The sequence below is a fragment of the Mytilus edulis genome, chromosome 5, assembly GCF_963676685.1.
Source record: "Mytilus edulis chromosome 5, xbMytEdul2.2, whole genome shotgun sequence".
NCBI classification, from domain to species: domain Eukaryota; kingdom Metazoa; phylum Mollusca; class Bivalvia; order Mytilida; family Mytilidae; genus Mytilus; species Mytilus edulis.
In genome coordinates, this window is record NC_092348.1 from 2875363 (window position 1) to 2946966 (window position 71604).

Sequence of the window (71604 nt, forward strand, 5' to 3'; positions counted from 1 at the left end):
ATTTAAGTTTCATCGGTCTTTTCACATGGAATTGTATGAAAATAAACATAAAGATCTCTTTGATTAAGAACGAACCTTTCAATCAAGTTTTGATAATTGATTTGTTAAAAATTGTCCTGGGACCAAGGGTAGCGTTGTTAAAATGTGCAGAAAATCTTTTATGTGTCCCAGAGACATGTGTACAAAGATAATGTATCCCAGAGACATGTGTACAAAGATATTAATGCCATTTGATATAGAGAAAATCTTAATTATTGCTTGTATAAATCGCAGAATAAAAAGAGCCATGTTGAGCTTCATACTTAAAATAAAAAGAGGTGCTAACATATATCTTAAAGTATTTCTGTATTTCCATTATTATTTATATATGAGATATGAATACTGCAAATAATATAATTATAAAGATGTACATTTATGATATCAAATATTAAATGTAGTGTAAAATGAAAATGTATTCAATGGTATAATTTATAGAAGGAACAGATTTAATTTTATTTTGCAACAAAATAAATTGCAAAATGTGGTTTTATAAATTCGATGTAGAACGTTTCCATTATAGGTAAAAGTATTTATTTATGTGTGTATTTAATTTTGAAACAAAGCAACTGATTTCCTTTCCCTCTAGAAACGATATTCTAATCTATATGACTCTTGTTCTGCTTCTATCTAAAAGTATCAATATCTTTTCAGCTTATTATAAATTATAATTATGTACATCAGTGCCCGGACACTAGACGTCTTGAACTCTATTTTAATCTTCAATCCGTACCAAACGTGCCAAGAATATAGACAGAAACAACTGCGATGTTTCTATAAATTGAATGGCAATAAATAAATAAAAACAAAATAAATCTTTCGAAAATATACATTTTGGTTATTTTATTGGATGTGTCTTAAGACAAAGACAAATAATCGATTTAAGGACTAATCCAGATTGTTGTATGGTTTCCATCAAGATAGATTGTTTTTCTTCACACATATGAAACCTATTGGCAATTTGCAGCCAACTGGAAATACTAATATTATATTGGCTTGGCTCGACAATCTTGATCATCTGGAACCTTTAACCGTGTACTACATGTATAATTTGATTGAAAGCTATCATGCATCTATTGCTATATATCTATTTAGAAAATATATACATGCAGTTCTAAAAAATATATGTATGAAATTTATAACCCCGTGAAATAGAATATCTAATCATTGTTGAAAAAAAATAAAACAAAGATTGTATAAAGTTTTATTGGAGATATGTAACAATTTTTCTTATAATATATAAAAAAAAAAAAATAAGATGATTGCAAATGAGACAACTCTCCACAAAAGTTATCTTACTATGGAATATCACCAATTCTCTTAGAAATAATCAAAGAGCTTTCAACTAAATTATAGAACAAGGCTTACCATTGCAAAGTATCAAATAATGAATTTTCAACCCTTTTTAAACATTTTTACTTTTAAAAAAAATACAGTGAATGTTTTAATGCTGAACAATTGTTGCATCCCTGTACCGAAACGAGAGCAGTGTGATGAAGTTCATTTTTTTTTCAGACATATAAACCTACCTATTTAGATAGCCCTGTTCCCTCCTTAAATATTAAATCCAATTTGATAAATCCTAATGTTAATTAATAATCCAAAAAACGACATAAAATAAAACCACTTTCATTCAATAAAGACTTAACCAGAAATTGCAACAACTGACGGTCATTGGGACTTTATACCCCTTTCTTTAATTAATTACCATCTTTATAAATATTGACTCAAGTTTGAATTTGTTGTTCATAAATAGTCAGTATATTTGTGTTCTATTTTAGGTTTGTTTATTTTATTACAAAATAAGTATTTGTTTGTATGTTTCCCGCGCTATATAGAGTTCCGTTGATGACAAACTCGTCCCTTTTCAGCATACTCTTGCGTAATACTCTAACACCACATATTGTTTTAGTTGTTCAGCGAAAACAACAAGGATTCATGAAATATACAAGTATTGTTTATTGAAACATCAATCCGAATACTTCCGATCATTATAAAAACATTATGTCTGTCTTCGACAGGTTTCAGATGTGGCAGAAATGATATACCAAGAAAAACAATTTGGTCCGTTTGTTGACAAAACACATTCGGAATGTCTCTATTAACTATTCTAGACTGTTAAATTTACCAAACTATATTTTTCTTTCTACATCATTAAGAAAAAGATCTTATATTAATCTTAAACAACGCTATAGAATAGCAAAATAATGATTAATAAGGAACATAATACAACAGAAAAATATCACATTTCAAAACGATAAAAATTCTCTCAAAATTGCAAATGCACATATGCATTCGCAACAAAGTATTCTATAAAGAAAGTTTTGCTTTATTTCAATCAATATTTCATTTTTTTCAAAATAGAACAAATAACAATAAAAAAACGAGGTTTTTGGAAATAACTCCGTCTCTAAAATAGATATAAAAAGACGTTGTATGAGTGCCATTGAGGCAACTCTCCATGCATGCATCCAAATCATAATTTGTAAAAGTAAACCATTGTAATAGTTTTTGCCTATTTGGTTGCACATGTTTTTATAAATCCACAGATAAAGCGGCCCATACATGAATATACAAAGTCTATATTCAAAACAACGTTCAAACATGTGATTGCGTTGGATAAAAATCGCAATTTTTATATGTGTGCAAGTAACAAATTTCGTTGAAGAGGGGTCCAAGTACAGCACAAACAACATTTTCAATAAGACCAAAAGAGTGAATTGAGTCTTAATCGTTATGGAGCCAGTCGTTGTAATTATATTATATTCTAATACGGAAGCAGCATATAAATAACAGACTAATAGTTTTTTATGTCTTAATCTTGTGTTAAACTAATATTTACTTTTACACCGAAACATCAAATGTAAAACATCAAATTGCGCGCTTTTTCAGACCACCAAACAACTATTCAGGTGTATTTCGTCTTTTCACGTTTGAAGTGGGTAAATTGACAGAGTTTATATACATTTCCCGTCCTCTTTAAGGAGAACGTGAGACAGCTGTGGAATTTATAAAACTAGCAATCAGCGACCACTAATCTGTACTGAATCATTGAGTGTTATGGGTATATATTGCATTGAAACCCAGAGTAAATATTATTGTACTAGTCCCACCCCTTTCCGGATTTTACAATATGGCATATATTGTTGTGGTCATCGTTAATAAATATCTTATGTAATGTCTATAGTGCGCAAATATTTTTGCTTCGTTGAAAATCAATCGTACAAATTCCAATGTTAATGATTGAATACCAAAAGTAAATTGTTCCCTCCAACCGTACAACGTTCTATCATTCCATTCACAAATATTCTTTTCTATTGTAACGCAGCAATATATTTCAAATGGAACTTAACTAAAAATTAACGCGCAATACTTAAAATAAATCATATTGCACAAGTGCAAATACAGTTTCAAATTGGTGAAGTCATCAGTGACAAAATATGTTTTATACAGAATTTCTAAGGTTTGCTATTGCATAAAAGGGTAATGCATTATGTCATGAATGTTGGTGAATACTATTCATCGCAGAAAATGTTAAGTACATACACTCGCACGTTCATGCAATATAAAAAAAATCTACTCTGGACAATATTCTGATCCTGGTTTCTTGGGTATGCTTCACAGCACATTTCATTCATCTTCTTCGCAGGCCGCATCTATAAGCAATTTCGATTTCGTTTCAAAATTAGAGATAATTTTCAAGTTCTATCAAAAATGCATGCCACAAAACTTTTCGAGATACATGTATAGTACCAAACAGTTTTATACCAGTAAACTAAATTAGTCTTTTAGTAGGTTTTTGTTGTGTTATACATGCATACTACGGAGTCAAGTCATTTCAAAATGATTTTTTACACTTTAATCTTTTATATTGTGCTGTTTCATCACTGCCTCATTTGTTATCAAACTTGTAATCTTCAAGTTCTTATATCATATTAACTGTACATTATATACATTAACATGTTAAATCAATATATATAAAAGTAAGGAGATATTGTATGATTGTTTATGGGACAACTATCCACCAGATTTCAACATATACTAGTATAAGTCACTGTGCGGTCTTCAACAATGAGCGAAAAACAAAAATGAAAATAACTAAAACGAAATTCAATAAAGATTGATGTAGTGGGGTTAAACATGTTTGTCATTGATTGATTGGTGTTAAACGCGACTTTCAGCACTATTGATATTTCGTGGCGCTCAGTTTTTAATTGCGGGAAAAGCTGGAATGCCCGGAGAGATCGACCGACTTTCGACAGGAAAACTGACGTCAAATAAGATTGGAGTCTATCGCAACTGTCATGTGCAGGATTCGAACTCACAACTATGTGATAGACTGTCTAATAAATGAATATGAATGAGCAAAAAACAATACGAAAAAATATTGTATGCGATTTGTATACATGTATATTCTTTAAGTAATGCAAAAAGTTTAAAAGCAGAATGAAAACGGGTGACATTAAAATCGAATATGCCATGCATGTATATCTGTTCAAAATGAACGTGGAAGTATCTTTATACATCCCGGTTTAAAAAAAAAGAGATTTAGTTGTTTTAATTTGCAGATGACAAAATCGATTTTTTACCAAAGTAAACTATATTCAAAAATATAATTAAAACATTGGTAAGATAACTAATTATATTTCATTTATATGTTTTGGAGATTAGTATGACGTCCATTTTCACTGAACTAGTACACATTTTTATTTAGGGGCCAGCTGAGGTCCACCTCTGGGTGCGGGATTTTCTCGCAGCGTTGAAGACCCATTGGTGGCCTTCGGCTGTTATCTTCTCTTTGGTTGGTTTGTTGTCTCTTTGACATATTCACAATTTCCATTCTCAGTTTTATATATTATCGTTTGCAATAGTGTATGATGTCTTTCGGGTATATTATCTCAAGCATATTATACATTCATCATTTTCTATTATTTGTAATATCATCTTAATTTCTATGGTTATCTACGATAAAAGCGCATCTCTTTACTGGGTTTGTTTCTAGGTTATATGACTGACAGGTACAGCTGATACTTTACATTATATCCTTAAAAAAGAAGAAATGAGAATATCTTGTTTGGCCTTATTTATTTGAACGATCAACTCAGAAAGCCATCTCGTCCTGTAAATCAGTATGACTGAAAATGAGTAGCGAATTCATAAATAAAGAGTTTTTATATCTAAAGTATAAGTAAACTATCATGCATGTATTCAGAACACAATATTTAAGAATGTTGTTTTGAAGTTAAAAATGATCTCATATATAGAATAGATCATTCATACTTTTTCTCAAAATATGAAATTTTAAACTGACCACATTAACAATAATAAACCGGACAAAACAAAATATGACAAAATATGTGATTTATATTTCAAGATTGAATATCTGATTAACCGAGCAGGTATTATGTATCCATCATCTGTTAATGATCTAAACTGACCACGTCAAGATATGTAAATCAACATCCTTGTTACCTTCCTAAACACTTCCGATTGTGTGGGGTCTATCATATTGTTAATCTAACCATAAGTTCTTGAGAATGGCAAGAGAAAATGGACACGACTTTCATTAAAATGTGTCTGCCCACGTTGTGTATTATCAGTTTTTTTGACAGAAGATGATTTTACTGGACTGTGTCCACCTTGAGTGACACTGACAATCTAATATGGCCTTAGCCACGATCAGTAATAACTTCTTTTTGTTTCCAAAGAATGACCATGCCAAAATCACATTGTCCGTGTAATGTCCACTGACGGTTACAGATCCCAGTACAATGGGAACTATTTTTCCGCGGGGAATGACATAGTGTTTACTCCGCCTTGAGACTCGAGGGTGATCAAGGGTTTTGTTCATCCGTGAACATCTCGATTACACCATGATAAAATTTCTAAAGGTGTTTGATGAAGAATCTTAAATTCTAATTACCTGTAATGGATCAGATCATCGAGATATTTCATCTATTGTCCAATTAATACATAACAAATTACTACGTAAACGTGGCTGAGAGTAATGTTGACAAATTATTTCATAAGAGATAACTGCTTCCGGGTACAGAAATTGACACTATAAAAGGTCTTCGAAAGAGCAATTGGGTACTAGTATAATATTTACATCGTATAGCGGTGTGCAAGTTTGTCACACCCGTGAAATTTCGACAAATGTCAAAGAGGTGTTGGCTTCTGAGTGGTTAATTTAGTCTAGTTATTGGTATCAAATAGAGACCACATATAACACTACGATTGTATGTAGATCTTAGTTATAAGTCCTCAATGCAACAGCAACTTGACATAAAAAAATCATGATAGACAAATAGTGGTTAACATATATAAGGCCCTGAAATAGAAAGGTAACATGTTATATCATTTGTCTAAGATCTAATAACTGATATTTACCGTTTCTCTAATCAGCAGCCCAATGGTTGACTAGGTGTGGAAATGGGGTTGAATCTTTGCTTAACTGAAACGGCAATTTGACTGTAAGGTATGTATAGATATGCAGACACTACTACTCCGAATGGTGACCATAGCCTAGAGTCTCGCTTTTTTTTTTTTTAGAGTTAAAGAACAATTTCAGCAATTCTCTGAGGTATACGTCGGTTGTCTGTTGAAAGGCAGAATTTCTATCAAACATACCCATATATTTGTTATTTCTATATCGAATGTCCTTCATACGGTCAAACCTATCCTTCAGAAAATACTTGTTTTGACAATCGTTATTTGTTCTCGTCTTGCTCGTGTAAAAAAAAATGGCTATGGAGGCAGGCAACTATTAATTACGGTTATCCTGCTAAATACATATGTAGCATTTATAATAAAACAAAAGACGATCAATTTAATATCCGGATAGGTTGCAAATCTCACTACTGTACCGGGCGTAGAGTGTCATTAACAATCAAGATTTTGCATCTTATCTTTATTATAACCAACAATCGGAATTTACCATAATATTGAGGGTAAAAAGCGTTCTGTGTTCTATGTACAGTTAAAGGATAAACCGCGTTCTGTATTTTACTTGTACGGAAGCCGATAAGGGCCATTCAAAAAAAAAATTTATGTCGTAATTACGACATAGCATGTCGTAATTTCGACATAACATGTCGTTATTACGACATCGCTATGTCGTAATTTCGACATAACATGTCGTTATAACGACATCGCTATGTCGTAATTTTGACATAACATGTCGTTATAACGACATCGCTATGTCGTAATTTCGACATATCATGTCGTAATAACGACATCACTATGTCGTTAAAACGACATAGCTATGTCGTAATAACGACATCGCTATATATAAAAGAATATGTATTATGCTTGCCAAGAGACTAAATGACAAAGAAATTAACAACTATGGGTCATCATCATGCCCCCAATAATGAGAAAAGCCCCCGATTAGTCAGCTATAAAAGAGGGAGGAAAGATACCAAAAGGGAGAGTCCCCGAAATGCTGTGTGGCAGACAGTGTTATTAATTAATTATTAGCTCCCTTGGTAAAAATCCAAATTTCATATTTAATGTATTTCATTGTTAAATAATTTACATGAAGCTTAATAAGTATATATTTGTTAATTGCATAGGTTTTGCTATTTGAATTCATTGGTTGAAGATTTTTTTATTTACATTGTAAAGTTTAATATTTGCATCGTTGCAAAATCTTTGGTTACCTTCTTTGGATACCTTCAGTGAGAAACTTATATATTTTTAAAATCCCGTCGAAGTTTTAAAAGTTACCTGCCATGGAAGGGCTGTACAGCCAGACAAGTTTGAAATAAACAAATAAGACGTGGAAATATATGAGGACTGGCATTGCATGGCAAGCATTCCATCTCCCTTTATATAAGCGCAAACTACATGGCTTCTTGTAATAAGGGCGAATTGAAGTATTGATAGCTCTATTTCTACTTTCAAACGTTGGGCACGACATTCCTACAACACGATGTTTCACTTTAACATGCGGCGTCGAAGAGGGTTTTTGACTTCGTTAAATTTTTGCAAGTTTTATTCGGTTTTTCATATTGTTGGTTGATTCTGGTTCTGTTCGTTTTGTGATGTCAAAAATTACCTCGAGTTGTGGAAATCGATTTAATAATGTTTACTCTTTAAGTTATTTCAACTAAAAATGCAGTACTGTCGCAAGTAATGTAGGAAGGAAAGATGGGACGGAAGTACATGCACACGGTTTTCCATATTTTTGTTTTATCATAGGATGTTTAACTTTCAAGGTGCATATCATCTGTCATTGTAAAATTTCTATATCTTAATTCAACCAATACAAATATATCTGACACTCTGCAAGTAAATCGAACATTTTTACCCTTGGTAAAATTTGAATAGAATTGTATTTTCCCTGGCACATAAGTTGTCGAAATACACCCCTTCAATTACTTGAACCTTGGCTTGAAAATTATTTCCCAAGTCATCTATAGCGTTTAACTTCTGATATATATTCTAAAGTATAGTAATCTACTCCTGGATCGTCCGCGAAAACGGCAAATATAATCCAGGGTTTTTATTAATTCGATGAAACGGTTTTCGTTGCTGTTTGGGATTCGTCTTTCAATTACCTCCATTTCATGCACAAGTTTATATTGACGAAAAGTTCCGGCTTCGCTAGTACAGGAATTATTTTCATCACGACCGTTATAAGTTAACATGAATAGCAGGACAAATCGCGAAGTAAAACATTCGGTGAACTGGTATTAAGTCTTTAAATATTGGTGATTGCACCTTACTGAAGTGACGACTTTAAATGATCTATTTCGGAGTACTTCCGTAACATAACTTTCAATTCGCATTTTACATTTAGAGGACTGTCTTGGTGTCTTTGCAAAAGTTGGACGAAGTTCATGTAATGGGATGTTTTCCCCATTTCCCAATTCTTTTAAATAAATCGTTAAAAGCTATAAACGATTAATAAAAATTGCAAAATTTAACCTGTGTCGAACCTATGTCCTCGGGCGGAGTCTATAGCAACATGCACTATTCTTTTTTTTTCGGCAGCAATCATCAACCTCTTTTTCCAAATTTTATAACACGATTTGTTTTAATTATCATGAACATTTAATTGAAACTTTACCACATGTAACGTCGGAAATTAGCGTCTTTAGGATTTTAGACGTTTTCAGACGTTTGGACAAATTGGCTACCGTTTTGTAATGTGTGGAAGCATTTTATTCCTTTAAGACCCAAATATGTAGGTAATAAGAAAAGAATATTGGCATTTTTTACTCTTCGTGTATCTAACTTTTGTTTTTATTAATTATAAAAAATACGCGTTAACTGCTTTGAAAAATGAAATATCAACTTGGACAAAATGGCTACCGTTTGAAAAACGACTGTGTAGAGAAGATTTTTATTGAATCAGCAATATTTGAACTCACATGAGGCAAATATTTGTACTTTTGTTAGATATTATTATTGTCTTACTCTTTTTATTCATTTTCTGCTGTATCTACTTATAACATTCACTTTCAGTCGTTGAGTTAATGAAAAACGTCGTTGGACATTTTTCTTATTCCAGCTTAATATGCAGTCACCGAGTCAAATGAAATTTGGCAAAATAACGGCTTTAACGGCACAGAGAACCAACACATGTCGTTGTTCCTGCCAAGAATCAAGAAGATCAGAGAATAAGAAATAGGATCACTATACATAAGGGTTAAAACAGTTTTTCATAAATGTAACGTTGGACATCCGTTTTTTTCACAAAGCTTTCTTATCTTAATCCTCAAATAAACTAGATATTACTTAGTATATGATCAAGAGCTGTAAAAACATAATTTAAAACATATACTGAATTTGTTACAATATTGTTTCGTGTTTTCTAACATTTTTATTTTTATTTTGTTTTGCGGATGAAATTTCGAAGATTCTGTTTTAAATCCTAGGCGTTGTAGGAACATCGTGCCCAACGTTTGAAAGTAGAAAATAAAGGCAACAGTAGTATACCGCTGTTCAAAACTCATAAATCCATGGACAAAAAACAAAATCGGGATAACAAACTAAAACCGAGGGAAACGCATTAAATATAAGAGGAGAACAACGACATAACACTAAAATGTAACACACATAGACAAAATCCCACGAGAATAACAAATATAACATAACATCAAAACCAAATACATGAATTTGGGATAGACAAGTACCGTGACACGTCTTATCGCAATGTGAATTTACACTCAAAAATAAGAGAAAACAAACGACAAAACGTTATAATGTAATACACACAGAAATGAACTATAATATAACAATGACCATATTCCTGACTTGGTACAGGGCATTTTTAAAGGAAAAAATGGTGGGTTGAACCTGGTTTTGTGGCATGCCAAACCTCGCACTTTTATGGCCATGTGAAATATAACATCAAAATGACAACACAGGACTACAATATAAATAAATTGGAGAACACAATTGACAAAGAATCACACGAACAACAGCCAATAAAAGGCAACAAGTTCAAAATTTTAATACGCCAGAAGTGTATTTTGTCCACACAAGATCTATGTGTGACGCACAGATGCAAAAGTCCGAAAGCCGAAACGAGCACAAAGTTGAACAGCATCGAGGACCAAAAGATCAAAAAGGTTGTGCCAAAAACGGCAAGGGTTTTCTGTTAAGTTACCAGAAAATCCCTATAATTTAGAGTAATTTATACTTTAGCAAACAGTAAATTTAATAAAATGAATATTCAAGAATATATGAAAGTAGAAAAAGAGCAATCAATACTTCAATACAATATTATTACAAAAAGCCTTGAAGTTTGCATTTATTTGTAGGGAGATGGATAGCTTGCCTTGCTAGGAATGAATGTTAGACTTATCATACAAGGTCGGTGTAATTACATGGGATCTATAAAATATATAAATTTCTCACTGAATCTATTCAAAGAAGGTAACCAAAGATTTTGCGACGATACAAATATTAAACTTTACAATATAAATAAATATCTTTAACCAATGAATTCAAATAGCAAAGTCTATGCAATTAACAAATATGTACTTATTAAGCTTCATGCAAATTATTTAACAATGAAATACATTAAATATGAAATTTGGAGTTTTACCAAGGGAGCTAATAATTAATTAATAACACTGTCTGCCACACAGCATTTCGGGGGCTCTCCCTCTGGTATCTTTCCTCCCTCTTTTATAGCTGACTATGTGGGGCTTTTCTAATTATTGGGGGCATTATGATGACCTATAGTTGTTAATTTCTGTGTCATTTAGTCTATTGGCAATCATAATACATATTCTTTTATATAAGATAAGATAAGATAAGAATTTTATTAATCTAATCAAGAACCCATAAAGGGCATCATTTTACAACACAATATGATTGGAAAAAGCAAAACAGAAAACTATACCATACTATAACATTATGGACAGGATCAGAGCCTAACACAACATGTGTTTTATATAACTATTATATTAGGTCTTATAACAATAAGATATTATATTATTTCATATATTTTGTTTACATCTAGATCTTATTTCTAAACCTTTAATAATGTAATTTCCTAGGCACATGAGAGTTGGTATATATAAAGCGATGTCGTTATTACGACATAGTGATGCCGTTATTACGACATAGCGATGTCGTAATAACGACATGTTATGTCGAAATTACGACATAGCGATGTCGTTATAACGACATGTTATGTCGAAATTACGACATATCTATGTCGTAATAACGACATGTTATGTCGAAATTACGACATGCTATGTCGTAATTACGACATAATATTTTTTTTTTGAATGGCCCTTATCGGCTTCCGTATACTTGCAATGACAGGATAACAACGTTCTGTATTATAATTACAATAACAGGAAAAACAACGTTCTGTATTCGTTGAACACTTGCATAATAAACCGCGATCTGTATTCGTCGTGCAATTACAGGATAAACAACGTTCTGTATTTTATGTACAATAACAGGATAAACAACGTACTGTATTCTGTGTGCAATTTCAGGATAAACCACGTTCTGTATTCCACATGCAATTACAGGATAAACCGCGTTCTGTATTCTTCCTTCAATTACAGAATAAACAACGTCCTGTATTATATGTACAATTACAGATTAAACATGGTACTGTATTATATGTACAATTACAGATTAAACATGGTACTGTATTCTACGTACAATTACAGGATAAACCACGTTCTGTATTCTACATTCAATTACAGGACAAACCGCGTTGTACATTCTATGTACAATTACAGGATAAATAACGTACTGTATTTTACGTAAATTAAAGGATAAACCGCGTTCTGTATTCTACTTACAATTACAGGATACACAACGTTTCAAGTCCAGGGTAAACAGCGTTCTGTATTCTACGTAAATTAAAGGATGAACCGCGTTCTGTATTATACTTACAATTACAGAATAAACAACGTTCTGTATTCTACTAACAATTACAGGATAGACAACGTTCTGTATTCTATGTACAACTTCAGGATAAACAACATATATACTGCATTCTACGTACAATTACAGGACTAACCACGTTCTGTACAATTACAGGATAAACCGCGTTCTGTATTCTACTTACACTTACAGCATAAACAACTTTCTGTATTCTATGTACAATTACAAGGTAAACAACGTTCTGTATTCTATGTACAATTACAGGGTAAACAACGTTCTGTATTCTATGTACAATTACAGGGTAAACAACGTTCTGTATTCTATGTACAATTACAGGGTAAAAGCGTACTGTATTCTACGTACAATTACAGGACAAACCGCGTTGTGCATTCTATGTACAATTACAGGATGAACAACGTACTGTATTCTACGTAAATTAAAGGATAAACCGCGTTCTGTTGTCTACTTACAATTACAGGATACATGTACAATGTTCTGTATTCTAATTACAATTCCAGGGTAAACAACGTTCTGTTTTCTACGTAAATTAAAGGATGAACCGCGTTCTGTATTCTACTTACAATTATAAGATAAACAACGTTCTGTATTCTACTAACAATTACAGGATAATCAACTTTCTGTATTCTAATTGCAATTACAGGTTAAACAACGTTCTGTACTCTATGTACAACTTCAGGGTAAACAGCATATATACTGCATTTTACGTACAATTACAGGATAAAACACGTTCTGTATTATATTTACAATTACAGGATAAACACCGTTCTGTATTAGATGTACAATAACAGGATAAACAACGTTCTGTATTCTTTGTACAATTAAAGGGTAAACAACGTTCTGTATTCTACATGCAATTACACGACAAACCGCGTTGTGCATTTTATGTACAATTACAGGATAAACAACGTACTGTATTCTACGTAAATTAAAGGATAAACCGCGTTCTGTAATCTACTTTCAATTACAGGATGAAAAACGTTCTGTATTCTACGTAAATATAAGGATGAACCGCGTTCTGTATTCTACTTGCAATTAAAAGATAAACAACGTTCTGTATTCTACGTAAATATAAGGATGAGCCGCGTTCTGTATTCTACTTACAATTAAAAGATAAACAACGTTCTGTATTTTACTAACAATTACAAGATAAACAACGTTCTGTATTCTAATTGCAATTACAGGTTAAACAACGTTCTGTATTCTATGTACAACTAGGATAAACTATATATATACTGCATTCTATGTTCAATTGCAGGATGAACCACGTTCTGTACAATTACAGGATAAACCGCGTTGTGTATTCTACTTACACTTACAGCATAAACAACTTTCTGTATTCTATGTACAATTACAGGGTAAACAACGTTCTGTATTCTATGTACAATTACAGGGTAAAAAAACATACTGTATGCTATGTACAATTACAGGATAAACAACGTCCTGTATTCCATGTATAATTACAGGGTGAACAACGTTTAGTATTCTATGTACAATTACAGGGTAAACAACGTTCTGTATTCTACGTAAATTAAAGAATGAACCGCGTTCTGTATTCTACTTACAATTATAAGATAAACAACGTTCTGTATTCTACTAACAATTACAGGATAATCAACGTTCTGTATTTTAATTGTAATTACAGGTTAAACAACGTTCTGTATTCTATGTTCAACTTCAGGATAAACAGCATATATACTGCATTTTACGTACAATTACAGGATAAACCACGTTCTGTATTATATTTACAATTACAGGATAAACCGCGTTCTGTATTCTACTTACATTTACAGGATAAACAACGTTAGATGTATTCTATGTACAATTACAGGGTAATTAACGTTCTGTATTCTATGAACAATTGCAGTGTAAACAACGTACTGTATTCTATGTACAATTACAGGGTAAACAACGTACTGTATTCTATATACAATTACCTGGTAAACCGCGTTCTGTATTCTACGTATAATTATCGGGTAAACCACGTACTGTATTTTACTTACAATTACAGGATAAACAACGTTCTGTATTCTAATTAAAATTACAGGGTAAACAACGTACTGTATTCTACGAACAATTACAGGATAAACCAAGTTCTGTATTCTACATGCAATTACAGGACAAACCGCTTTGTGCATTCTATGTATAATTACAGGATAAACAACGTACTGTATTCTATGTACAATTACAGGATAAACAACGTTCTGTATTCTACGAACAATTAAAAGATAAACAACGTTCTGTATTCTACTTACAATTACAGGATAAACACCGTTCTGTATTCTAATTGCAATTACAGGTTAAACAACGTTCTGTATTCTATGTACAACTAGGATAAGCTATATATATACTGCATTCTACGTACAATTACAGGATGAACCACGTTCTGTACAATTACAGGATAAACCGCGTTGTGTATTCTTCTTACACTTACAGCATAAACAACATTTTGTATTGTATGTACAATTACAGGGTATACAACGTTCTGTGTTCTATATACAATTACAGGGTAAAAAAAAAACATACTGTATGCTATGTACAATTACAGGAAAAACAACGTACTGTATTCTACGAACGATTACAGGATAAAGCACGTTCTGTATTCTAATTACATTTCCAGGGTAAACAACGTTCTGTTTTCTACGTAAATTAAAGAATGAACCGCGTTCTGTAGTCTACTTACAATTACAGGATACATGTACAATGTTCTGTATTCTAATTACAATTCCAGGGTAAACAACGTTCTGTTTTCTACGTAAATTAAAGGATGAACCGCGTTCTGTATTCACTTACAATTATAAGATAAACAACGTTCTGTATTCTACTAACAATTACAGGATAATCAACGTTCTGTATTCTAATTGCAATTACAGGTTAAACAACGTTCTGTATTCTATGTACAACTTCAGGGTAAACAGCATATATACTGCATTTTACGTACAATTACAGGATAAACCACGTTCTGTATTATATTTACAATTACAGGATAAACCGCGTTCTGTATTCTACTTACATTTACAGGATAAACAACGTTCTGTATTATATGTATAATTACAGGGTTAACAACGTCTGTATTCTATGTACAATTACAGGGTAAACAACGTACTGTATTCTATATACAATTACCTGGTAAACCGCGTTCTGTATTCTACTAACAATTATCGGGTAAACCACGTTCTGTATTCTACTTACAATTACAGGATAAACAACGTTCTGTATTCTAATTACAATTACAGGGTAAACAACGTTTTGTGTCTATGTACAATTACACGATAAACAACGTACTGTAATCTACGTACAATTATAGGAGAAACTGCGTTCTGTGTTAAATGTACAATTACAGGATAAACCGTGTCTGTATTTTATGTACAATTACAGAATAAAACGCGTTCGGTATTCTATGTACACTGACAGGATCAACCGTTATCTGTATTCTATACGTGCAATTATAGATAAACTGCGTTGTGTATTATATGTTCAATTACAGGATAAACAACGTTCTGTATTCCTCTTGTACACAAGTATGTTTCTGAGGTTATGAATAAAATCTTGAAAAATCTAAAATGTATGCACAGTTACAGGATAAAGCGCGATCTGTATTCTACGTGCAATTACAGGATAAACCGCTATCTGTATTCTACGTATAATTACAAGATAAACAGCGTTCTGTATTCGTTGTACAATTACAGAATAATCCACGTTCTGTTTCACAGCTTCGAGTACAGGATAAACTGCGTTATGTATTCTATGTTAAATTACAGGAGAAACAACGCTCTATATTCTACTTACACTTACAGGATAAACCGCGATCTGTATTCTATGTACAATTACATGATAAACCGCGTTCTGTATTCTACTTACAATTACAGGACAAACAACGTTCTGTATTCTATGTACAATTACAGGGTTACTCGTGTTCTGTATTCTAATTACAATTACAGGATAAACAACGTTCTGTATTCTAACTACAATTAACAGACAAACCACGTTCTGTATTAGTTGAACACTTACATGATAAACCGCTATCTGTATTCTTCGTGCAATTACAGGATAAACCGCAGTGTGTATCAATTGTACAATTACAGGATAAATTACGTTTTATATAAGGATAAAGCTCACTATGTATTCTACATATAAAAAAGAAGATGTGATATGATTGCCAATGAGACAACTGTCCACAAAAGACCAAAATGACACAGACATTAACAACTATAGGTAACCGTACGGCCTTCAACAATGAGCAAAGCCCATACCGCATAGTCAGCTATAAAAGGCCCGATAAGACAATGTAAAACAATTCAAACGAGAAAACTAACGGCCTTATTTATGTAAAAAAAAAATGAACGAAAAACAAATATGTAACACATAAGCAAACGACAACCACTGAATTACAGGCTCCTGACTTGGGACAGGCACATACTTAGATAATGTGGCGGGGGTAAACATGTTAGCGGGATCACAACCCTCACCCTAACCTGGGACAGTGGTATAACAGTACAACATAAGAACGACCTATAAAAATCAGTTGAAAAAGGCTTAACTCATCAGATGGACAAAAATACAAGTGGATGTGGCCCGGTACATACACTATGATAACGCCATGATCATCCGCGTTGAGTATTCTAGGCTTAATTACAATATAAACTGCGTTCTGTATTGCAGGAATAGGGTATATTATGTGTTGTCAAGTTATTTCCCATTGCAATAGAATTACATATTATCATAAATTGAGGCTTAAACTTTTAGGACAGGAAACGAATTTCATCATACAGCACAATGAATCAGCTTTTATTTTAGTCATAAGCTTGTATTTCGTTTTTATCAAGTCGGAAGATAAGTATGGCCGTACGGTGGTGGTTCTTTTATCATTTTGACAGTACCTGACTCAGCAGTTTATAAATACACGAAAAAAAAATTCTCACACAACCGATATGTGATGACGGCAAACAAACTTCTTGCTCTACTGGTATTTTCATGATGTGTTGTGTCACAAGATTAAGAATCGCATTGTCATGTTGGAAACACATTTACAAAATCTAAAACAAGTACTAGTTATTGGCCGAAAGATTAATGTATTTTAGTCAATTATTTTTCCACGTTTGCATGTAAACTTAAACGTCAATGAACTTTGCTCTCCGAAAACTTTCAAACTTTTACAAGAAACCAGACATAAATTTAGTTTGATGAAATCAACCCCAATTATTTTTTTGCATTAAAACCTGAAACATTAAACGAATGTTAATTAAATGATCTAAGGACTTAATGCTATTTCTAGAAGAGAAACCCTGTCGACTTTCTTTCCGCACTTTGATTAAACTGCGTTGTGATTAATTACGATTGTATAACGGTTTTCATCTAAAAGTCGCGTATCTCTCGTCAGTTGCATTAGACTATAGTGTTAGTTTGTTTTTCAAGTAAACAAAATAGGTGTAAGAAAACATATGTTTTGTCATCTATCCTAAATTACCCAGTTCAACGAATTTTTAAGATGAAGAAAAAACAAATCTGCGACATACATCTGTTTTATTCCATTCGGAAGCTGTGACTAGATGTAAGGTTTGTTTTCAATCCATTCGGAAGCTGCGACGAGCTGTAAAGAGGTTTGTTTTGATTGGTGGATAGCAGGCGTTCACTTGATTGTGAAGACTGACGATAAAAGGTACAACAAATGTAAACTAAAAACGTTTATTCAGAAAACAATTTCTTTAAATTGATGCTATAAAATATACCAGCTCATGGTTAACGTATGTTGACAGAATTATATACCCATTAACGAGAGAACAGGCTATAAAAGCCTTCATAAAATTCATAAAACCTTCAGATACGCGTGTTCTCAACATAAAACCTGTTTAAATAATTTGATTTAAGAGAATAGTTTTATAGTTTTTAAAGAGTATTGAATACGATATCCTATGAAAGGGTTATACACATAATATAAAGTGTTCCCTTATTTCAGATTCCTCACTTACGTTTTAGTGTTTAAAATGTAGTTTTAAAAATTGGCGGATTTTTTTTTTTCTGTATATATTTATATATTTTTTAGGACAAACTGACTGTATGCATGTGCTGCAGGGTAAAAAGAAAATGATCTATAGCCTTTTTCCAAGATTGCCGTTCTCGGTAGGGTTCGTATATTTGTATGTATATATATATATATATATCAGTCTAAAGATTTGCACAACGGTACTGATATAAGATGTTATAATACGAAAATGTTGTTATTAAATCGTGTTGACAAATATTTCGGCTCAACAAATGACCTTCTTCAAGTGTCACAAGTTTTTTGCTTTACATAAGTTTTTTGCTTTACATATAGTTTTGCTTTACATAAGTGATGCATGGTGCAAGTTGGTTTCCTACTTATATTGTCTTTATTCACGGCGTTTACAGGTATAGGCTTAAACAGTTATTGGCGAATCTAATTTAACAACGGCAAATAAAAAAAAAATTTATCACCTCTCAGTCTCTTCAGTATTGTGCATTCGTTATGGGGATGATTAATTCAGTTTTTATTTTTAATCCGAAGCCTTTGCTCAAATCATAGGCAAGTTTATGCTGTTGTGTGTTTTCAGTTTGATATCTGCTTTTTTTACCTTAACCAAACCATTTTCTTACAAGAAAAACTCCCAACCCTTTAAACAGGTTCTTTTATCTCACTGCTTGCTATTTTACCCAAACTATTTAAACTAGAGACAAGAACGAATGTGTCCTCGGACTTCAAATATTTGGTAACTTTGCTGACTATACCAATATTTTAAGTATACTAAATCATTGGCTATATAATAGTCTTCCATTTATTTATATACATACAACACTTCAAGAGATTACAACACATTTTTCAATTTAATTTCAAAATATTGTCGGTTTAAGCTGTTCTCTTTGGGTAAAAAATGAAACCGGATCCGACCGGACAGATGCATGAAGTATTGTACCAAGTGTTAAAGAGAACAAATCTGCTAATTTCAAAAGATTTTTTTCTGTAGTTCTGTTCTCTCTCCATCAAATACTAACATAATTAGCTCAAATTTTAGATATATATTGGACATTTCCTCAAGTTTGTAAAATGTTTATCTACGGGGGTCTGAAGAATAAATACTATCAAATATCTCAGAAATTATTAAAATCTGGTTTTGCTGCTTAGAAATTTCTTCTATAGGAACTTGAATAAATATGAACACGTGCACGCAATGAAGGTTCATGTCAAGTAGAGAGGGTCATTCCCATGAGGGGTGACTGAGTTTGCCCGGATTATTTTTTTTTTCGTGACCTTGAGATTTCATCAGCATAAATGTTAAATAGTTTTCGAAACATAACATAATTATAACCGAAGAGAAAAATTTAACCAATTTTGTGTCATGAGAAAATTGGCACCATTAAATAGTTCATAATTAGCAGTCGTGATTTTAATTGGCAAAAAAACGGCATAAAAATGTCTAATTGATTAAGTAACAAAATGCGTAACTTAATTTTCCCAGAAAAAAAGTGCTAAAAAACTTGAGAAAGTATATATATATGAATCCGAAAACCACAGCACTGCATGCCTTTTGTAGCAAAATATACATCCGTAAATTAAAGAATCTTTTGAATCTTTGAAAAAATTATTTACTTAATATTGTTGATTTTTCGTCATTTTTATGGAAATTGGCATTGATAAAAAATCATTGAAATGCATAAATATATTTATGTGTTATATAGATGGGAAAGGGAAGAGAGACGCGGAGTCGGCTCACAATGATATGCATTTTAGATGACACAATATGCTTGTCATATACATATACCACTATCGATGGTTATATGTATAAAAGAGAATAGATAAAGGAAGAATAAATAAATTTAAGAAATGGGGGGGGGGGGGGGGGGCAGGGCATTTTTATTTTACTAAAAATAGATCACCGACTTTAAATAATTCTTTTTTTATCAAGCAGAAGTGAAAACTACACAAAACATTGTAGAATTTGATGCTTTTCCTTAAAAAATGAGAATGAATTTTGACACCCCGACCCCCCTCCTCACCTCGTAGTTAAAAATGGATATTCCCTGACCTGTTTAAACTTTACACTTATTGAACAGGACGTGCACTGCCGTATCAGTGAAATGAAATATTTTATCATATGTATAACTTATTATATTACGGATTACAAATGTGTCGAGGTTTCTGATTGGATAACAACACAGAGATGTCAGTATATATTCAGGAAACTGCCGGGGTATATACGACGTTTTTATCCCCAATTGGAACCTCAAAAACGTCATTATAACACCGGTTACTATGTGACGTAGTCATAAGCTATCATACTGTCAGAGGTTCACAGAGGGAAAATAATGACGTGCTTCAGTCAATAATACATTTTTGATACAAAATCACGCAATTAACACTTTTAATACTTTAATTTGATGTTAAAAGTGTTATTATCAGATTATTACATGGCATTTTTCATATCGCATGTATTATCAGCCCTAGGTTCAATATCAGCCCAAGAGCCGCATGGCTCGAGGGCTGATATTGACCGAGGGCTGATAATACATGCGATATGAAAAATGCCATGTTATGATCTTTTTATCATATGCTTCAACAATGGAGAAAAATAACAGATTCATATATTGATCCTTTTACGTGGTTCCCAAATAGAAGTTCAAAGATTGAAAAGTTCAAGGACGCAAAATTTAGTACATTCGATATCAAATCTTTCTACCATATGCCTCAGCAGAGCAGAACACATTTTTAATATGGACGACTCGACAAACAAAAAAAAACAACAATATACATAATGAACACTGTTTGGAAAAGTCAACTTTTTCAAAGTAACTATCTAAATTATGTTTGAAACTTATAAAGAATGCATTTATTTAATAATTTGTTTGTTTTTTTTTTTTTTTTTTTTTTTTGTTATTAATTTACACAATATGCTTTTTCAGTATCAGACTTAGTAAATAATTGTTTTGTACACTATTTCGTAATGTTTTTCATTGAAAACGTAGCATTTGGGTGTATTTTCCGGAATTTGCCGAGTATCACCGGAATGCCATGTGATAACGTTACGGAAAGGCATGTGATAACAATCGAAGCATGTGATAAACTTTTCATATCAGCCCGCTAAGCACCAATTCGAAAAATATGGAATTTACGTTAATTTAATGCTATTATCATACAGTAAAAATCATATGTTATTTAGTCTAAGTATATGATAATATAAATTATTACATACACGATAAAATGTTCACAGCAAATCAGAAAATCCTTCACGTATGCCGAACATATCAGGTTGGGTTTTTCAATATATATGTGTTGTCAACAAATACCTGCACTGGAAAATAACATTAAGTCAGGGGTAATCCGTAATATATGTGTAATTCAGGTCTCAGAAAGGGTATATACTGTGACATTCCCGGCTTAGGGCTTATATCCCCTTCGCCTTCGGCTCAGGGGATATAAACTCTAAGCCGGGAATGTCACAGTATATACCCTGTCTGAGACCTGAATAACATATAATATTACGGATTACAAATGTGTCGAGGTTTCTGATTGGATAACAACACAGAGATGTCAGTATATATTCAGGAAACTGCCGGGGTATATACGACGTTTTTATCCCCAATTGGAACCTCAAAAACGTCATTATAACACCGGTTACTATGTGACGTAGTCATAAGCTATCATACTGTCAGAGGTTCACAGAGGGAAAATAATGACGTGCTTCAGTCAATAATACATTTTTGATACAAAATCACGCAATTAACACTTTTAATACTTTAATTTGATGTTAAAAGTGTTATTATCAGATTATTACATGGCATTTTTCATATCGCATGTATTATCAGCCCTAGGTTCAATATCAGCCCAAGAGCCGCATGGCTCGAGGGCTGATATTGACCGAGGGCTGATAATACATGCGATATGAAAAATGCCATGTTATGATCTTTTTATCATATGCTTCAACAATGGAGAAAAATAACAGATTCATATATTGATCCTTTTACGTGGTTCCCAAATAGAAGTTCAAAGATTGAAAAGTTCAAGGACGCAAAATTTAGTACATTCGATATCAAATCTTTCTACCATATGCCTCAGCAGAGCAGAACACATTTTTAATATGGACGACTCGACAAACAAAAAAAAACAACAATATACATAATGAACACTGTTTGGAAAAGTCAACTTTTTCAAAGTAACTATCTAAATTATGTTTGAAACTTATAAAGAATGCATTTATTTAATAATTTGTTTGTTTTTTTTTTTTTTTTTTTTTTTTGTTATTAATTTACACAATATGCTTTTTCAGTATCAGACTTAGTAAATAATTGTTTTGTACACTATTTCGTAATGTTTTTCATTGAAAACGTAGCATTTGGGTGTATTTTCCGGAATTTGCCGAGTATCACCGGAATGCCATGTGATAACGTTACGGAAAGGCATGTGATAACAATCGAAGCATGTGATAAACTTTTCATATCAGCCCGCTAAGCACCAATTCGAAAAATATGGAATTTACGTTAATTTAATGCTATTATCATACAGTAAAAATCATATGTTATTTAGTCTAAGTATATGATAATATAAATTATTACATACACGATAAAATGTTCACAGCAAATCAGAAAATCCTTCACGTATGCCGAACATATCAGGTTGGGTTTTTCAATATATATGTGTTGTCAACAAATACCTGCACTGGAAAATAACATTAAGTCAGGGGTAATCCGTAATATATGTGTAATTCAGGTCTCAGAAAGGGTATATACTGTGACATTCCCGGCTTAGGGCTTATATCCCCTTCGCCTTCGGCTCAGGGGATATAAACTCTAAGCCGGGAATGTCACAGTATATACCCTGTCTGAGACCTGAATAACATATAATACAGATTAATTTTATTCACAAATTTTCTATTTGAGAGATTAAAGAAACTGCAATGACAGAAGCATACATGACACGTACTGCAGAATTAATTGTCGATTTTGCATGTTTTGTTAAAATCTATTTTAATTCTGATAGGTTTCTATTTTAAAGTGTTAATTTCTGTTATTTAAGTGTGAACTCGGACAAATTGAATCAAACTGATTTCAATCAATTCGCCCTTTGATTCAATGATCGTTTTCATTAATTGCCTGAATACCACCCAAATTGCCAGTATTTCTATATTAAACTGATTAGCACATTCTTGGGGTATAAGTAATTCTGTTTTTCTTTTCCAAGTTTTGCTTTGAGTTTGCGTTGAAATGTAATCTAAGATTCCTGCAGGTGTGAAACGGAGTCGGAAAGGATATGTGTGGGGTCCGTAATACATCGATAGATAAAGGCCTCATAAAGACAAAACAAAACAGACATGGTACAGGACATATCATAGTTTGAAGCATCACTCTTTGTTTATATATTATATGTGCTATTGTATTATAGGGTTATTGCATTGTACTGTATCTAATAGTATATTTTTTTTTTATATAATATTGCTTGACCCCTATGGATGGAATTTTGCAATAAAGTAAATCTTAAAAAAAGAATTGAAGGCAAAAGTTGTATAAGAAAAGATGTGGTATGATTGCCCATGAGACTCTAGCTCTCTTCAAGATACCAGATGACACTGCAATTAGAAACTATAGGGCGCTGTATAGCCTTCAACAATGACCAAAGCCCATACCGCATAGTTAACTATAAAAGGCCCCGAAATGACAATTTAAACGAAAACACAACAGCCTATGTACAAAATAATAAACTAAAAAAATGTGTTACATAACAAGCCAACAAATGACAACCATTGTATTACAGGCTCATGACTGAGGATAGCCACAAACACCATTTGGTTGGGTTAGATACATGTTAACAGGAGAACGGACATATGAAAGCAATATAGACACACATCGAAAGTATCTGTTTCTTTAGGGGACGACCATTTGATATTCTGGGGGGGGGGGGGGGGGCAGAAGGATTTTAAAAATAAATAGCTCAGCCTTGATAATCACAAAAATAAATGGTTTGTTCTGTGGTATTTTGAAAATAAATTACCTGACTTGCAATGTTTTGAAAATAAATAACTCAGCAGGTCTAATCTAAAGTATGATTAAAGTATGAAATGGCACCAGATTCTTCATAAATTCATCTTTTCCCCCAAAAAAAATCGTGAAACACTTCCCAAATTTTTTAATAACAAAAGTATAAATATTATTTAAACATATTTGAAATGTCTAAAATTTGTTTTCATTTAATTTGAGGTATATTGTCTCAGGAAACCTTACCTCAATTTTATTTAAACAGGGCCGTAACTACATGTAGGAAATTTCAAAACCAAACGCTCGTCTCCATACCAAATTATGTTCACGGCCTTGCAAGAAGAAAGTTCTGTTTTCCCTCAGACTTATAGTCCTGATTTTTCGGGATCAATGTTTCTTATCTATTTGTCTTTTGCTCATTGATTGCCCTTCTGTATTCTGTTAGTGTTGCATTCCTTTTGTAATCTAGTAACGTTGTTATGAACATGATCATGAGTTTAAAAAAAAGAAGCAACCACAGACTTAACTATGTAAATTCAATTTTTGCTTTATTGGTCTTTTGATGTGGTCCCTAGAAACTTCAGTCTTGCACTGAATTTATACATTTTGCTTTGAGACCAAAATAAATATTGTCAAAAAATTATTAAAACAAAACTTCATTCATTCTATAGCTTCGTGGGCCTTCAAAAAAAATTTGCCTCGCTCCGCTCGGGGTAGTATGTTTGCCAATACATTTAAAAGTGCCTAGTTATAACAAAACTTTAATACTATGTATGTATGCAATACATGTATATGCAGTTGGAAATTTAAAAGATTCATTTCTGCAGAGGGGGTGGTTAATCTAATTAAATGGTACATTATTGGTTGATTGTTGGTTGCTTAACGTCCAGTGGCAAATAGTTCATGCATATTCAGGACGAGAACAAGTTCACAATAAATACGATGGGTAGGTTGTCATAATGGAGGCCATTTGGGATGATGGTCGGGGAAATTTGGACTGCCACTGGAAAATGAGAGTATATTGGATAGGGACAGAAAATCATTTAAAAATTGTATGTTTTCGAATATCAAAAATATAGTTGTGAAAATGAATAATCAGTCCCTTGCTTTAATGAAAATGAATAATCTTGCTTCAATAGTGCAGAAAATGAATAATCTGTCCTCTTAGTTTACAAAAATAAATAACCGACCAAAAACAAATCTTCCTTATAGCGCTATAAAACTAAGTTCCATCCACCATTTACTACATTTGAAAATGCCTGTACCAAGTCAGAAATATGACAGTTGTTGTCCATTCGTTTGATGTGTTTTGTCATTTAATTTTGCCATGTGATTAGGGATTTTCCGATTAAATTTTCCTCGGAGTTCAGTATTTTTGTGATTTTACTTTTTATTACTAATATTTGACAGAAAGCTTTTCAAAAGTTAGTAAGTCAGTTATTTGATTATTTCGTCCCAGTATTCATCAATAAAAGACGAAACTGTATCATAGAATTATTATTCTGTTACTAGGCGTTAGACTATACTTTCTGAAATGTCTTGAAAAAAGATACAGCTTGATTTATTTAAGGAAAACACTATAGATTTATTTTTAGGAAAGGCATGGAAATTATTAGAAATTTTGGATTTAAATTGTACCTTTTCCTGAATTCAATTCCATTTATGAAGTTCTATATTAAAAATATATATATATATATAGATACATGTACATATTATGATTATTATTCGGATTTTAAAGGTTGGTTTTTCATCAGCCAATGGTCGTTTTTTTCTTACTACATTCATTTGAAGGAAGAAGTTTTCCGCGCGGACATTTATTCTAAAAATTGCAATTAGGAAATATATATTTGTTTTTGATACAATATTTATTGGCATAATTGTTTAATATATTATCAACGATTATTGCAACTATCGTGTCTACCTGAACATGCAGTATTGAACTTTTTTACTTATTATTCAAATAAATATTTTTGAAAGGCAGTTTGTAATGAAAATAAGATTGCTTATTTAATCAATAAACAATGTATTTAACCATACGCTAAGGTACAGTATGATTCTTAATGTTATTCATTGAAACTGATTATAAACACATTGGAACATAGCAAATTTCTGAATGGAAAATTTGGAATTCAATGACAGACATATATAATTATTAATTTTAAAAATTGTTCAGCGGCAAATAGTATATGCATGTTAAAACATTTACAAGATTAACCCATGAGTGCATGTTGTTTGTTTAATGCTGTGTCAAAATATGATATAAAAATAAAAATTTTCACTTCTGTTTAACAAAACTCTATACGATAAAAAAACAAACACAAAATTGAATTTTGTGACAAAATCTCAGTTGTGTATGAAAATTAGTTCACAAAATCCAAACTAAACTAATTTGCATACAAAATTGACTTTTGTCGCCCAATTTTCAAATTAGGTAACAAAAGTAAAGTATGTGTTACAAAAATGAATTTTGTCATGACAAACCAACTTTTGTTCACTGAAAGATAATTTTGTATGACAAAATTTAAATTTGTAAATGCTCCAAATTTTGTTAAACTGAACTCATTTTCGTTGAACTAAACTCACATTTTTCCATACAAAATTGAATTTCGAGTACAAAACCACAAGAGTCATTCGGCGCCCCGTATACTATGTGGGATATATAAATAATAGTTATCCCACAAGGACGCGGTGTGTATGTGTAAGATCATCCCGATGGCCGGAGGCCAAAGGATGATCTTACACTGACACATCAAGTCCGAGTGGGATAACTATTTTACATCCCAGCTGATTTAGATTAGACAAAAAACATTTACAATTCATGAAATCTAGTTTAGAACGCCACACAACCATTATAATATATTTTATATATTACTGTATATAATGTATACCCTTTATGACCCCCGAACACAATCGGCCCACACTAGATCGCCACTTTATAAAAGAATCGATCCACTCTTGTTTACCGACTCGCCCCACTTTTGAAATAGTGCGTAAAATCAAATTAAACAATCAATCTGACAACTTACTTATTAACGAAAAGGGTTTAAACCCCACTGAGTAAAGGTCTACCAACTCGCCCACTTATAAAATATCTTCCTTCCTTAAAGTATGTTAAATTACTGAGAGTTGGTAACCAGTCGTCCTGGTGTAGTAGTATGTATCATGGGTTGATATGCTAAAGGTCTTGAGTTCGAATCCCAGCATAGACACTGGATTTTTTCTTCGTAAATTTTAATAGATAGTCTTTTCCGTATAAATAATTATAAGTTTTATAGTGGATAAAAACATTCCCGCCAAAATATTACAGAACAAAGGAAAGCATGCAAAACAAAGAAACTCAAACTGTGGTGATCTGGTAGGGGTGACCGGCTCAGATCACCCCTGTTAGAACAAAGGATAAAATTGAGAATGGAAATGGGGAATGTGCCAAAGAGACAGCAACCCGACCATAGAAAAAAAACAAAAAACAACAGCAGAAGGTCACCAACAGGTCTTCAATGTAGCGAGAAATTCCCGCACCCGGAGGCGTCCTTCAACTGGCCCCAAACAAATATATACTAGTTCAGTAATAATGAACGCCATACAAAGGAGCTGGGATGTAAACACACATCAACGTCAGCGGGAAAGTTGCGTTTAATCCGTTACCTCATGTAGAGTGAAAAATGTAGCCCTTTCTTCACGTTAAAGATTTATTGTAGCAACTATCTTAGGGTTAAATAGGTGTGTTTACCCCTTTCTGATATATTCCACCGTGTTCGGGTGTCTGTCCAAATTAGGCAGCAACCATTTGATTTTCGGGGGGGGGGGGGGGGGGGGGGCTATGGTTTTTTTTGGAAAAAAAAGTTTGTTTCCAGTTTTTGGAGAAAAAAATAATTTGTTTTTAATATTGAGAAAAAAAATTGTTTGTTTCACCCTCAGCTGCCACTATATGTAATGCTAAAATTGAAAAATTTATCATGATCAGACTACCTTGTGTAACCTGTACATACCAAATGTATTGATTGTTAATAAGCACAAGTCCTGATAAAAACAAACTATTATCAACTGGACGTTCAGCAAGCAACGATGTCCAGTCCAAATATTAACAAGAACTTAATTGAAAATTACATAACAAACAAAACATAACAATGGTATGACACTCGAAGTGATTAATACAATGACAGTTGACAGTTCATCAAAAAATCATAAAACTCAAACTTTGTAAAATATATAACCGAGCACCTTTTTCAATTTATTAAATGATGAATTGCCATCTGCATATATATATAGGGGACGACCAATTGATTATTCCAGGAGTATAGACAAGGTATTTTGGAGATGAATACCTGAACTGCTAAGAACTCAAGACTTAGATGTGTTGAATTTGAATATTCTATAGCCACAAGTTACTGGGAAAATTGTGTATAGAAATGAAAATAAATGTCAGCCTAGAAAAAGAGAGACGAAAGGAACTAAAGGGTCATTCATACGCAAACTAACATGGCAAAACAAAAGACAGAAAGACAAACATCAGTATGCCATAAACCAACAACTAAATACTATAAAACACGAATCCCACCAAAACCCAATGCATGGGTGATTTCACTAGATGCGGATGGGTAAGCAGATTCTGCTCCACAAGTGGCAACCGTCGTGTTGCTCAGGTAAATCTCCACAATTAGAAAATTAAAATTGAACCACAAAATGATTAATCATCTTCTATTCCTTTTTTTATCTTTCTAATACATTAAGCCAGGTGTCAAACATGTGCATATACATATTTAATCAGTACCTTCCACAGATTTGATTTTTAAAAGATAAAATGGTGAAATACAATTTCTTTTTTTTTGTGTATCCATGGCAACATTTTACATTTATTTACTATTAAATATTAAAAAAGCGGTATATATTTGTCACATACTCCCCTAAAATTTGGTTCAAACTGGAATTTCGATTATACCTTTTCTGAAACTATTGATCAAATAAAAATTGTGTGTCTCTTGCCTTATTTTTTTGAAGGGATGATTTCAGCTTCACCACTTGGTACTCATCGTGTAATAGTTTCCTTGTGAGCAGCAACCCTCTATTTAGGAAATCATTAAGGATTATTCAAAATCAGGAATTTCGAATTAACTTGGAAATATATACTCCATATGTAGGCGCTGTTGGAATGTTGCTACATTGAACATATATATCCAAATGGAAAGTTCGCAATCGGGAAGATGAAATCATCCGTTTTGTCGTAAAGTTTGTTTTTTCCAATCTACCCTCATTGCCAATTTCTAGTCGATATTCGATATCATGGTATAAATGCGTTCAACAAAATCACCATGCAAACATTGAATTATTTATAGTTATAGGATATCATCTATATAACGGAAAGTGAAGTTAAAAAATAATTTAACTTTGTTTTTTTTTCTTACTAAGAAGCTTCTGTAGGAATTCAGACTCAAATTAATGAAAGAGCAAGTCGACAAGACATGTAGCACAGTTTGTTCTCATGGGCATACTGTTTGTTAGCTGAAAGCAAATCCTCCAAACGTAACACATTTGTTGTCAATCAAGGAAACCAGCATCTTGATAATGTCAGCTTCAGAACAAAATATTTGAATAAGAATGATTTGTTAGTTGTTGTTTTTTTTTTTTTTGCATCGTACGATATATTCCTCCCCAAGATAAGATACTTGTGCCTATTGGTGGGCATTTTATTTAACAAAGCAGGACCACATCAGTTTATGATTTGGTTTAAAATGGGGAAAACCTGTGAAAAATGGAGAAAAGTCAAATATTTTATTACTATTGCAAGCTGAAATAGTCTTGGAATGTCAGTTTTCTTAACGATCTTCGGATTTGTTTTAGTAGACGACGCCTTTAGAAAAAGGTAGTTTCATAATTACTTTTAAGGTCGGCTTAATTACTGTTAAAATGATTGTTAATAATCTAGAAAGAGATTTCATGGAGCACTTGAAAGACCGTCCTGTATACAACATTGTTTGTAAGGACACTTTTGAAATTTAGGCATCCAATTCGATAACAAGTAGACACTTGTAAAAACTATTATTTCGTCTTTAAAAAAAAGCAGCTTCCCTCCCCCCGAAAATCAATGGTCATCCACCTGAGGACATGGTACATTGTGAACACTCTTTCCGTTGCTTTTTGTTTTCTTCATAGACAGTTTTGAGAGGTTGATATGAAAATAAGAAGATGACTTTTTTGTGATATAATTCCTCATGAGACTATCTCCACCAGAGATTAAATGACATAGAAGTCAGTAAACAGCTATGAGTAACCGAACGGCCTTCAACAATGAGAAAATCCCTTACCGCATACTTTAAATTAGTTTCCGAAAACACAAATGTACAACATTCCTAACCAGAAAAGTAACGGCCTAAAACCATAAACGAAAACAAATATGTTGTCAATCAAGAAATCAAGCATCTTGATAATGTCAGTTTCAGAGAATTTTTTGTTTGAATCAGAGTGATCCTTTGCAAAGTAGGATTTATCCCTTCCTAAGACAAGATACTTGTATCTTCGTTGGCCATTCTTTTTTATGAAACAAAGCAATACCAACTCTTTCAATTTGTCTTTTAGTTTGGAATGTGGAATACTGGTATATAACAGTGCCTTTTATTTTGATAATTAATACAAAAATACATATCGAAATTCTACGGAAACTATTGAAAGCATTTCCAATACTTTTAAATATCATCATACTAAACATCTATAAATAAAGCCAATAAGAACAAATAAGAATTATCATGAGATTTGATCTTTTCAATGAGAACAGATAAAAACACCCTATGACACAAATTTGTATATTTATATTACCAAGGATTCCCGCCAAGTAACTGCAAGCTCCTTAGCAAAGTATCTGACAGTTCGACATGGCATTTAATGGTCAATCTCCACACTGACACGTCATGTCCAGTTTGAATAGGGTATCTCAGATTTCTTTTTAATCTGACCAATCAATTTCAATTAAAACAGTTTATAACGTATTAAAAGAAAGATTGTTTGCATTTTCTGTGCAGTTATAGGATTCAAGGGGAAATAACTCTGACACGCAATAACGTCAAAATGATTATCAAAATGATCTTGTTTCCTAAACCTCGTTTGAAACTGATTATAACTTTAACGCCAATCTTGTTAATGTTTCATTCAATCATTTAGCGTAGATTTATCCCATGGATCGAAGAAAAAAGTAGGTGAAAACACACAGGTTACAGATCATGTTATTTTTACTTTCCCATATTTTAATACAATTATTTTTTTTCTCTATCGGGTCAAACATTTCTGCGTTTAAATCACCAGAATTATGTGTTAAATACTTTTTGAATGAGCTGACATTGTATATCTTCGCTTATTTGTCTGCTTTAAAAAAAAAAACGTCCAGAACTATGAGAAACTTTAGTTTAAAGGTAGATAACTCTAAAGAGCCTATTCTGATAAACAGTTCTTCTTATCTCCCTTTGGACATACAATATATTATCAGGCTACGAACACTACAGATTCTTAAATGAAACATACATGTAATGTAAAATTGTCCACATTAACTTTTTCTCCCATATTATTGTTCAAAGAGCGCGAACTAATATAAATATATGGAGATCTGGTATGAATGCCAATGAGACTATATCGGCCAAAGTTTAAATGGAGTAGTTGTAAAATGAGGCTAAATCTGTTTTGGTTATTTATTAATGAAAATTTGTCTGTACTTAAATATTAAGAGAACTATATTATTACATGTCTATTTGTTAGACGAAATGTGTTCACGAATGTTTCATTTTAAGTATTGGTCGGTATCAGAGTTATGCCTCTTCGAAAATTGATCAATTTCGGTACAGAAACATCCAATTGTAAAAACCATCTTCATCAAAGATCGGTTCCTCTTGTGACATACGTTTTAAAGATATTTTATTTTTCAAAGTAATGCCTTACGGGTGTTATATAATTGCTCATGAAACAACTATCCACGAAAGACCAAAAACAAGGATGGTACCACATGCATGTAGGTCACTATTCGGTCTTCAACAATGAGCAAAACCAATACCGTATAACAATCTATAAACTAAAGGTTTAGACATTATAAAAAGCAACACATTTTAAACGCCAAAAATCCACAACCTGATGTACAATTATTCGACATGGTTTGTATACAAATTCCTCCAAAACCATCAGCATATCTGTCCTTTCATCCGCAATTTAATAATAAGATTTTCAAGCCAAACAACACCTGCAACTTTCGCGGTTTGAACAATACCGCAACATATCACTTAAACACTTGTGATACGTTTACTTTCTATGCGATTATTTGATGTCCAATGGATTTTCTATATCAAATAACTGGCTGCAGGTTGTTTTGTGGCTGAATAAAGATTTGTAAACATCCTTTGTGTAATCCCATGTAAACATTTTATAAAGAGAAAAGTAAACATGGCGAACTACACAAATCAAGTAAATACATTCTTCTGTTTGTAACTTGTTTATTGTGCATACCATTTATATTTATTAAGAGATTGTCGTGTTGTTAACTTCTCAACTTAGTTGAACACCTTTTTACGTCTGCATCCAAAAAAGCGATTGTTTGATTGTTGCTAATTAAACACGCAGTGGCAAATATTTTATGCACATACCGAACAAGTACAAAATGACAATAAATGTAATATTGATGTTCTCTAAAGTGGGTGGACCGGTATGAAGGGTGGAATTACGACCATCGCTCAAACAATATTTGGCTGTAATAATGTCTTGAAAAAGGCCATATATAAAAACCCTCAAAGAGTTGCTTCAAGGTTATTGAGCAAGTAAAGAGGATATAACATTACCCTTGTAATTTCCTAGTACCGACCCGATGTGGCTGCGTATTTATACATCCAACATATATATACGTAAATGGACGTAATGATTATGTATTGGTTTTAACAGGGAGAAGTTCGTGGCGGACAATATTTCAGTACCCTAGCCTTCCCTTTAAGTAACAGCCATTAAAGATCAAATTGAAATTCTAATGCAACAACGTTTGTAACGTTCATTTTGATTGGATAACGTGACATTCTTACATGGCATCAATTGACAATTGATGCAATGGGACGTACGCGCAAGCGCAGACGGCATATGACAGATTTTAAATGCATGTTTTAACGTTGTTTTCTGTCAGTTTCATTAGAATGGAGATAACAATATTGTATTTAAAGCTCCGACGACATCAATTTGGGATTTGATGGTCGCAACTACCCGTTTACTGTCTCCGCTAACGCGTCGCCAGTAAACTTAATTTGCGACCATCAAATCCCCAATTGATGCCGTCGGAGCTTAAAATACAATACAGTTATCTCCTAAATCAAATAAATGAAAAACTTAGAATACCTCGCATCACAATTGAAAAAACCGTTTTGATTACCATGGTTATCATGTTACTTATAAGTTTCCTCGGGATATAACGAGCATTGGGTTCATACAGCTTTGTTTATAATAAGTTTGTATACTTTCTAAGCCAAACGATTTCAGTACTACCAGAATTGGCCAATATACCTAAAGAGTTTGCACATCCTGACAAAGCAGCTAACAATGTCGACGTAAGTGTTATCATATTGAAATAACAAAAACTAAGGAAACAAAGAAGAGCAATTACATATACCCCTACGACTTCTAATGAAATAAAATCGAAGGTAAACATTGTGTTTAAATTGAAAGCTGATGAACATTGCGTATCATAAGGTTCCCAGTGTGTTTCCGAAATTACAGGAGAAACTTTTTTAATCTTAATCGAGTAAATGTTTACGGAAGCCGATAAGGGCCATTCAAAAAAAAAAATTATGTCGTAATTACGACATAGCATGTCGTAATTTTTCGACATAACATGTATGTTGTTATTACGGCATAGCGATGTCGTAATAACGACATGTTATGTCGAAATTACGACATGCTATGTCGAAATTACGACATGCTATGTCGTAATTACGACATAATTTTTTTTTTTTTTTTGAATGACCCTTATCGGCTTCCGTAAATGTTCAACTACTCGTGTTTTGGTTATTCTGATTTATAGTATATACTAGAACACACCCGTGATATCGCGGGTCTGTGACTGAATTAAAATATATAACTATGCGCAAGCCTTATTTTAGTATTAGTATTGTCATCTGATAAAGTCGTGCCGATTATAAGATACACAGTTTTCTCTGCTTTCAAATCTTTCTGTTTGAACCCGTCGAACTGGAAGTTATCAATTATTGGAAATATTAATTATTTGGAAAACAAAAGGTCCTGGAATGGAGTATTTTTTAATCAACAGCATTGTCCTATATTAGTTATAAATAAAGTTGAATTCTATGATTCGCTGTTTTACGTCATGCCCGCTAACAAATTGAAAACTGTACCTATACGCCTTATTTTTAGTTCAGATTTTTAGTATTCGTATTGTTATCTTAGAAAGTCTTACTGATGAAAATACTACAATAGGTAACAATTTGACAATTTAGTAGTGTCAACCCTGTGATTATGACCCGTGTATATAGCATATTAATCCCGAATACACCGTTTGTTGGTGCGCCTGTCAGATGCGGAACGTACAGATAAGGTAATAGGTAACAGGTGAATATACTATTGGTATCGGTATCGGACTCGACCCGGAACTTCTTAATTATTGGCAATATTAATTACGTGGAAAACAAAAGGGCCTGGAGTGGTGTAATTTTTAATCTACACCTTTGTACTATATTAGTTATATATAAAGTTGAATTCTTTGATTCGTCGTTTTTACGTGATGACGGCTGACAAATTGGACCTCGTAATTTTAGTATTATAGATATAACAACCGTAAATGAAGAGAAAAATATTTAATTTTAAACTAATTGTATCTCCATATAATAGTTGTATTACTACCTATTGAGTGTGCAAGCTCTTGTATAGATCTTGGATAAGCTATGGTCTGTTGTCCTATCCAAGTTATGACTTAACTACAGTTCTAATTAAAAACAAATCTAAATAAACAAATGAAATGTATCAACCTTGGCTCAGTCTTGCTAAATTAACTATTCTGATACGTAAGTCGTGGAGAACATGCATGGTTTATTTATACATGTAATTTGTAACTGGCTTTGAACTAAGATTTCAGTAACTGCGAGTACTCTTATTTCGATGCTTGATGTCTATTGTTTTTAAGTTAGATGTTTTTGTGCCTCATGTACTAGTATCGGTCTTTTGAGTTAAGCCAGTTGCTACTGGTTTTTATAGTGTGTTCTTCTGCTTTGTATTGTTGTACTTCTGTCTCAGGTTACGGAAGTGGTAGCGCTCACAAACAATGTTTAGGACTGCCACATTCTTGATGCACTTCTGTCGCAGGTTACGGAAGTGGTAGCGCTCACAAACAATGTTTAGGACTGCCACATTCTTGATGTATCTACCCCAAGTCAGGAGTCTGTAGTTCAGTGGTTGTCGTTGGTTCAATACGTGTCTGTTATATTTGTTTTTCGTAACTTGTTTTGTTATAAACTATGCCGTCAGTTTTTTCTCGTTTTAATTTAATTTTGATATCGGCGCCTTTTATGGACGACTATACGGTATAGGGTTTTCTCAGTCATTGTTGAAGGTCGTATGGCTGCCTTTTATTGGTTTCCTTTCCGATTGACAGTTTTCCTTTCCTTTATGGCGATGTTCTTTCAGCTTCTACTTATACGGACTGTATATTTCATTATATGGTACCATATATGTATAAGTGAAGGGATGTATAATGTTGAAGCAGGGGTTTAATAAAAAGTGGCATCTCGCATCCAACTTTTATCGTTTCTATTTTTTACAAAGCTTCACGAGGTAAATTCTTATCAGCGGGTTAAGTTTTTTTGGGCTTTTTTCATCACTTGGCGTCCGTCTGCCGTCGTCCGGTCAAAACATTTGGGCCAAACTGAGTCAAACTTGGCGTCAATCATTATTTGGTAATATCCAATACTGTTTATTATGATTTTAACCTTTTTCATACACGAATTCCAAAAACAAAGTTGATATCGGTGAGGGACACAGGGTCTTGAGAGCCTCTCTATTTTTTTTTATTAGAGACACCCGAATCAATGCAAGAAGCACTACTAGCATGCTATGTGCAGTATGAAAACAAAAGAAAAATCTTTCAAAAACGAAGTTTGTTACATTTTGCAAAAGGAAAACAAAAATACAACCGGTGTCCACCCAAAATACAACCGGTGTCCACCTTTTTGGAGAAGAATTGAAAAACCAAGACTCCTATGCATATCTTTTCACTCTATATATAATTATTCATCTGTAGATGCGAAACATATTGCAACTAACTGTGTGCCCAAAGCGCTTTATTTGGCTTTATATGTAGAAAATTACGAAATATTTCTTGAGCAAGAGATTTACAACTAAGTCTTGATGATACCCTATATTATCTACTATTTTGAAATCACCAACTTTTTCAGAAAAGAAACCCTTGCATTTATGTCTGTTATATTTTTTGTGGTTCGTAAATGTTTTTGTTGTATAAAGTAGGACGTTGGTTTTCTCAATTGAATTGTTTCATATTTTTCATGTCGGTTATTTTTATCGCCGACTATACGTTACATGCATGGTTTTCTCATTGTTTAAGGCCGAATGCTAACATCTAAGTGGATAGTTTTCTCACAGTAATTATACCACAACTCCCTATTTTTATATAGATAGCGTAAATATTACGGGCTTAAATGTTCAGAATATCAATTTCTCCATACTGAAGCCTGCCGGAATACTGTACATAAAACATAAAACAGTATCTTTTTTACCAAATAAGTCAGACTTCTTGTAGAAGACTGTCCTTATTTGATGATCTGTTTTGGCTTTCATCTTAAAAACTGTAATATATAGAGAGAAACTTTAAACTGCAAAACTTATCAGCAAGATCTATAAATAAGGTTATTTTTCATTCGATTCCTCACCCTTAAATGACGATTCTTCCATTTTTTTGTATTTTGATCAAAATCGTCAGTTGATACAGAGAAATGTTAAGCATAAGAAGATCATCAAAATAGATATTTAAGTCACGAACTATATTCTTTATTAATGTAAAGGAGATTTGTCCATGTTGGAGATGTGCCTTGATCTAGGTAGGGATCGACACATCTTTCGAGCCTCTAGTTTATTTGCTGCTCGGTCCACGTCTGTTTTGAAAGCAAGGATATTCTTTTTAGACTGTAGTTAACTAAAAAAGATATCTTAAAATATAAGTTTCATTTACAAACAAAAAAATATATAAAGTTCGTTGACCCTGTTAACAGTTACCTGCCTTAAATAATAAAGTGAATAATTATATAACTAAAATTAAAAGAAACAGTTGTTTGATTTTCATGTTAGCCCTGAGAATTTTAACCGGAAGGTGACAACTTTGTTAAAATTTCAACATTCACTGTCTCCATTTATGACTTACAGTCATAAACCAGTCAGTCTGAAGACCCTGGTTTTTTCTGCATACTTATTTTAATGATAAAATCATGGCTTAGTTTTCCTAAAGAAGCAAATTATACTTTAAATATATTTATTAATTCTTTTTTATATATATATTATATAAGTACTTATTAATTTATTTTTAGGGGGTATTAAACGCGAGTGAGACCCAAAAAATAACACCTGCACAAGCGCAATCAAATAAATTTCTATAGACAACTATTTCACCAAAGAATAGGAAAAGTACTTTTTAAACATACCAGTGTGATACATGTAGATAACAAATGCAAAATTTGAGTTTAAAATAACTAAAATACAGTCGACTAATCCTCACAATTACACTTAAGATGAGAGTACGTTTTAAACTCAATCCGTCTTACACACAAATATGGATGGTCTTACGTAAGGAGTAGATTTTACATGACTGTTACGAGGCTAGCCGAAGCATGCCTTTAGGTGTGGGAACTTCTCGATGCGTTGAAGACTCATTTGTGGCCTATTTCTACAGCAACATTAAGAAACTGCAGGAAGACAAGAGTGCGTGTAATGCTAATAGAAATTTTTTGTATAGAATTTAAATTCTGAAAAAAAGAAAAATCAACAATGCATATTTTTTTTGTCCAAAATCACACAATATATGAATTAGCGAATTGAAGTTTAAAAATTACAGACCCAATGATTGAACAGCAAAAGTATGAATATGATCTTTTTCAATAAGTCTATATTAAAACAAAAGATTTTAATTGACCTACTTGGTACGTTAAAATACCAATAATTAAGATAAAACGGAAAAAATAAAAATAAAATTGTCAATTCCTACACTTGGTATAGCTAGGTGTGGAAAACTATAGTGTATTTAACTTCTGCATATGAAGAGGTCACACTCCCGCAGTGATAACCTATACTTTTGATAAAATTAAAGTAAGCGTACGGTGACCTATAGTTGTTAATGTCCGTGTCATTTTGGTCTCTTGTGGACAGTTGTCTCATTGGCAATCATACCACATCTTCTTTTTTATATGGTATGATGTCTGTTTCATGTTCATACTGTTTTTGTTCAAAGTAAATATTAAAATTGAGAATAGAAACGGGGAGTAAGTCAAAGAGACAACTTCCCGACCAAAGTGCAGAAAACAAACCAAGGCCACCAATCTGTCTTCAACACAGCGAGACAATCCCACACCCGGAGTCGGGCTTCAGCTGACCCCTAAATAATAATGTATACTAGTACAGCGAAAATGGACATCACACTCAACTCGGAAACATATAAATGAACCAAAATACAAAACTAACAAGTGTTAGCTTTCTAAAAAGCTATGGACTGCTTCGCTCTACACTAATTTAAGGTTATATGTGTACATGTGGTTGTTAAATTAGTATTGGAAATGTGGTATTTTTAGATATTGATTGACATAAAATGGATGTACTTTAAGAGTGTGCGTTATACACCCATGCTTTTATAAAATTTAATTTCTTGTTGAAAAATAAAACAATTATAAATTTAGACACGACTCTTGAGGTGTGCCTTTCTGGAGGTGTGCCTATATTGTCAGAAGTCATAAAATACAGATTTATCATGCATTTTTGTAAACATTGTATATATAAGAACATTGTTTAGCAAAGCAAATCGTGCAAATTGCAGAGTAACAAAGCAATTAAACACGTATTAATAATTGATATTTCAATATTGAATTTATCTGTGAAATGTATGCATAATAAAACGAACACGAATTAATGACAGTTGATCTGAACTGAAATACACATAGTTAATTTTCCGGCATTTGATGTCTTATCCTGGACGAGAACAGTCTGTAATTCTTTATCTCATTTAAGCCAATAGCTGTTGCTGTATCTCAGCCTCATTATAATGCAACCAAACAGAATCTTTACGTGATAAGTTATTTATTCAAGATGGCCTGTATTTCGACTGAAACTAATAGCTCCGCACCGTGATGCGAAGCAACAAAGTACAGAGATTTCTGACTTGGGACAGGCGCAAAATTGCGCAGGGATGAAACATGTTTTTTTTTTTAGTTAGAAAATTCTCAACCCTCCCGTTCATTTAAATTCCTTGTGATATCTCTGTACACACGTGTAATGGACGAACTGACAAAAATACAATAAAGTCATATAAACGTGTATAAAAAGGTATGTTAACAATATGAAAGGAAAATCTATCGATTGTCATCAATCGAATTTATTAAATATAGAAATCTGGTTTCGTTATACTCCATAGGAGAGTATATATATAGCGAAGACAGAGTTCTATATATTTTTATAGATTGGTTTGTCTTGTTGGTCAATTAAAAAAACCAATATCATTATATTAATATTAAAATTCAGTTTTAAAGACTTAGGACAGAAATTGTGTGATAGGTTTTTACTATGCGGTATGGGCTTTGCTCAATGTTGAAGGCCGTACGGTGACCTATAGTTGTTAATGTCTGTGTCATTTGCTCTCTTGTGGAGAGTTGTCTCATTGGAAATCATACCACATCTTCCTTTTTATATTTGGACACGACTTTCAATAACTTAACTCTTGGCCAGGTTTTATAGATGGAGGAAACCGGAGTGTCCAGGGACATCCACCGAACTTCAAGAGGCAAGCCTGTACAATTCCATAGTCGAAAGCACCGAGAGCTTGGTAGGAAATCCCACCACATCTTAAAAGTGTCGGTAGGCTATTGAGCACTGTAGATGAACCGCTTAGACAACACAGCCACGGAGGACTCAATTATTTTGCCTTTATTCAGTGTAGACGAAACGCACGTCTGTTTTTCAAGTTGCTCATTTATGATATTTAAGAAAGTGAAGATCAAAAGTTATTTCAAAACAGTGCAAAAAACAAACTTTATGCCAAGGAAACTGTAGCCTCCAGACGAGAAATGGTTGGTGTCTATATATGAGCTGCGTCGGATAGAAATCGACCTTATGCAAACGAAAATTAATACCTCTGTTAACCTATTTTGGGTTGAAATAATTTCTACGGAAAGTCTGTTATTGTTCCATAGGTAGGTTTTTATAAGAAGACAACCCTTTAAATCGGTCCAAAATGCATCTTTCATATCTTAATTATTCCAAAATCGATCAAAGTCTTAAACATGTATCTGTGTACATGCACTTGCATAAGGTCGATTTCTATCCGACGCAGCTCATATATTTAGCAATGTTATTCAAATGGGATGTTTTTTGACAAATGACTGCTTTTACTTTAGCTATTAACATGCCAACCAAAACCAAAAGATGTCATTTCAATCTGACAGCGTGTCATAATAAGCGCGTTTAACAGTTTCTATAACAAATTAAATGTTATAAACATATAATTCAAACATATATTGCAGAATGTAACAATTCATCTTCTTTCTGTTGTTTGATCCCTAGCAATATGTCTTGTTTGAATTAAATTTAGCAGTACAATGAATTTATTTCGATAGATTTAAAACGGAAACCGACATTGCATACACTATATGACTAAAAGGGGGGAAAAAGACTAACAATGCTTCACAAAATCTAACATGACGAAATATTAGATTAGGCACCGACATTTTTAATTTTTTACACGGATGCGTGGTTTTTGTCGAGCCTGCGACTTTTGTCGCTAAAGCGAGACATAGCAATCCTACATTCAGTCGTCGGCGGCTGCCACGAATATTTACTCTGTGGTTCAAGTTTGAAAAAACAACTTTCTTAAATATCCTGGATTTCTACCAAACTTACACAGAAGCTTGTTTATGATCATAAGATAGTATCCAGAAATAAATTTTGTAGAATCCTGTCCATCCGTATTTTACTTATAACTGCCATTTAAACTATATATAACATTCACTCTGTGGTTAAAGTTTTAATTTTTTTAATAACTTTCTTAAACTATCTTTGATTTGTACCAAACTTGGACAGAACCCTTTTTTATTATCAAAAGCTAGTATGTTGAAGGAATTTTTGTTTTCCGTATATTATATACTTATACATGGACCTTTTCCAGTTAACATTACATACACTCTGCAGATAAAAGTTTTCAAAACATTTATAAGATTCATAAACTATCCTGAATTTTACCAAACTTGGACTGAAGCTTCTTACAAACAAAAATAGTACTAAGAGGAAATTTTTTATTATTTTTTTTCCACATTTTTGTTTAGCCTGCGACTAACCGCAGAAGTAGGCGAGACACCTGGCTCTGCGGAACCCTTGATCAACTCCAATTAAACCATATATCTAAATAGCAAACAGAAACAAGTAGATTTTTTATTATCAGTGCTGTTCTCAAATTTGTTTTAATTTTCAGTAAATATAGAATGTTTCCACTTCCCTTCTCAATCAAATTATTTCAAGTTATCCGAGAAATTGCGAATCAAACAATTCATTTAACACAAACCACAAATCCAAACAAATATAAGGGTCGGATCGTTGTCTTCAATTAATTCTTCTCAAATTCAGGGAAATTTTTTTTTTCAAGGTTCAATATTGCTGTCATTACTGTCTGAAGCATTAAAATGCCTACGACCACCAGTGATGGTTAACGGTTTGACCTTTAACCTAAGTGATCTTTTGACAGCAAGGGTCAGTTTGTACTACGGAGGCCGGCTCCACGACCAGACAATACCATTTATCATATTGATTTAGTTTATATTAACCATAATTCGTTTTTACACAACTTGTTGTTTTGTATCGCCCCCGATATATTATTTTTGTTGTTAAATAATAACACTGTTATCTTACAAATTGCAAACCATTTGTTTAAAGTGTACTATTAACACAAGTAGCACACTTTTCCTACGTATTCAGTTTATATCATGTATATTACACCAGCAATGCAATTTCCAAAAAGGTGCATCTTTCGTTATAGTTCTGACAACTTTTTTCGGCGTATTTCTGAAAGTTTAAGCAAAATTTAAAAGCATACCACATATCCTTTGTTTTTTCTTTTTACAGCCACTCAAAACTCGTTTTCTTTTATTTTTGCAAATAACAAGCATTGATGTCATTTATAAATAAGAACATTTCCAAAATAAGATTAAAAAAAAACTCTTCAACCGTCAATTTAATTAATTAAAATTTGTAATATATCATCAAAACTGCCTTCTATCCCAATGAGTATGACTTATTATTGCATAGCAATATAATATTTCCCACAGAAAGTAACCAAAAGTTAGCGTGCAATAAATTCTATTATTGCATAGCAATATAATATTTCCCACAGAAAGTAACCAAAAGTTAGCGTGCAATAAATTCTAATATTGCACTAGTGCAATAAATCTTCAAAATTCATGACGTCATCAACGACAAAATTTAGTTTAAACAATTTTTCACTTTCAAATATTATATTACTATACAATAAAAGGGTTATTGCATGAATATTGGGGAATATTGTCCCTCGTAGAACATATATTGCACTCGCAAGCTCGTGCAATATAAAGTTCTACTCGGGACAATATTCCCCAATATTCATGCAATAACCCTATAATATTGCACTAGTGTAATAAATCTTCAAAATTCATGACGTCATCAGATATAAAACCTTAGTTAAAACCAATTTTTACTTTCAAATATTATATTGTTATACAATAAAAGGGTTATTGCATGAATATTGGGGAATCGTGACGTGCAACTTATAAATTCTTCTCGGGAAAATATTCCCCAATATTCATGCAATAACCCTATAATACCAATTCGTATATTTAGATGACCATTTATGAATATATTTTTTTTGTAAAAAAAATAAAAATCTTTTCAGAGATTGACCTGTGAATGGCGCAAAAAAATGACAAGGTATCAATTTTCATTATAGATTGAAGCATTGCATCAATTTTAATAATATGCATATTCATATATATATAAAAGCCACAGTAAAAAAAAACAAAAAAAAACAGATAATTATTTGTATACACATTTCAAAATTTTACCAAATATTATTTTAAAATTTTGTTGTGAATTATCGTGTGAGATAGAATTAATTTGTCAAAGCAATTGGATAAAAATAACATTAATATTCATAAAAAAATATATAGATCTATTATCAGTTTAATTACTGTTCTAAAAGTTCGTATAATAGGGTTGATAATTTTTTCGTCGTTTAATTGCTATAAAAACACATGTCGCCACAGTTGTTGTTTAAAAACACAAACACACACGAACGTAAATTGAAATTCAATAGAAACATTTATTTGTGAAATTAAATTATTTTGTCGAGATTCAAAATCCATAAACACCTTGTTGTGGGACTAAATAATACAAAATATACTCAGTCCCAATAATATTGTTTTTATTGTTACGTCATCCTTAATGGACCATGTGACAAGTATCACCTCTGCGTTTGTCTATAATCATTATTTCCTTTCTTCGCCAAACGATCTGTTGACTTTGATGTTGTCAAAGGGGATCAGTTTGAATGAAAGTAAATAATGCTCGGAAACATCACTTAAACAAGAAGTGAGAAAAGTAAAGATTTTGAGAAAATAACACCATGCCAAAGTTTGTAAATAAAGTTAAATGTATATACAGATGTTAAAATAAAAACAAAGTGACATTTAAATTTAACTTATAACGGTAATGGATATGGCTGGAAAGTAGAAATACGATAAAATCCTACACTATTTTAAATTCCAGAAAGAAAATAAACATTTCTGTTCTTCTTATACGTTATTTCTGCAAGACCAACCAGGAATATATTGCTAATGCACCACTGATCCCTTCATATTTTTATTTTTGCTTATTTCCTGTTCAGTTTAAACAAGGATTTGTATAGTATTGTATTGTATACTATACAAATCCTTGGTTTAAACGAATTTGTATATGCAAAATAAATGAGCATAGGTATACAGTCTTTATACAAAAATATTATTATGATATAAATAAGAAGATGTGATATGAGTGCCAATGAGACAACTCTCCATCCAAGTCACAATTAATAATAAGTAAACAATTACAGGTCAAAGAACGGTCTTCAACACGGCGCCTTGGCTCTGTGTGTATGTAAAACAACAAATGCAATTAGAAATTATACGAACTAAAAAGAATAAGAAAAAAAAGAAAAAAAAGAAAAGCAAAGATTGAGAAATCATAGTCCTGTGATTGCTAAGAACGAAAAATACAAGTTTCATAATGGACAACAATAGCATTTCATATGATTAACATCTCCAATAATAGCGTATAGTCCTGGGTTTGTCTTTTTGAATGTATTGTATCATTGGGCTGCTGACTCTATTTTTTTTTATTTTCTCTCTCACAGCAAAGTAGTTCAAATGTACTAAACTTGATTTACAGTCAAAGGATAAATAAAAGGATTCACCTATTTTAAACATTATTAATATAAATTTTGTCTAAAAAAAAAGATCGTCTCTTTTATTCATCGCTATATTTTTTCCAATGTCGAATTCAGTGTGTGCTATGGTCAGACGATGCTTTGTCAATTCAAAAAAGTGTGGTATTCTTTACTTCTTCGGTATGATTTTTTTTCTAATGTTAAATTCAGCGTGAGTTATAGTTTCAATGAAGCTTTATCAATTAAACAAGAAAGGGTGCATTTAATTTCTTTGCTAGTTTTTTTCTAATGTTAAATTGAGCGTGTGATATAAGTTCGATGATGCTTTACAAATTTTAAAAAAGGGTAATTTTTTTTCCCCTCTCTATGTTTTTTTTTTCTAATGTTGAATTCAGCGTCTGCTTTATATTCGATTATGCTGTATCAAGTTTAAAAAGGGCAGCATCTAATGTCTTCCTCGCTACGTGTTTTTCAAATGTTTAATAAGTCTAGTGTAGGTTCGATGATGCTTTATCCAGTTATCAAACCAAAAGTCAACAAAAAGTACAGGAAATTGCTTAATTCTTATGTAAAAATTATGATATCAAATAAGATTTATAAAAAATAATGTTTTCATCAATGTATTAATCCAACATCAATGCGATTATGAGATTTATTTAATTAAGGTAAGGTTGGGTAAGGCTTCCGTCTTAACTATTATAGATCATTTTACAGATTAACAAGTGACCGTGGGATGGGAAAAGTTGCTGAGATTAATAAGTTATTATAAATATTAAATATTTGTCAAAATATATCTTTCCCGCCTTTGGTTGTGACATTTGAAATGCTGGCTGGATTATCATGTATTGCTATCACAGTTATAACTGAAGATAGGGGAAAACAGGGATATAAAAAAAAGAAGTAAAACACAAAAATACTGAACTCCGAGGAAAATTCAAAAAGGAAAGTCCAAAATCAAATGGCAAATTCAAAAGTTCAAACACATCAAATGAATGGATATCACTTGTTATATTCCTGTCTTGATACAGACATTTTGTCATGTAGAAAATAGTGGATTTAACCTGGTTTTATATATGCATTAATAATTAAGGATATTGCCGGACATAACAGTACTAAATCATCGACGATACTGACCAAAAAAAATAGGGCGCTCCTAACACAGCATACATACATGTTATTCTTAAATATACAAAAAAGAAAAAAAGGTATATTGAAGAAAGTATAAAAGAGAGAATAGTATCAAAGAACAAGACTTTCTTTTACTGTCGCTTACTAACTTATAAATTATAAACTTTTTTAACATATTTTTCCTCTTTAAATTCAGTTATGTTTTCAACATATGCATATTATCACCTATTTAATTTCGACTTTCAAGTTAACATTCGGTCAAGTAAAAATAAAATAGTACTGGTTATTTGTCAAAGTCAAAACGACGAACAAAAACGAAATAAATGGGTCTCATTAAAAACAGCCCAAGTGTTTTAGTATAAAAATGAAAATACATTTTACAACTGTTTCAATATTTTATTATCTAAACTCAAGAGAAAGGTACGTGGTGGTTTTATAAATGTTCACATAAATAAATAATATATCATAGTTTCTGTCATACTGTATTTATCATTGTTGTACAAGCTGGAACAAAAATCATTTAACTTTAGTATTCCTCCCCAGAATAATAAAAAACGATATTTTATAAAGAATTACGGCATTGTTGAAAAATGTAATTAATTTAAACAGTAGCAACATCAACCGTTGAAATGCACAAAAATAACATTTGTTTTAGGTATTGCGTTTTTATCTGCCGAAATCGTAACAAACGTTGCGTGTTGAATGTATTTAATACGAACACCTTTCACTGTATGAAAGCATTCAGTGATAAAAATCGTCCATTTAGATGTGATCACGGGAATAGTTAATTAAACGTTAAACATGATCTGTTAGCAAAAAAACTACTTAAGTTTTGTTTATTCTGGGGGGTGGCCATACATTCGTTTTAAAATTTCAAAATAAACAAAGAGTAACTCACATGGGTGGGCAAAAACATAGTTAGAAGTCGTTTTGTAAATAACGTAGACTTTCTCCTGCGATTTGATTGGTCGATAAAGTTATCACTAACAGAGATTACCACGAGAGTGACAGCCCCTCGCACCTTCCGGACAAAAAAGCCACTCAATAAATGTTTATTCACGCCGTCATTTATTTAATCATCAACGAACCATACAAAAACAATAAGACATTTTAACTTGTAATATATACTTATATAATACCACTGGTTTCTGGACGAGCAGACCAGTCTTCAAGTGGTGATTGACGCCGACAGACATTACTGTAGAATCTCAATTGTCTTTGGACATTCAGTGGATGCTTAAAGACTTTTCGAAGTATTTCAAGTTGTGATTCTTCACGCATATTCATGATGAATTCACCGAACGAACTTGTACATTTCCGTCCGCCATGTGGTTCCATGAATCCGATGCTTGGAGTCTTGTACGGACAGTATAATGCCGCTATTGGAGCAGCTTCATCTCCATATCCTTATCCTTCTCAGATGCTGGTACCCTCCATGGACTTTAACAGAGCTTATGCTCTAAGGATGATAGAAGAAATGCAGCGACGGGAACAGCCACAAAAACCGCCGTATTCGTATATTGCCCTTATCGCCATGGCAATCAAGAATGCACCAGACAAAAAAGTGACTCTGAATGGAATATATCAATTTATTATGGAACGATTTCCATACTATCATGACAATAAACAAGGATGGCAAAACTCTATTCGCCACAACCTAAGTCTTAACGACTGTTTCATGAAAGTTCCACGAGAGAAAGGAAAACCAGGAAAAGGCAATTATTGGACATTAGATACAAAATGTGATGAAATGTTTGAAAATGGCAATTACAGGCGACGAAAGAGGCGAGTTAAACCGTCTATTAAATCTGGTGAAGATGCCACAGACTTTGAAAATGGAAATTCTGAGGAAGAAAATTCTGATAATGAAGAAGATAGTGGAATAAATGTTTGTTCTGATGACGAAAACAATGATAATTCGGGCGACGAAAATCATCAATTAGTGCGTTTTGAAAATCCACCCGTTCCAGAAGTGAGAAAAAGATTATTCACTATTGACAGTATCATAGGAACAGATGATAGATTAGAGACGGAGGCAACAAAACGCAAGCGATCAGAAAGTGAACAGTATGACAACTCAAAGAAAAAGAAATTTGACATTTTTGACCGAATACCAAGCCCTCCTCCAAAACTTATTGACTTGAAGGGACATTCTCCAACAACTCTACAACTGTCGCTAGCATCTGGACTTTATAATTCCAACATGGTCCGTCCTGGGATGCCACAACATCCATTTAGTGGCCACCCGTTGTTGCCAGGCCATGGGTTATTGACACAACAAGAACTAATCTTGAGGTCTCAGAGTTTGGGACAATTTGTTTTCCCTGGCTCTTTACCGCCGTTTTCTGATCTACAAGGAATTCAGCACAGCAGAAATTCAGACATTAATTGTAGCTAATGGCCTTTAACTGTGATATTTAGTGCTTTAAGGTATTAAACTCTTTTTATGTATTTTTAATGATACAATATATTTATGATGTTAAAATTTTGAATTCTTAGATTTAAGAGACACATTAAAATATATTTTAAATGATTCTTTTATATTTTTTCGATACGAAAATGATTTTTATATGACTCTTATCTTTATTTATGGGCTTTCTATCTTTGGTTCCTTCTTTATTTGATGTTTGGTGATTGTTGCTGCTAACAGCGCTGGACAATGTCAGAATTTGTGTTCACTATTGATATTTACAAATTGTTTCTTCTAATATCTGGGTACAATAGAATATAGTAAAATTCAAAGAAAAATTGAAAAATCATGATTAATAATTAATTATGCAAATAAGTATTATTCGTGTACCTGCCAAAGAATATTTAATTATTCAAGAAGCCTCTTGCACTGCAAAAAAAAGAATTCTTTTTATTTGTATTAGTCAAGTATTATTTTTTTTTAATTATTATTTAATTTGTTAATTTCTTATTATGCACACGAGTGCTGTTTGATAAATTCTGGCAGGTTTTCTTTTCTGAAGACTAAATAGAAGATAATGTCATAATTTAATTATTTTATAATGCTTTTTATGCAAATGAAAATTATCTGAAACTTGTTAATTTTGTAGACGGTTAAATTCATCATCTAAATTAGTCCAATATTTTGTTATTAAGTTATGGCTTCAAAAAATAATAAATTATTAAAACTTTTCCAATAGAGATCTGTTGGTTCTGTATTACTTGAGACGAAACAAAAATTATTATCATAAAACAATGTTTAAATTAAAAAAAAAAGAATTATTTATATTGCTTTCATTACAATTTTCCTTATATATAAACATACGAACAATTATATTATAACTTGCAAAATATTATATAAGATAAATAAGATACATAATTCTCTAATTTGTAACTCAGCACAAAAAATATTATGACTTATTCTTACTCTTATTTTGGGTAGCAATATAAATGAAGTAATATTAAGACATATTTTGATTTATAGAAATTCATGCTACTAAATATTTTTAATGAAGTTGGGACTTTTGGCATCGGTATTAAAAGCATGCAATTAGATTTTAGCAATTGCCATGCATAACTAAGAAAGTAAATATATGACTCTTGAGTTCAGTCAGTAGTTTTTCACGGGTATCCTGATTTCTATTTTTGGACATCAATTATTGGAACCAGTTTACTTTTGTCTCGCCCTTCTTCTGGGTATTCAGTAATTATAACACTTGAAATGAAAATTAAAAAAGAGCAATTGAGACATTTTCCTAGAACTCTTTTGATTTATTTCAGAATATCAGTAGGTTTTAAAGCCCGAATTTCACTATTTCGAATTTTAGATTTTTTTGGAATAGGGGAAATCTATCACCTTACAGAATATTCGTTTAAGAATCGTGGATTACTTGTGTAAATATTTTAACTATTTGTTTTGTACTGAAAATGACCTTTGAGGTATTATGGTGTATTTGGTTTCGAAGGACTTAAAGAGAGGCGAAAGATACCAAAGGGACATTCAAACTCACACTGACATCGCCATGGACAAACAAGAAAAAAAAATACAAACAATTCTACACAAGTCACAACATAGAAAACTAAAGACTTAATCTTTCAAGGCAGATTTCTGTTTGAATGTCAATGAAATAAATAATGAAAAATGAAGAATATCGTCGCGAGAGGTTAAACAACACATTGGTACTTTTGGTCTCCTGTTTTTCACACTTATCTTGCCCGTGTTGGAGAAACGTTCGGTCCGTTCGTTTCTCTTACACAAGCTTCTGACAGTTTGTTTTTAGTTTTGGATTTTTAAATATTTTTGCTTGAGTATCACTGAATACAATAAGATGTCAATATTCTTCGACGAAACAGCAACCCAACGGAACAATGACTAAAACACACAGTAATAGCTAGTTTTAAATAAAAAGGGTTAAAAAATGAAAGCAACACGTTATAAATTCCTTGCGCTAGAAGCGCTATTCTTGATTAACATCAGGAACGCTCAACGCCAGCTATTTGAAAGCCATGAATCCAAAACGTTGGAGAGCATATACTAAATAAGATTTTAAAAAATTGCGAAATCGGTTAAGATATGACAGTTTGACAGATGCTGAAGGGTGGTTACGATACATTTCAAGGTGTTTGTCGTGCTCTTTATAAGTCATCTGAGAAGATATAAGATAAAGTATCATTTGACGGAAATAAGCGATGCCACTGGATGTTATCTTGACAACTTATATATTTTACAAAAACTGATAAGTTGAATTAAGAAGTTAGACTCATGGTAATGCATACATGTTTGCACCTGTCCTAAGTCAGGAATCTGATGTACAGTAGTTGTCGTTTGTTTATGTAATATATACGTGTTTCTCGTTTCTCGTTTTGTTTATATAGATGAGACCGTTGGTTTTCCCGTTTGAATGGTTAAAAATTACACTCTTAATTTTGGGGCCCTTTATAGCTTGTTGTTCGGTGTGAGCCAAGGCTCCGTGTTGAAGGCCGTACTTTAACCTATAATGGTTTACTTTTTAAATTGTTATTTGTATGGAGAGTTGTCTCATTGGCACTCACACCACATCTTCCTATATCTATTAAAACAGCCGTGTGACAATAAGGTTAAAGTTTCTTTTTAATATACTTGTATAATTAAAAAACACCATTATAGTAAAGGTATCTTGTTGATTCTTTCATTCAATTTTTTTAAACAACCTTTATACACATAATATATAACGCTATAATGATATACAGTCAGTACTGTAATTGCTGTCCGAAAATACCCTACCATTCAACCTATAAAACATTAGGACAGTACATTAAATTATCCGGAAACTTCTTCGACGTATACCTTTCCCAGGTCAAGCCCTTTGGTCATGGGTATATATGGCCTTGGTAGTCTATATTGGATGTTCTGTTTTGTTCATTTACTAGAAGTCAAGTCCTGTTATTTATATCTTGTAGTAATACCTTTATAGACCACATGATTTTGTACAGACACAAAATATTTTGTAGCCAAATAAATTTTACTGGTGAAAATCTCGATTTTTTTCACTATCTGGACCATATGTCATTAAACTAAAATACACAACGAAAACTTGCACACAGTGCTACTATTAACATTGAACAGTCAGACAAATGTTATCCTTAGACTAAATAGCCCACACTTTAGTAACAAGAATTCACTGCACAGTAAGCTGAGCTATATATTTGGCCCCGAAATGTAAAACAATTCAAACGAGATTTCTGATTTATGGCCTGATTTATGTACAAATAACAAACTAGAAACAAATATGATATACATCAACGAACGACAACCTCTGAAAAACAGGCTTCTGATTTGCGACAGACAAGTTAAAAACGTGGCGGGGGTTAAACATGTTTGTGGTAAGCTATATGTTGCCCCGAAATGTAGTTTAACACTTCAACTTGGGAAAACTTATGGCCTAATTTATGTACAAACAAAAAACTAAAATCAAAAATGATATACGACAACAATTAAATTACAACCTCTGTAACACAGACTCCTGATTTGCGAAAGGCACATTACGAGTGTTGCAGTGTTAAACGTGTTGGCCTCGAGTACGAGAGAACGTCGGTTTCAAATCCAGACCAGGTCAAACGAAATACTTTTAATTTAGTAGTTGCTGCTTTTCTGCTAATCTCGCATTAAGGAGTAAAAGCTAAAACTAGTCTACTCAGAGTCAGAATAATGTGTCCTATACATTAATGTCACATGTCTTCCTGCGAATTGTCTACCTTATAAACTAGCACGTTTGAAATCGGTCTATCGAAAATCAGGGTAACTATTCATACAAGAACATGTTCTCGCCCTGATTATTTGCATTTCATTTGCCGCCGGACTTTAAAGATAAGATATAAAGATAAGATAAATAATAGTTTAGTAAAGTGTCACATATTGGTCTTCATTAAAATACATAACAACATCATAAAAAAAGGATCAATACACAGCCTATAAAGACTTACGAGACACTTTAAACAGCCATCCATCATCATCTTACTTTTTTCTTTTATTTTTATTTTATGAGCTCCCATTGTGAATCTCGTTGAAATACATCATTGGTGTATGGTATTATTTCAATTGCTCAAAATTATAGTTTGGTTTCAATAATTGATAGGTTCTAACTTAAATTCCAGATATATTATTTTGTATTTTATCATTACACTACTCTTTCTGTCATATGCTACAATATTTTGAATACAATTTCTTGTACGACATTTTTTTTTAATTAATAAATGTATAATTTAGTCGAGGGACATATAGTTTTCTAATTTTATGCATAAAAATCACTGAGAATAGAATTACCATAATAGCATTTCCAAGCTTAAAGTAATGTAAAGAAAACATATTTGAAATATGAATTATTTTCAAAATTTTGATCATATCTGATAAAATATCTAAAACCTAATTCACCAAATATGTCAAAATTCGTTGCGTGCATGTTTATTCAAATTTCTCATGCAAATATGCGGAATTTGAGATGCACTTTCAACTTTCAGTACATTTTTAATACGTCTAAGGAAATAAATCAGTTCTGTATCATTATTCAACATCTGTAAATACTAACAATCCCATATGGGGGAAATCTGGATTCTGAATAATTTTTTTGTCATCGGCTTGTTCACAATATTTTTCAATCATATTGGGGATCCATTTTTTTTATTCTAGGAAAAAAAATCATACACCCTCCTCGAAAAGGTTAGTTGGTCGTTCCCTTAAAGCAAAATAAGTCGGACGCTTTAGCGCAAAAGTATAACCTATTTTAGAACTACATTTTAAACCCATTTTAGCCAAAAATGAAATTAACAATGCCCATTTTAGCGTCAGAAATTAATTTATAATAGAATAATATATTTAAATAAGACCAAAACAGCACAATATAAAAATATAATTTCAAATAAAATACACCATTAAAAGTGTAAAAAGTTAACCGTCGGTTGTAACAAGTCGGTTCTTGAAATATCCCCTAATGTTCATATCTGTTTCTTTTCTCTATCTTGTCGAGAGTAAGATGCATAATCACTTTTACTTCTTATTTTAATCTATGATGTTGTTTAAAATTTGATGAATGTACTACAGAAAAACACAAACGGCTTGGTGACAAGATGGAACGACTTTGAACCATTATCTGTCCGCTTTGGATTACATGGAACTTCTGCGCAAAGCGTAGTTGAAAACATAGAATCTTAATTCAGACAGCATTAATTACTGTTGGTGGATTTTAGCATTATTCAACCAATTAAATTATTTTTTCGCTAAAATTGGCTATCGAAAATACATTTATATAGATTAATCCGGCGCTAAAATAGGCTTTAATTGCTGCGCCAAAACATCCCCTAGTATGTCAAAACCGCTTGCTTTAATGTCCTGCATCCTCGTACATGGGCCATTTTCTATCAACGAGTGTTTTGTTATTTTCTGTTCTATCTTTTATTTATGGCCTTGTATTTTTGTGTAAGATTGACAATTTATTTCGATATATTGCTTGTCATTTTACGTCACTCTTTCGTTCATTGACTTGTATGTTTGATTGAAGATGACCGTTTGTTTTGGAACGTTGCATGCTATTATCTGCTTATCTTTCGGTTTGGGCCTTAGATATTTTGTCTTTGACAGAAGATTATCAACTATTTCGGAATATTGCTTCACCAGTGTTTGATGTATCGCTCGGTCATGAGCTTGTATATTTGTCTGTGTCTGCATAGTGCCCATTATATCGGAACTTTTGTAGGGTCATGATATTTTCTTCCCTAAAGTAATCATAATTCTGGTATGTCCCATATTCTATGAGGACTCAAAGTTTTCTGAAATTGTATTCTCTAATACCTCATCATTATCAGCAAGATATGGTCTGTACACTGAAGCTGCATTATATACTTGTAAAATCAACCTCCATTTCAACATTTATCGAGAATCTTTTCTGCAAATAACAGATAGGTGCTCTGTAAGTTAACCGGAGGCAAAACAGAAATTAATGGAACAAGCGTTTATTGTCCTTATCTTAAGAGGTATCTGGCGCGGAGGATTGTCTGATTAAACAACATATAATGCCCAATAAAATATTGTTTGTTTTATTTAATAAAATAAGTAAATATTTCCATCGCAGCAATAATAAATTGCCAGGAGATGTATCACACACGGTGAGATTTCTCTAGTCTATACTTCGTCTATACTTCAAGTTGGCAGAATCAAATTCACCATCGCATTGTGGTTCCATATAAGTGTACCAGAATATAGATATAAGAAGATGTGATATGAGTGCCAATGAGACAACTCTCCATCCAAGTCAAAATTTATAAAAGTAACCCATTATAGGTCGAAGTACTGTCTGCAAAACGGAACCTTGGCTCACACCGAACAATAAGCTATATTATAAAGGGCCCCAAAAAATTACAAGAGTAAAACCAGATTGTCCAGAACAATTACAATGAATGGAATAGCAGAAGGCAAATAAAATAAGAAAACAGACATAAGGACAGACAGACAGATTCAACGAAAGTCAGAGACTTTAATTGCTGTATGACGTTCATAAATACATTTGTTATTCAATATTTTGATATCAAATAATTAGTAAAGTGTAAGCGTTATTTTATCATTATAAAAATGAACATTAATAGTTTCTGTCAAGTATAAAAAAAAAAAGCTCACAAAAACAAACGACAAATTTTCTGTGTATATGTGAGAAATCCATTACGAATGTTTTCATAGCACCATCTGTTTGTATACAAAAGTAAGAGTACATGACTCATATTAGGCCGAATTAAAACTATCTCCATTCACCCAAATCTTTTTATTTCAAATGCCTTAACTTTGCAAATTTCGTTTTACACGCTAATTATAGTTAAATCGTCTACACAAACACAAAGAAACTTGTTGTCAATCTGCACGTTTTTGATACTTAGTAATTTTTTTGTTGCATGTCTCTTTTGAATGTTTTTATTTAAATAAACAGTGTAGCATATCACCATTAAAAGTCAATAAAGTTAACATAATCAAAGCTATGTTGTGGTCGGACAAACATTTTCACACCCGTGCCGTGTTGAAATGTATTAGTATTAAAGCACTGTTTCTTTTCAACTTTTTAAAGTTTTAGATAGACGCGATGCACTGAACATGATATGCGAGTCAGATTTCTATCTTTGATTTTTGCACCTGAAAAATTTAACCTCTTTCTGATCTTGATTTTTATCCAATTAATTATGTCACAAAGTGTCATAACCTGTAACTGTTTTACAGAGGTACTTTAGTTTTGACAATCGTATTATGTTTTCGTGTAAAATAACTATTTAAGTCAATAAAACGGTCTTCATTATTCGACAGTGCGTGCTAAAAGATTTTACACTTTTACTATCTTCTGAAATCAATCAATCAATCAATCAATCAATCAACTGACCACTTGATATTATTTTTAACGTCGTTTAAGGATTTTTGATTTGTCAGTCACTATATAATCTTAGTATTTTTGTGGTCAAGTTTTCTGTCTTACATTCAAGTTTAATTATCAATTATTTGTCATACCTTTATTCGTACTATTGTCACGAATATCTAATTGCTTATGATGGTCACTCACGGTATGTGGAAAGGTTTTCTAGAAATACAGTGCAATTGAACGTACGTGTGTCAAACAAAAACAAAATCTAAGGTCTTATTTGAAAAATATATGACATATTTCTATAACTTTTAATTTCAATATTTATTATTATACTTTAAAATGATCAGTACTCATTAAAGTAAAATGATTTTAAATCATATTATTTTTCAAAATAATTACATACATTAGCTGTGACAATGTATTGGTTTTATTTGAAAATATCTATCTTTATCTACCGTGTAAACACACTAAAAGCTTGTTGTTTTAGGCATCAAATACAAATTGTTGCTCAAATAATCTCAATTATTTAGACCTTTTAAAAATGCATTAATCCAATTGGGTAATTTAGAAGTTTACATATCGATAGTAAATAATCCGAAATTTTTACTTATTTTTTATAAATATTATTTTAATGGTGATCAAAGACTATAATAATGTTTTGACATGGGAGATAATTATAAAGTTCAAAGAGAATCCCGGTATTTAGTAAGGTGTTAAATCGTCTGTCGGACTTATAACGAATGTAATGGGGCTCTTATTTCTGTACCTTTCTAAGCACGTTTGAAATTATTATTTACCTATGATGACGCTGCATAGTTTGACCTTACAAGGGACTCTGGTATGTTTCCTATTCTCAAAACGAATGCAATGTGGCTCTTATTTTTGTACCTTTTTAAGTACTTCTCGAAAAAAATTGAAAACTTTCAAGGCATTGCTTTATCCTGTTAGAATGCCGAGTGTTCCTTTTCAATGCACTTAACCCATTGACAAGAGACCCCCTTCCCCTGTTTGTTTCTCTGACGGGGACATATTTCCAGGAATAAATGAAACCAAGTTGAAATTGTTATTCAGCGATATACATTTTTATTATTCAGAATGTAATTGAGCGATATATATTTCTGTAATTCAGATAGTTATTCAGCGATATATATTTCTGTTATTCAGATAGTTATTCAGCGATATATATGTTATTCAGCTAGCGATATACATTTCTTTTATTCAGATTGTTAGGCAGCGATATACATTTCTCTTAATCAGAATGTTATTCAGCGATATACATTTCTGTTATTCAGAATGTTATTCATCGCTTCACATTTCTGTTAATCAGAATGTTATTCAGCGATATACATTTCTGTTATTCAGAATGTTATTCAGCAATATATATTTCTGTTATTCAGGTTGTTATTCACCGATTCACATTTCTGTTATTCAGCAAAATATATTTCTGTTAATCAGAATGTTACTGCAAATTTTTTGCACCTGTCCTAAGTCAAGATCTGATATACAGTAGTTGTCGTTTCTTAATGTAATTTATTCGTGTTTCTCGTTTCTCGTTTTTTGTATAGATTAGACCGTTGGTTTTCCCGTTTGATTGATTTTACACTAGTAATGTTTGTTGTTCGGTGTGAGGCAAGGCTCCGTGCTGAAGGTCGTACCTTCACCTATATAATGGTTTACTTTTATAAATTGTTATTTGGATGGAGAGTTGTTTCATTGGCACTCATACCGCATCTTCCTATATCTATATGCAGAATGTTTTTTAGCGATATACATTTCTCTTATTCAGAATGTTATTTAGCGATATATATTTCTGTCAATCAGAATGTTATTCAGCGACATATATTTCTGTTATTCAGAATGTTATTCAGAATGTTATTCAGCGATATACATTCTTTATATTCAGAACATTTTATTCAGCGATAAACCTTTCTGCTTTTATGAATGTTAATCAGCGATATGCATCCGATTATTCTGCGATACACGTTTCTGTTATTCCGAATGTTATTCGGCGATATATATTTTTGTTATTCGAATGTTATTCAACGATAAACATTTTGTAATTTAGAATGTTATTCGGCTATATATATTTCTGTTATTTTGAATGTTATTCAGATATATACATTCATGTTATGCAGAATGTTTTTCAGCGATACACATTTCTCTTATTCAGAATGTTATTCTGTGATATATATTTCTGTTATTCTGAATGTTATTCAGCGATACTATACAATTACTGTCTTTTGATGAGGTAAATATGCGGTTTTATTGACTTTTGAAAAACTGATATTCACTGAGGCCGACGGCCGAAGTGAATATCAGTTTTTCAAAAGTCAATAAAACCCCATATTTACCGAAACAAAAGACAGTAATTGTTTTATTCCATAGTCCGAGAGAAAAAAATGTATCTAATGACAAACATATACCAATTATTTTTTACATGAAACATTTTACCATAACGTTGCATGTAAAAGCGCGGGACGTTTAGCGCGGTGAATAACACTTTCTTAGGTGAATATGCTTTTTTTATTCAAAATCCAATTCATATAGAGAAACCTACTAAAATAATACCAATATGGAATAAACATTTTTATTATTCCGAATGTTATTCAGCGATATACATTTTTGTTATTCTGAATGTTATTCAGCGATATACATTTTTGTTATTCAAAATATGTTATTCGGCGATAAATCTTTTTGCTATTCAGAATGTTATTCAGCGATATATACTTATGTTATTCAGAATATTAGTCAGTGATATGCATTCTGTTATTCAGCGATATACGTTTCTATTATTCAGAATGTTGTTCTGCGATATATATTTCTTTTATTCAGAATGTTATTCAGCGATATATATTTCATTTATTCAGAATGTTATTCACCGATACACTTTCCGTATTAGGTCCCCTACTATTTCTTATTTATGTAAATGACATAGCTGATAATTTGACAAGTCTAACTCGATTGTTTGCTGATGATACATCTCTTTCTTATTCCAGCAATAACCCTTACACTATAAAGGAAGTCTTAAACAGCGATTTAGAACAAATTTCAGTATGGTCTAAAGATTGGCTTATTAATTTTAACCCTAATAAGACAAAGGCTATGATATTCTCCTGCCATACTTCCCCAGATGATATTGAAATAGAATTTCAAAACCAATTAGTAGAATTTGTCTCCTGTCATAAACACTTAGGGATTACTTTTGATTCCAATGGTAAATTCCATACACATATAGAAAATATTTTAAAGTGTGCAAGCACAAGATTAAATGTTCTTAAAAAATTGAAATATGTATTGAATAGAAATTATCTTGCTCGTATATATTTAACTTTTATAAGACCCGTTATGGAATATGCATGTGAGTTATGGGATGGTTGTACTCAACAAGAAGCCGACAATTTAGAACATGTTCAGTTAGAAGCAGGGAGGTTAGTAACTGGGTTGCCCGTGTTTGCTAGTCGGGAAGCTATATATTTTGAAACTGGCTGGCAATTGCTTGTGGACAGAAGAAAATCCAGAAAGCTCAATATGTTCTATTCTTTACATAATGGGACTGCCCCTGATTATCTCTGTGATTTAATGCCCCCGCTTGTTGGTCAAGTATCTAACTACGATTTGCGAAACAGTAATAATTATGTAGTACCCGGTTATAGACTAGACATAACTAGAAAATCCTTTATCCCATCCACTACTATTGAATGGAATAGACTTACCCCCGACATACGTACGTCCAAAAATATAAATATTTTTAAACGAAAGATGAAGTCCAAATTGATACAGCCACCTTCCTATTTTAGTTGTGGGGATAGAAAACTTAATATCATTCATACACGTTTGAGAAATATGTGCAGTTCTTTAAATTCAGATTTACATCGTGTTAATATTAAAGCAAATCCGGCATGCAGCTGTGGCCACCCTGTTGAGGATAGTATACACTATTTTTTAGAGTGCGCTTTTCACAACGAAGCAAGAGAAATACTGTTTTCTAAATTAGAACGTTATGCCATATCCATTGAGCTTCTGTTAGCTGGTGACGGTGACCTTTCTTTTCAGCAAAACAAAGACATTTTTGAGTCCGTACAATCTTATATCAGAATAACACAAAGATTTAAAACAATCAATTAACGTTCTAAATTTCTCCTTTACAACCTTTTACTCCAGTCCAGTTGTTTCATTATTATTCCTTATTATATTTTTTTTTTTCTTTTTATTTCTAATTTTTGTTTGAAGTATGTATTACATGCATTACTACTATGTGTTTTTTTTTTTTCTTTTTTTCGCCATTATCTAATGTACTTTGTGTTTATATTTATATTGGGAGAGGACGTCTCTAATGTTGTTATAACTTGTGTCAAATCCCTTTTGCTACTTATGCAAATAAAATATGTTTAAACTACACTTTTTTATTATTTAGAATTTTATTCGGAGATATATATTTATGTAATTTAGCAATATACATTTCTGCTGATCAGAATGTAATTCAGCGATATAAGTTTTTTTCGAAAAACTTATGTAATATTCTTACATTAAATGTTCGGAAATGTTTCGCTTAGAATAATATGTAGCTAAATCTCAAACTTTAATGGACCTTTTGTTTTTGTTAAGACCGTCTCCTTTATAACCTTCATGAATAATATTAGATAATTCCCCTTTCTCTTTGATTGAATGTGTACTCGAAAATAAAACCCAATAATCTGTTTATTGAACCATGGGAAGCTGAACTCATCTCGTTTGTCGTAAAGTTTTCTTTTCAATCGACCCTCATTGTCAATTTCTAGATGTAAGTCAAGATATGAGACATACTTAACTTTATCTGTTGTATCCTTTATCTCTAGTTCGATGGTATAGATGCGTTCAACATAGTCACAAAATTTTGAATTATTTAGTGAGAGAACATCATCTGTATAGCGGAAAGTAAAGTTAAAGGATATTGCGAACTTCTTATCTTTCTTACTAAGAAGTTCCTGTATGAAGTTAGCCTAATAATATTAAAGAAACAAGTTGACAAGAAGAGGGGCACAATTGGTTCCCATTGGAATGCCGACAGTCTGTTGAAAAACCCGTCCTTCAAACGTAACAAATATGTTTTCAATCAAGAAATCAAGCATCTTCAGGGTTTTTTGTTTTGTTTGAATCAGTGTGGTCCTCTTCATAGTAGGATTTATCCCTCCCTAAAACAAGATACTTGTCTCTAATGTATTAAGCAAAGAAACCACAGAAATTTCGACACTAATATTTTTAACCAATGGAAGGCTGGGTGTAATAATTTGTAGTAGTATAGAATACGTTTAAACTTTGATTTCAGATGCTCGAACCAACGGTATATAAGTTGGTCATTATAAAGAAAGACTACGAAATTTATATATGCGAAGAAAGACCGAGAAGTAAATACCTCATAGAAAATGGAGGATAAAAGCAGACTTGAAAAAAAAATTGACTTGCAATACACTTGGACTTAAAGACAATTATTGTTTGGTCCAAGCAATACTATATGTTTTGCTCATTGTAGAAGGACATACTGTTCATATCCTTGTCCTTTGGTATTTTGAGAAAAGTTATCTCATTGACAATCATGCTACAGTTCTTCAATGTTATATATGTGTAAATATACGTAATAGGGTTTTGTTTTAAAAATAAATAAGAATAACGGTAATTGGTTTTATATTTGTTTATGTTACATGTAGGCGCGATAACAGTGTTTGATTGTGAAATAGGACCACACAAGAACTATGATATCAACGTTAAAGCCTTTGCAGTTGCATTTGATTCGGGAGGTTATAGGAAGTGCGGACTGCGTCACAAAATGCCAGTGATAAAGTATTACCATTTCACGTTAATGTTCAAAAACTAAGTCTAGATAACAAGAATCCTAATTCTCAAAATCAAAATTATCCTTTAAATAAAGAAACAAAAATAAACAAAGCAGATTGAAACTTGGATGATTGCTATAGATTCTTTCTATTAGATAAACATAATTATTTTATGTTGTTCCGAAAATGTCAGAAATTAACTTTCAAGAGATGATCCAGATTCATTTCAATGTGCTGCCAAAATCACAAAATATTTCAATGTTTAAATAAAAAGAAATGTTGTTTTTCACGACTGACACTCACTGTTTTTAATTCAATTTTAATTGGAAATACTCGAAAAAGACGTGTTGTTTTTTTAATATGAAATAAACCAAAATGACAACTTGGACAATAAGATATACACAAAATGAGGGTGTACCATAAACAAAACACAATATGACAACCTGGACAAAAAGATATACACAAAAATAGGGTGTATTATAAACAAAACACAATTGAGGTGTTTCCATGCTTACTTCAATTCTTGTATTCAAGATCTCCTATCGTTAAGAAAATCTATTATGTGTACCTGCAAAATAAACACATACATTTTTTTCCTACTGCTGACAAATGAAGTCGATACATATATATTTCGGCATTTCATAAGGTCATATAAAAAAGCACATGTGGTATGATTGCCAATGAGACAACTGACCACAAGAGACCAAAATGACACAGACATTAACAACTATAGGTCACCATACGACCTTCATAAGGTCATGTTTTCTTCTGACAGCAAATAACGTAGTAACACTAAGTATATTGAATGTGTACCGATTGTGATTGTCAGATTTTTATGAAATTTATATTATAGGTTTATATCAGAAATGTCTCTAAAATGTTCGAAAATCAGTGTCGATCAGTTATTTTCAAAAGAGTTACGTCCCTTAGAAATATTGATCATATTGAAAACTGCATTGTTAGTGCTCCAAGTGTACAATTCCTGGAAATGTTTTAAAATTATTACGAAAATCGCAATGCATTCTCTGAAGCCTTCATTTCTCTTAGATATTTATAAAATATGTTGGTGGCCTTAAATTCGGCTGTTTCCTGTTCTTCGGTCGGGTTGTTGTGTCTTTGACAAATTCCCCATTTCCTTTTTCAATCTTATTTAAAGTAATTGCCCTTAATTGTACCTTGGATATATAAAATATGTGTAAGCGTGGGACATTGGAACTCTGTTCTTTTATTACATTTTGTTCTTATGTTGTTGTGAAACATCACTGTCCCAGGTTAAGAGGACGATTTGTCGTCAACAAACTTATTAAATCCCGCCAACTTCGGTATGTGCAGCATGTGAGTGTTATGCAGAACGGTATTCAGGAACCTTTTCTAATCTATATACTATATAGATGAACAGGTGCTAAATTTTTTTCTTGTGCTATACGGCCTTGAAAACTAACAAAACCCACACCACTTAGTTGCTGAAAAATAACTCGATATGACAGTAATATAACAATTCAAAACAGAAAAATAAAGGTCGATTTTTGCTGAATTTCTTTTTTTAATCAGTTCTGGTAGACAGAAAACAATAATCCAACCACTGTATAACCGTCACTGTAATTGTATATTCTTCTCTCCAACCACTGGATACCTGGCTCCGTAATTGCGTATTCTACTATCCAACCACTGGAAATCCGTCTCTGTAATTGTTTATTTTATTCTTAATTGTATATTCTACTATTCAACCACTGGATAACCTGCTTCGTAATTGTATAATCTTCTATTCAACCAGTGAATAACCGGCTTCGTTATTGTTAATTCTACTATCCAACCACTGGATAACCGTCTCCGTAATTGTATGTTCTACTAGACAACCGGCTTCGTAATAGTATGTTATACTATCCAACCTATGGATAACCGGCTTCGTAATTGTATAATCTTTTATTCAACCACAGAATAACCGGCTCCGCAATTGTATTTTCTATTATCCAACCACTGGATAACCGTCTCCGTAATTGTATGTCCTACTATCCAACCACTGAATAACCGGCTTAGTAATTGTATATTCTACTAGACAACCACTAGACAACCGGTTTCGTAATAGTATGTTATACTTTCCAACCACTGGATAACCGTCTCCGTAATTGTATGTCCTACTATCCAACCACTGGATAACCGTCTCCGTTATTGTATGTTCTACTAGACAACCACTAGACAACCGGTTTCGTAATAGTATGTTATACTATCCAACCACTGGATAACCGTTTCCGTAATTGTATGTCCTACTATCCAACCACTGGATAACCGTCTCCGTAATTGTATGTCCTACTATCCAACCACTGAATAACCGGCTTTGTATTGTATGTTCTACTATACAACCACTGGATAACCGGCTTCGTAATTGCATCATCTTCTTTTCAACCATAGGATAACCTGTTCCGCAAATGTATATTCTACTATCCAACCACTGGATAACCGGCTTCGTAATTGTATAATTTTTTATTCAACCACTGAATAACATAGCCGCAATTGTATATTCTACTATCCAACCACTAGATAACCGGCTTTGTAATTGTATAATCTTCTATTCAACCACTGAATAACCAGCTTCGTAATTGTATATTCTACTATCCAACCACTGGATAACCGTCTCCGTAATTGTATATTCTACTATCCAACCACTGAATAACCGTCTTCGTAATTGTATATTTTACTAGACAACCACTAGACAACCGGCTTCGTAATAGTATGTTCTACTATCCAACCACTAAATAACCGGCTTCGTAATTGTATGTCCTACTATCTAACAACTTGATAACTGGCTTTGAAATTGTATAATCTTCTATTCAACCATAGCATAACAGGCTTCGCAATTGTATATTCTACTATCCAACCGCTTGATAACCGTCTCCGTAATTGTATATTCTACTATATAACCACTGGATAACCGTCTCCATAATTGTATGTTCTACTATCCAACCACTGGATAACCGTCTCCGTAATTGGTTGTATGTTTTACTATCCAACCACTGGATAACCGTCTTCGTAATTGTATGTCCTACTATCTAACAACTAGATAACTGGCTTCGTAAGTGTATGTCCTACTATCTAACAACTAGATAACCGGCTTTGTAATTGTATGTTCTTCTATTCAACAACTGCATAACCGTCTCCGTTATTTTATGTTCTACTATCCAACCACTGGATAACCGGCTTTGTAATTGTATGTTCTACTATCCAACCACTGGATAACCGGCTTCGTAATTGTATGTTCTTCTACTCAACCACTGGATAACCGACTCCGCAATTGTATATTCTATTATCCAACGACTGGATAACCGGCTATGTAATTGTATGTGCTACTGTCCAATCACTGGATAATCGACTTTGTAATTGTATGTTCTACTATCCAACAACTATATAACCGGCTTTGTAATTGTATAATCTACTATTCAACCACCGATTAACCGTCTCCGTGATTGTATTTTCTACTATCCAACCACTGAATAACCGACTTCGTAATTGTATGTTCTAATATCCAACAACTAGATAATTGGCTTTGTAATTGTATAATCTTCTATTTAACCACCGGATAACCGTCTCCGTAATTTTATATTCAATTATCCAACCACTGGATGTTTTGCCACGTAATTGTATATTGTACTATACCACCATTGGATAATCGGCTTTGTAATTGTATGTTCTTCTATCCAACCACTGGATAACCGGCTTTGTAATTGTATACTCTACTATCCAACCACTGAATAACCGGCTTCGTTATTGTATATTCTACTAAATAACTACTGGATAGCTGGCTCCATAATTTTATATCTTACTAGATAACCATTGGATAACCGTCTCCGTAATTGTATGTTCTACTATCCAACCACTGAACAACAGTCTTCGTTATCTTATATTCAAATATCCAACCACTGGATAACCGACTCCGTAATTGTATATTCTACTAGATAACCACTGGATAACCGGTTTGAAATTGTATGTTCTACTATACAACGACTGGATAACCGGCTTCGTAATTGTATGTTCTACTATCCAACCACTGGATAACCGGCTTTTTAATTGTATGTGCTACAATCCAACCACAGGATAACCGGCTTCCAGAATCATCCAGAATCTAAACAAGGGAAAACTAAGATGAATATGGAGTAATTTAGCGTTCTTTGTAACATCAGCAAAATTGTTAAAAAGAAGGAAAAGAACATTTTTATTAGTTAGTATAAATATTGCTTCATCTATACTTTCAAAAGAACATATGCCTTCAATTACATTTTCATTCTACTAGTTAGTTTTAACAAAAACATTACTTCTACATCGATATGCAAACATGAAAAAAACATTGGGAAAATACATCGTTATTACCAACAAACTTCGGATATCAACAGGAGGATAGTGTCACAATGCTACCATTTCGTCAAACCATCGCACTTCAGCGTTACAATTACGGTCTGAAAGACCATAACAGGTTGAGATTACTATATATCTCTATATATAGGCGTAAAAAAATAATTTTCACATATATCTATATATAGGCGTAAAAAATAATTTTCACATATATCTATATATATATATATGTTTTTAAATTTGGACATCTCAGTCGTGCTTTAAGAGTTTCATGAGCATGCAGTGCTCCCTAGTTTATCTATATTAGATATACTTAATCCTTAATGAGTAGGGAGACTTTTGTGAAATTATAGAACTTAATATACAAGCCTAAGAATTTAGAAATTCTTGCTGAATATGTTTTGTCTGTCACCTAATACTGTATCCCTAATTAATAATATAACATTGAAGTCCTAATGAATAGCAAGTTAAAACGCAATGCAGATATAACATGGCATATGTTTTAAAAGACAGGTGTATATGAAACGTTATGTGTATATTTAAACAATACTGTTTATGTCTTTTACTTACTAATGATTAGATAACTCATCCTGAACAAATAATCGCAGAATGTCAGCACGAAGTCTAAACACAGATTTGAACTTTCTAAATTATAAATTGTTCTGTTTTCGATCTTACAATAACAGCAGAAGGCTAAGTAACAACATCTTCAAGTGGCGGCAAAGTCGTTATTTATTAGTAATCTCTAAAAACTCAATAAAGTTGTGCTTGTTAACATGAAAAGAAATGTTTTGTTTATTTTTCAATAGCAAAAAATATTTATCAAGTAAGATTTGATTTGTTTCTGACACGATGGTGGTATGTGTTACCTAACGTATGCTATTCTGTTTAATACGTGTCGAAAGAGAAATGGGAATTGTTGTGTGGTCTACTGATAAAAACCTGGTTATATATATTTATGTAAAAAATAGAAAATATAGAGAACCCACGTCTTCCGTAATATAAAATACCAGGTAGAGATACTGAACGATATTTGTTTAAACTTCCGGTAAATCGAACATTCTTACATGGTTGGTTAGCATAATCATCGTTTCGCATCCTAAAGGGGCACTAACTAAGAGATATATTAAAAAAAATATGAGTTATTTTTTCAATCATTTTTATGAAAGTGAAATATTGAAATAGTGAAATACAAATTCGATTTTAGCAGCTAGTTAACATCGCTTCTGAATTATTCATTTGCAAGTGAATAATTTCACCTCATTTATTCATGTGAACTTCAATTGCACCTTTTATCTAGAGATGGGTCACGCATAAACTAGGCGTGTTTAGCTAGCAAAAGGAAAAGAATGTCAACATTAAAAGTAAAACAAGAGTAAACCATTTGCTTGACTGATTCCATCTACAAAAATTCGTTCCTATGCAGATAAAAACGATTATTAACATACTGTTTTAACCTATAATATGAAATCAAACAGACCTAAATAAAATGCAATTTCACGAGTTCGCTATCTATTTATATCTATCAGAAAGTCAGCTCGATTATAAATAAGATGTCGTCTATAAAAAAATATATACACGAAATGCTGATACATTATTTCGAGTTTATGCGTCGTAAAAATGTTTATTTTAGACATTTTTGAAAAGATACTCCTATAATGGTTTATTTTTATAAATTGTGACTTGGATTGAGAGTTGTCTCATTGGCAATCGTACCACATCTTCTTATATCTATCAAAGCGTATTTTGTATCTAAATGTGCATACATTGAAAACTTACTCGATTCTCTATCTAAATGTGTATACATTGAAAGCTAACTCGATTTTCCTATAAATGTTAAAACATGGTAAACTTACTCAAAGTGTCTTTCAAAGTTTATAACATATATAAAAGTATCTTAAATGAATGTTGATACGTAACATTGTAAGCTAGCTAAAAGTATAAACCTTGCGCAATTTTTCATACACCAAAAGATAGCTCAAAGGACCTGCCATATTTGTTAACTCAGCTTAAGCACGTTACAAGAACTTTAAATTTCATCGCTTGTTTTTGATGGGGTTTGTGTTTCTCAAAAACGTTTTCTGTATAATTTTGTATGGAATTGTTTGTCTTTCTTGCTCTCTGTTTTTTTTTGTCGTGTGGTTGTATGTCGCAGTCGAATCTGTATGAAACAGAAAGAGGTAGGGTTATTTCCCATGTTTCCACTGTTTAAGGCATGTTCCAATGTTGTATCGTTATTTTCCAATGTATGGGTATTTTCCAATGCATAGGTATGTTCCAAAATATCGTTGTTTTCCAATGAATGGGTATGTTCTGCATAAGAAAATGTCTGTACAAAGTGAGGAATATGACAGTTGTTATAAAATTGAGAAAAGAAATGGGGAATGTGTCAAAGCGACAAAAACCCGACCATAGAGCAGACAACAGTCAAAGGCCACCAATGGGTCTTCAATGTAGCGAGAACCATTCTTTTGATCTGTTATAGAGCTTTTGATTTTGTCATTTGATTAGGGACTTTCCGTCTTAAATTTTTCCTCGGCGTTTTTTTTTTATGATTTTACTTTTTTTCAATTTATCGTTTTTCTCGAATGTATGGGTATGTTCCAATGTATCGTTATTTTCCAATGTATGTGTATGTTCTAATGTATAGTTATTTTCCAATGTATGTGTATGTTCCAATGTATAGGTATGTTCCAATGTATGGGTATGTTCCAATGTATCGTTATTTTCCAATGTATGGGTATGTTCCGATGTATCGTTATTGTCCAATGTATGGGTTTGTTCAAATGTATCGTTATTTTCCACGGTACAGGTATGGTCCAATCGTTATTTCCCAAGGCATAGATATGTTTCAATGTATGGGTATGTTCCGATGTATCGTTATTGTCCAATGTATGGGTATGTTCCGATGTATCGTTATTGTCCAATGTATGGGTATGTTCAAATGTACCGTTTTTACCCACGGTACAGGTATGGTCCAATCGTTATTTCCCAAGGCATAGGTATGTTCCAATGTATGGGTATGTCCCAATGTATCGTTATTTTCCAATGTATGGGTTTGTTCAAATGTATCGTTATTTTCCACGGTACAGGTATGGTCCAATCGTTATATTCCAAGGCATAGGTATGTTCCAATGTATGGGTAGGTCCCAATGTATCGTAATTTTCCAATGTATGAGCATGTTTCATCGAATTGTTTTTTTCCAATGTATAGCTTTGTTCATTTGTATCGTTATTTTCCAATGTATAGGTATGTTCATATGTATCGTTATTTTACAATGTATAATTATTTATGTTCATTTGTAAAGTTATTTTACAAGGTATCGTTATTTTCAACTGTATGGGCATGTTTCAATGTATGGGCATGTTCCACTGTATCGTTTGGTTGTTTTCAATGTATAGGCATGTTCCAATATATCGTTATTTTTCAATGTATGGATGTGTTCATATATATCGTTATTTTCCAATGAATGAGCATGTTCCACCGAGAATTTGTATAGGAAGCAGGCGCGGATCCAAAGGGGGGGGGGGGGGTCAGGAGGTTGGAACCCCCCTTTTTTTACGATCAATGCATTTGAATGGGGATATGTACTTGGAACACCCCCCCCCCCCCCTTTTGTCCTGGGTTAGGACCCTCCCCCCTTTTTAAAATGGCTGGATCCGCCCCTGGTAAGATCTTACTATACAAATCCTTGATTCCACCTAATTGCTATTTTCAAATGTATATAGGTATTTTTATATGTATCGTTATTTTCCAATGTATCGTTAACATGTGTATGTAAGATGACCGATAAAACAGTTCAAATAAATCGTTTTGTTTTATTTTATTGAGTAAATTTGTTTTTTTTTTAAGTTATGGATTCGTTTTTCATATGATTTTTTTTTTATAAAGCCGCGCAAATATAGTAACTTTTGAACAGGTAAATTTTGCGCAAACGTAATGCGTTTAATCGCGCAAACGTATGACGAATTCACACAAACGTAACGCACCGTACCACATATGCTGTTTCACCGCTGTCATAGGTAAGATGGAGGGTTGGGACACGCAAACAGTTTTAACCCCGCTACATTCTATGTGTGCCTGTCCCAAGTCTAGAGCCTGAAGTTCTGTGGTTGTATATGGTTCATGTCAGTCGTATTTATTTTTCGTAAATTGTTTTGTTATAAATTAGTCCGTTAGTGCTTTCAATTGAATTGTTTCATAATTCGTGGCCTTTTATAGCCGACTATACCGTATGGGTTTTTCTCATTGTTAGAGGCCCTACTGTTTCCTATAGTTGCTTACATCCACTTCATTTGAACTCTTGTAGATAGCTGTCTCTCTGGCAATCATACCAAATCTCCCTTTTTATATTAAACTACAAATTTTGACTATTCGTATAACCATTTCATTACAGCTCTATGTCGTCATTGTGAAAGAATCTTGGATGAACAGAAGATTAAAAATTAAAAATTAAAAATCATAACAAAACAATTTAAACGGTATAAGGGCATCAAACTACTGGAGTAGGGGGTATGAAATACTTGTAATTATTTTCTATTTCGCTTTCGGCACATAAGATTGTAGAATTCTAAAGAATACTTCATACGCCTTGTTAAACTAAGGGTTTGTTTGAAATGCTTTTAAAATTTTATTAATACATCTAGGAAGACCCCTTGAAAATTATTAAGAAAATTTAAAAATATTGAAATTGGTTTTAAATTTGCTTTTATGTGGCGAAAGTGTATTGTGGCGCTTAATCAGCTGAAAATGCTAAAACACTAAAGAATAACATTTATACAATGAAGTAAATACTTGATAAAATATCCTAAGTCTATAGAAATATAGACGCTTTGCCGCGTGTACAAGGTAATCGTCTTCGGGAGTTTACGGTATCTTTTTTTCCACAACAGTTCCCCGCAATAATCACAAATCAAGAAGAAAATTGCAAATATTTTAACCAGACAAAATTAATATTAAGAAAAAAAAAAAAAGTAAATTTCAAGAGTAAAATAAATATTTTCAAGATAAAATAGAAATAGTGAATCTTTAAAATTAAAAACTTATTATTTATGTAATAAAACTTTCTATAAAATAAAAATCGTGAATTGAAAATGTCAATCACGCGTAATTTGATTTTTTAACATTAAAATCTATTCGATTTGATGGAATTTCTTATTTCATTTTATCAATTCATTTTAATATATATAATTTATAAAAGATATTCTAATAACTTGTAATTATTTTTTTTTATAAATTAGCGATAATATTTTTATAGAATAGAAGACATGCTCCACTAAAAAAAATAATTTACTGTTTCATTTACAAATTTTTCAATTTATCATTATTTAAATTAAAATATATTAATATATTTTCAATAGCTAGAATCATATTTGAAATGCATGGGAAACTTTATTTATAAACCTCTTTTTTTTATTTTTTCGAAACATA

The 71604-nt window shown here is 32.3% G+C and overlaps 1 protein-coding gene across 1 annotated transcript; it reads left to right on the forward strand.

The window, feature by feature from the left end:
- Window positions 1-47272: 47272 nt before the first annotated feature.
- LOC139522762 (forkhead box C1-A-like) lies at window positions 47273-48734 on the forward strand. Its single transcript, XM_071316263.1, has one exon. It carries the CDS (start codon window positions 47487-47489, stop codon window positions 48597-48599), a length of 1113 nt encoding a protein of 370 aa, XP_071172364.1. The 5' UTR covers window positions 47273-47486; the 3' UTR covers window positions 48600-48734.
- Window positions 48735-71604: the final 22870 nt, after the last annotated feature.

What these genes read in the sequence shown, in the direction of transcription:
- LOC139522762 (XM_071316263.1), top strand. Translation starts at nt 47,487, where the DNA reads ATGATGAATTCACCGAACGAACTTGTACATTTCCGTCCGCCATGTGGT.